Here is a 72,089-nt window from a genome sequence, read left to right as displayed (position 1 = left end):
TATGGCTTTGGTCCAATCAGAGACCTATTTACAGGATGGCCAATATGGCTCTGGTCTAAGTCAGAGCCCTATTTACAGGGTGTCCTATATGGCTTTGGTCCAATCAGAGTCCTATTTACAGGGTGGCCTATATGGCTCTGGTCCAATCAGAGACCTATTTACAGGGTGGCCTATATGGCTTTGGTCCAATCAGAGCCCTATTTACAGGGTGGCCTTCATGACCCTGGTCTAAGTCAGAGCCCTATTTACAGGGTGGCCTATATAGCTCTGGTCCAATCAGAGTCCTATTCACAGGGTGGCCTATATGGCTCTGGTCCAATCAGAGCCCTATTTACAGGGTGGCCTATATGGCTCTGGTCCATATCTGAGTCCTATTTACAGGGTGGCCTATATGGCTCTGGTCCATATCTGAGTCCTATTTACAGGGTGGCCTATATGGCTCTGGTCCATATCTGAGTCCTATTTACAGGGTGGCCTATATACGGCTCTGGTCTAAGTGAGAGCCCTATTTACAGGGTGGCCTATATACGGCTCTGATCCAATTTAGAGTCCTATTTACAGGGTTGCCTATATAGCTCTTGTACGAGTCAGAGCCATATTTACAGGGTGGCCATTGCTCTGGTCTAAGTCAGAAACCTATTTACAGGGTGGTGTATATTTTATAAATCTGGTCTAAGTCAGAGCCCTATTTACAGGGTGGCCTATTTGGCTTTGGTCCATATCAGAGCCCTATTTACAGGGTGGCCTATATGGCTCTGGTCTAAGTGAGAGCCCTATTTACAGGGTGGCCTATACGGCTCTGGTCCAATTTAGAGTCCTATTTACAGGGTGACCTATATGCTCTGGTCAGAGCAAGAACCCCATTTACAGGGTGTCCTATATGGCTCTGGTCCAATCAGAGTCCTATTTACAGGGTGACCTATATTGCTCTGGTCTAAGTCAGAGCCCGATGTACAGGGTGGTGTATATTTTATAAATCTGGTCTAAGTCAGAGCCCTGTTTACAGATTGGCCTATATGGCTCTGGTCCAATCAGAGTCCTATTTACAGGATGGCCAATATGGCTCTGGTCTAAATCAGAGCCCGATTTACAGGGTGGTGTATATTTTATAAATCTGGTCCAATCAGAGACCTATTTACAGGGTGGCCTATGTGGCTCTGGTCCAAGTGAGAGACCTATTTACAGGGTGGCCTATATGGCTCTGGTCTAAGTCAGAGTCCTATTTACAGGGTGGCCTATATGGCTTTGGTCCAATCAGAGTCCTATTTACAGGATGGCCAATATGGCTCTGGTCTAAGTCAGAGCCCTATTTACAGGGTGTCCTATATAGCTCTGGTCCAATCAGAGTCCTATTTACAGGGTGGCCTATATGGCTCTGGTCCAATCAGAGTCCTATTTACAGGGTGGCCTTAATAGCTCTGGTCCAATCAGAGTCCTATTTACAAGGTGGCCTATATGGCTCTGGTCTAAGTCAGAGTCCTATTTACAGGGTGTCCTATATGGCTTTGGTCCAATTTAGAGTCCTATTTACAGGGTGGCCTATATGGCTCTGGTCCAATCAGAGTTCTATTTACAGGGTGGCCTATATGGCTTTTGTCCAATTTAGAGTCCTATTTACAGGGTGGCCTTCATGACCCTGGTCTAAGTCAGAGCCTTATTAGAGGGTGGCCTATGTGGCTCTGGTCCAATCAGAGCCCCATTTACAGGGTGGCCTATATGGCTCTGGTCTAAGTCAGAGTCCTATTTACAGGGTGGCGTATTTGGCTTTGGTCCATATCTGAGTCCTATTTACAGGGTGGCCTATATGGCTCTGGTCTAAGTGAGAGCCCTATTTACAGGGTGGCCTATATACGGCTCTGATCCAATTTAGAGTCCTATTTACAGGGTGGCCTATATAGCTCTTGTACGAGTCAGAGCCATATTTACAGGGTGGCCTTCATTGCTCTGGTCTAAGTCAGAAACCTATTTACAGGGTGGTGTATATTTTATAAATCTGGTCTAAGTCAGAGCCCTATTTACAGGGTGGCCTATTTGGCTTTGGTCCATATCTGAGTCCTATTTACAGGGTGGCCTATATGGCTCTGGTCTAAGTGAGAGCCCTATTTACAGGGTGGCCTATACGGCTCTGGTCCAATTTAGAGTCCTATTTACAGGGTGACCTATATGCTCTGGTCAGAGCAAGAACCCCATTTACAGGGTGTCCTATATGGCTCTGGTCCAATCAGAGTCCTATTTACAGGGTGACCTATATTGCTCTGGTCTAAGTCAGAGCCCGATTTACAGGGTGGTGTATATTTTATAAATCTGGTCTAAGTCAGAGCCCTATTTACAGGGTGGCCTATATGGCTCTGGTCTAAGTCAGAGCCCTATTTACAGGGTGGCCTATATGGCTCTGGTCTAAGTCAGAGCCCTATTTACAGGGTGGCCTATATGGCTCTGGTCTAAGTCAGAGCCCTATTTACAGGGTGGCCTATATGCTCTGGTCGCCATTACGGTGGCCTATATGGCTCTGGTCTAAGTCAGAGCCCTATTTACAAGGTGGCCTACATGGCTCTGGTCTAAGTCAGAGCCCTATTTACAGGGTGGCCTATATGGCTCTGGTCTAAATCAGAGTCCTGTTTACAGGGTGGCCTATATGGCTCTGGTCTAAATCAGAGTCCTGTTTACAGGGTGGCCTATATGGCTCTGGTCTAAATCAGAGCCTATTTACAGGGTGGCCTATATGGCTCTGGTCAGAACCAGAGACCTATTTACAGGGTGGCCTATATGGCTCTGGTCTAAATCAGAGTCCTGTTTACAGGGTGGCCTATATGGCTCTGGTCTAAATCAGAGCCTATTTACAGTGTGGCCTGTATGACTTTGGTCCAATTTAGAGTCCTATTTACAAGGTGGCCTAAATGGTTCTGGTCTACGTCAGAACCCTATTTACAGGGTGGCCTACAGTTGGGGAAAAAAGTATTTAGTCAGCCACCAATTGTGCAAGATCTCCCACTTAAAAAGATGAGAGAGGCCTGTAATTTTCATCATAGGTACACGTCATCTATGACAGACAAATTGAGGGAAAAAAATCCAGAAAATCACATTGTAGGATTTTTAATGAATTTATTTGCAAATTATGGTGGAAAATAAGTATTTGGTCACCTACAAACAAGCAAGATTTCTGGCTCTCACAGACCTGTAACTTCTTCTTTAAGAGGCTCCTCTGTCCTCCACTCGTTACCTGTATTAATGGCACCTGTTTGAACTTGTTTTCAGTATAAAAGACACCTGTCCACAACCTCAAACAGTCACACTCCAAACTCCACTATGGCCAAGACCAAACAGCTGTCAAAGGACGCCAGAAACAAAATTGTAGACCTGCACCAGGCTGGGAAGACTGAATCTGCAATAGGTAAGCAGCTTGGTTTGAAGAAATCAACTGTGGGAGCAATTATTAGGAAATGGAAGACATACAAGACCACTGATAATCTCCCTCGATCTGGGGCTCCACGCAAGATCTCACCCCGTGGGGTCAAAATGATCACAAGAACGGTGAGCAAAAATCCCAGAACCACACGGGGGGACCTAGTGAATGACCTGCAGAGAGCTGGGACCAAAGTAACACAGCCTACCATCAGTAACACACTACGCCGCCAGGGACTCAAATCCTGCAGTGCCAGACGTGTCCCCCTGCTTAAGCCAGTACATGTCCAGGCCCGTCTGAAGTTTGCTAGAGTGCATTTGGATGATCCAGAAAGGATTGGGAGAATGTCATATGGTCAGATGAAACCAAAATAGAACTTTTTGGTAAAAACTCAACTCGTCGTGTTTGGAGGACAAAGAATGCTGAGTTGCATCCAAAGAACACCATACCTACTGTGAAGCATGGGGGTGGAAACATCATGCTTTAGGGCTGTTTTTCTGCAAAGGGACCAGGACGACTGATCCGTGTAAAGGAAAGAATGAACGGGGCCATGTATCGTGAGATTTTGAGTGAAAACCTCCTTCCATCAGCAAGGGCATTGAAGATGAAACGTGGCTGGGTCTTTCAGCATGACAATGATCCCAAACACACCGCCCGGGCAACGAAGGAGTGGCTTCGTAAGAAGCATTTCAAGGTCCTGGAGTGGCCTAGCCAGTCTCCAGATCTCAACCCCATAGAAAATCTTTGGAGGGAGTTGAAAGTCTGTGTTGCCCAGCAACAGCCCCAAAACATCACTGCTCTAGAGGAGATCTGCATGGAGGAATGGGCCAAAATACCAGCAACAGTGTGTGAAAACCTTGTGAAGACTTACAGAAAACGTTTGACCTGTGTCATTGCCAACAAAGGGTATATAACAAATTAACAAAGAAACTTTTGTTATTGACCAAATACTTATTTTCCACCATAATTTGCAAATAAATTCATTACAAATCCTACAATGTGATTTTCTGGAAAAAATATTCTCATTTTGTCTGTCATAGTTGACGTGTACCTATGATGAAAATGACAGGCCTCTCTCATCTTTTTAAGTGGGAGAACTTGCACAATTGGTGGCTGACTAAATACTTTTTCCCCCCACTGTATATGGCTCTGGTCCAATTTAGAGCCCTATTTACAGAGTGGCCTACAAGTCCCTGGTCTAAGTCAGAACCCTATTTACAGGGTGGCCTATATGGCTCTGGTCTAAGTCAGAGCCCTATTTACAGGGTGGCCTATATGGCTCTGGTCTAAGTCAGAGTCCTATTTACAGGGTGGCCTATATGGCTCTGGTCTAAGTCAGAGTCCTATTTACAAGGTGGCCTACAAGTCCCAGGTCTAAGGAAGGGTACCAAAAAATCTCTGCAGCATTGACAGTCCCCAAGAACACAATGGCCTCCATCATTCTTAAATGGAAGAAGTTTGGAAGTACCAAGACTCTTCTTAGAGCTGGCCCCCCAGCCAAACTGTGCAATCGGGGGAGAAGGGCCTTGGTCAGGGAGGTGACCCAGAACCCAATGGTCACTCTTACAAAGCTCCAGAGTTCCTTTGGGGAGGTGGGAGAATCTTCCAGAAGGAAAACCATCTCTGCAGCACTCCAATCAGGCCTTAATGTGGCAGGGACTGGGAGACTAGTCAGGATCGAGGGAAAGATGAACGGAGCAAAGTACAGAGATCCTTGATGAAAACCTGCTCCAGAACGCTCAGGACCTCAGACTGGGGCAAAGGTTCACCTTCCAACAGGACAACGACGTCTCTGAATGTCCTTGAGTGGCCCAGCCAGAGCCCGGACTTGAACCCGATCGAACATCTCTGGAGAGACGTGAAAATAGCTGTGCAGTGACGCTCCCCATCCAACCTGACAGAGCTTTAGAGGATCCGTAAAGAAGAATGGGAGAAACTCCCCAAAACCTGGTGTGCCAAGCTTGTATCGTCAAGCTTGAGGCTGTAATCGCTGCCAAAGGTGCTTCAACAAAGTACTGTGAAAAAGGGTCTGAATACTTATGTAAATATTTCAGTTGTTATTTTATACTTTTGCAAAGAGTTCTAAAAACCAGCTTCAGAATAAGGCTTAATACTTTCCGAATGCACTATAAATGTGGTTTTAGTAGCAAGATTAAATTTAGGCTATTATAAATGTGTTGTTTTAGAAGCAGGGTTAAATATAGCCTATTATAATTGTGTTTTAGTAGCAGACTTAACTATAACCTATTATAAATGTGGTTGTAGTAGCAGGGTTAAGTTTAGACTATTATAAATGTTGATTTAATTGCAAGGTTAACTACATCCTATTATAAATGTGTTGTTTTAGTTGCAGGGTTAACTACATCCTATTATAAATGTGTTCTTTTAGTAGCGGGGCTAAATATAGCCTGTTATAAATGTGTTGTTTAAGAATCGGGCATAAACGTAACCTATTATAAATGTATTGTTTTAGTAGCATCGTTAATTACAGTCTATTACACATTTGCTGTTTAAGTATCAGGGTCAAATATAGGCTATAGGCTTCTATAAATGTTTTCCTGTAGTAGCAGGGCTAAATATAGCCAATTATATAAATATGTTGTTTAGAAGTGGGCAGTGTTAAATATAGCCTATTATTAAATGTGGTTTTAGTAGCAGTGTTAAATATAGCCTATTATAAATGTGTTGTTTTAGTAGCGTGTCTAAATATAGTATACTATAATTGTATTGTTTTAATAGCAGGGTTAACTATATTCTAATATAAACGTGTTGTTTTATTAGCGTGGCTAAATATAGCCTATTATAAATGTGTTGTTTTAGTCGCAGGCTTAAATAAATTATATTACCCTCTGTATGTAGCCTCATTATTACCTGGACTAACCTGTACCCACGCACATTGCCTCGGTACCGGTACCCCCTGTATATAGCCTCATTATTGTTATTTTATTGTGTTACTTTTTATTATTTTTTACTTTAGTTTATTGGTAAATATTTTCTTAACTCTTTCTTGAACTACATTGTTGTTTAAGGGCTTGTAAATAAGCATTTCAAGGGAAGGTCTACACCTGTTGTATTCAGCGCATGTGACAAATACAGTTTGATTGTATTTGACTATTATAAATGTGTTATTTAAGTAGGAGGGCTAAATATAGCCTATTATAAATGTGTTGTTTTAGTAGCAGGGCTAACTAAAGCTTATTACAAATGTGGCTTTAGTAGCAGGGTTAAATATAGCCTATTAGAAATGTGTTGTTTTAGTAGCAGGGTTAAATATAGGCTATTATAAATGTGTTGTTTTAGTAGCAGGGTTAAATATAGCCTATTAGAAATGTGTTGTTTTAGTAGCAGGGTTAAATATAGGCTATTATAAATGTGTTGTTTTAGTTGCAGGGTTAAATATAGCCTATTATAAATGTGTTGTTTTAGTAGCAGGGTTAAATATAGCCTATTAGAAATGTGTTGTTTTAGTAGCAGGGTTAAATATAGGCTATTATAAATGTGTTGTTTTAGTAGCAGGGTTAAATATAGGCTATTATAAATGTGTTGTTTTAGTAGCAGGGTTAAATATAGCCTATTAGAAATGTGTTGTTTTAGTAGCAGGGTTAAATATAGGCTATTATAAATGTGTTGTTTTAGTAGCAGGGTTAAATATAGGCTATTATAAATGTGTTGTTTTAGTAGCAGGGTTAAATATAGCCTATTATAAATGTGTTGTTTTAGTAGCAGGGTTACATATAGGCTATTATAAATGTGTTGTTTTAGTAGCAGGGTTAAATATAGCCATTATAAATGTGTAGTTTTAGTAGCAGGGTTAAATATAGCCTATTATAAATGTGTTGTTTTAGTATCAGGGTTAAATATAGCCTATTATAAATGTGTTGTTTTAGTAGCAGGGTTAAATATAGCCTATTATAAATGTGTTGTTTTAGTATCATGGTTAATATAGCCTATTATTAAATGTGTTGTTTTAGTATCATGGCTAACTATAGCCTATTATAAATGTGGCTTTAGTAGCAGGGTTAAATGAAGGATATTATAAATATGTTGTTTTAGTAGCAGGGTTAAATGTAGCCTATTATAAATGTGTTCTTTTAGTAGCATGGTTAAATATAGCCTATTATAAATGTGTTGTTTTAGTAGCAGGGTTAAATTTAGGCTTTTATAAAGGTTTTTTTAGGTAGCAGGGTTAAATATAGCCTATTATAAATGTGTTGTTTTAGTCGCAGGGTTAAATATAGCCTATTATAAATGTGTTGTTTTAGTAGCAGGGCTAAATATAGCCTATTATAAATGTGTTGTTTTAGTAGCAGGGTTAAATTTAGGCTATTAGAAATGTGTTGTTTTAGTAGCAGGGTTAAATATAGCCATTAGAAATGTGTTGTTTTAGTAGCAGGGTTAAATATAGCCTATTATAAATGTGTTGTTTTAGTAGCAGAGCTAAATATAGCCCATTATAAATGTGTTGTTTTAGTAGCAGGGTTAAATATAGCCTATTATAAATGTGTTGTTTTAGTAGCAGGGTTAAATATAGCCTATTATAAATGTGTTGTTTTAGTAGCAGGGTTAAATATAGCCCATTATAAATGTGTTGTTTTAGTAGCAGGGTTAAATATAGGCTATTATAAATGTGTTGTTTTAGTAGCAGGGTTAAATATAGCCTATTAGAAATGTGTTGTTTTAGTAGCAGGGTTAAATATAGGCTATTATAAATGTGTTGTTTTAGTAGCAGGGTTAAATATAGGCTATTATAAATGTGTTGTTTTAGTAGCAGGGTTAAATATAGCCCATTATAAATGTGTTGTTTTAGTAGCAGGGTTAAATATAGGCTATTATAAATGTGTTGTTTTAGTATCATGGTTAACTATAGCCTATTATAAATGTGTTGTTTTAGTATCATGGTTAACTATAGCCTATTATAAATGTGTTGTTTTAGTATCATGGTTAACTATAGCCTATTATAAATGTGTTGTTTTAGTATCATGGTTAACTATAGCCTATTATAAATGTGTTGTTTTAGTATCATGGTTAACTATAGCCTATTATAAATGTGTTGTTTTAGTATCATGGTTAACTATAGCCTATTATAAATGTGTTGTTTTAGTAGCAGGGTTAAATGAAGGATATTATAAATATGTTGTTTTAGTAGCAGGGTTAAATGTAGCCTATTATAAATGTGTTCTTTTAGTAGCATAGATAAATATAGCCCATTATAAATGTGTTGTTTAAGTAGCAGGGTTAAATTTAGGCTTTTATAAAGGTTTTTTAGGTAGCAGGGTTAAATATAGCCTATTATAAATGTGTTGTTTTAGTCGCAGGGCTAAATATAGCCTATTATAAATGTGTTGTTTTAGTCGCAGGGCTAAATATAGCCTATTATAAATGTGTTGTTTTAGTAGCAGGGTTAAATTTAGGCTATTAGAAATGTGTTGTTTTAGTAGCAGGGTTAAATATAGCCCATTATAAATGTGTTGTTTTAGTAGCAGGGTTAAATATAGCCTATTATAAATGTGTTGTTTTAGTAGCAGGGCTAAATATAGCCCATTATAAATGTGTTGTTTTAGTAGCGGTTTACCCTTATAATGTGTTGTTTTAGTAGCAGGGTTAAATATAGCCTATTATAAATGTGTTGTTTTAGTAGCAGGGTTAAATATAGGCTATTGTAAATGTGTTGTTTTAGTAGCAGGGTGAAATATAGGCTATTATAAATGTGTTGTTTTAGTAGCAGGGTTAAATATAGCCCATTATAAATGTGTTGTTTTAGTAGCAGGGTTAAATATAGGCTATTATAAATGTGTGGTTTTAGTAGCAGGGTTAAATATAGCCTATTATAAATGTGTTGTTTTAGTAGCAGGGTTAAATATAGGCTATTATAAATGTGTTGTTTTAGTAGCAGGGTTAAATATAGGCTACTATAAATGTGTTGTTTTAGTAGCAGGGTTAAATATAGCCCATTATAAATGTGTTGTTTTAGTAGCAGGGTTAAATATAGGCTATTATAAATGTGTTGTTTTAGTAGCAGGGTTAAATATAGCCTATTATAAATGTGTTGTTTTAGTAGCAGGGTTAAATATAGCCCATTATAAATGTGTTGTTTTAGTAGCAGGGTTAAATATAGGCTATTATAAATGTGTTGTTTTAGTAGCAGGGTTAAATATAGGCTATTATAAATGTGTTGTTTTAGTAGCAGGGTTAAATATAGGCTATTATAAATGTGTTGTTTTAGTAGCAGGGTTAAATATAGGCTATTATAAATGTGTTGTTTTAGTAGCAGGGTTAAATATAGGCTATTATAAATGTGTTGTTTTAGTAGCAGGGTTAAATATAGCCCATTATAAATGTGTTGTTTTAGTAGCAGGGTTAAATATAGGCTATTATAAATGTGTGGCTTTAGTAACAGGGTTAAATATAGGCTATTATAAATGTGTTGTTTTAGTAGCAGGGTTAAATATAGGCTATTATAAATGTGTTGTTTTAGTAGCAGGGTTAAATATAGGCTATTATAAATGTGTTGTTTTAGTAGCAGGGTTAAATATAGGCTATTATAAATGTGTTGTTTTAGTAGCAGGGTTAAATATAGGCTATTATAAAAGTGTTGTTTTAGTAGCAGGGTTAAATATAGCCCATTGTAAATGTGTTGTTTTAGTAGCAGGGTTAAATATAGGCTATTATAAATGTGTTGTTTTAGTAGCAGGGTTAAATATAGCCTATTATAAATGTGGTTTTAGTAGCAGGGTTAAATATAGCCTATTATAAATGTGGTTTTAGTAGCAGGGTTAAATATAGGCTATGATAAATGTGTTGTTTTAGTAGCAGGGTTAAATATAGCCTATTATAAATGTGGTTTTAGTAGTGGGGCTAAATATAGCCTATTATAAATGTAAATAAATAAATAAATGTGTTGTTTAGGTACAAGGGCTAACTATATCCTATTAAAAATGTGGCTTATTAGCAGGGTTCAATTTAGGCTATTACAAAGGTGTTTTTAGTAGCTGGGTTAATTTTAGGCTATTATAAAGGTTGTTTTAGTATCAGGGTAAACATAGGCTATTATAAATGTGTAGTTTTAGTCGCAGGGTTAAATATAGCCCAATTTTTTTTTATTGTTTTAGTAGCGGGTCGAAATATATCTTATTATAAATGTTTTGTTTTAGTAGCAGGGTTAAATATAGCCTACTAAAAATCTGTAGTTTTAGACGCAGGGTTAAATATAGCCTAATATAATATATATTTTTAGTAGAGTGGTTACATATAGCCTATTAAAAAAGTGTTGTATTAAAAATGTGTTGTATTAATAACGTGGCTAAATATATCCTATTACGTATGTGTTGTTTTAGTATCATGGTTAACTATAGCCTTTTATAAATGTGTTGTTTTAGTATCATGGTTAACTATAGCCTATTATAAATGTGTTGTTTTAGTATCATGGTTAACTATAGCCTATTATAAATGTGTTGTTTTAGTATCATGGTTAACTATAGCCTATTATAAATGTGTTGTTTTAGTATCATGGTTAACTATAGCCTATTATAAATGTGTTGTTTTAGTATCATGGTTAACTATAGCCTATTATAAATGTGTTGTTTTAGTATCATGGTTAACTATAGCCTATTATAAATGTGTTGTTTTAGTATCATGGTTAACTATAGCCTATTATAAATGTGTTGTTTTAGTTGCAGGGTTAAATATAGGCTATTATAAATGTGTTGTTTTAGTATCATGGTTAACTATAGCCTATTATAAATGTGTTGTTTTAGTTGCAGGGTTAAATGAAGGATATTATAAATATGTTATTTTAGTAGCAGGGTTAAATGTAGCTATTATAAATGTGTTGTTTTAGTAGCTGTATAAATATAGCCCATTATAAATGTGTTGTTTAAGTATGCAGGTTAAATTTAGGCTATTATAAATGTGTTGTTTTAGTAGCTGGGTTAATTTTAGGCTATTATAAAGGTTGTTTTAGTATCAGGGTAAACATAGGCTATTATAAATGTGTAGTTTTAGTCGCAGGGTTAAATATAGCCCAATTTTTTTTGATTGTTTTAGTAGCGGGTCGAAATATATCTTATTATAAATGTTTTGTTTTAGTAGCAGGGTTAAATATAGCCTACTAAAAATCTGTAGTTTTAGACGCAGGGTTAAATATAGCCTAATATAATATATATTTTTAGTAGAGTGGTTACATATAGCCTATTAAAAAAGTGTTGTATTAAAAATGTGTTGTATTAATAACGTGGCTAAATATATCCTATTACGTATGTGTTGTTTTAGTATCATGGTTAACTATAGCCTTTTATAAATGTGTTGTTTTAGTATCATGGTTAACTATAGCCTATTATAAATGTGTTGTTTTAGTATCATGGTTAACTATAGCCTATTATAAATGTGTTGTTTTAGTATCATGGTTAACTATAGCCTATTATAAATGTGTTGTTTTAGTATCATGGTTAACTATAGCCTATTATAAATGTGTTGTTTTAGTATCATGGTTAACTATAGCCTATTATAAATGTGTTGTTTTAGTATCATGGTTAACTATAGCCTATTATAAATGTGTTGTTTTAGTATCATGGTTAACTATAGCCTATTATAAATGTGTTGTTTTAGTATCATGGTTAACTATAGCCTATTATAAATGTGTTGTTTTAGTATCATGGTTAACTATAGCCTATTATAAATGTGTTGTTTTAGTAGCAGGGTTAAATGAAGGATATTATAAATATGTTGTTTTAGTAGCAGGGTTAAATGTAGCCTATTATAAATGTGTTGTTTTAGTAGCATAGATAAATATAGCCCATTATAAATGTGTTGTTTAAGTAGCAGGGTTAAATTTAGGCTTTTATAAAGGTTTTTTAGGTAGCAGGGTTAAATATAGGCTATTATAAATGTGTTTTTTTAGCAGCAGGGTTAAATATAGCCCATTATAAATGTGTTGTTTTAGTAGCAGGGTTAAATTTAGGCTATTAGAAATGTGTTGTTTTAGTAGCAGGGTTAAATATAGCCCATTATAAATGTGTTATTTTAGTAGCAGGGTTAAATATAGCCTATTATAAATGTGTTGTTTTAGTAGCAGGGCTAAATATAGCCTATTATAAATGTGTTGTTTTAGTAGCGGGGCTAAATATAGCCCATTATAAATGTGTTGTTTTAGTAGCAGGGTTAAATATAGCCTATTATAAATGTGTTGTTTTAGTAGCAGGGTTAAATATAGGCTATTATAAATGTGTTGTTTTAGTAGCAGGGTTAAATATAGCCCATTATAAATGTGTTGTTTTAGTAGCAGGGTTAAATATAGCCTATTATAAATGTGTTGTTTTAGTAGCAGGGCTAAATATAGCCTATTATAAATGTGTTGTTTTAGTAGCGGGGCTAAATATAGCCCATTATAAATGTGTTGTTTTAGTAGCAGGGTTAAATATAGCCTATTATAAATGTGTTGTTTTAGTAGCAGGGTTAAATATAGGCTATTATAAATGTGTTGTTTTAGTAGCAGGGTTAAATATAGCCCATTATAAATGTGTTGTTTTAGTAGCAGGGTTAAATATAGGCTATTATAAATGTGTTGTTTTAGTAGCAGGGTTAAATATAGGCTATTATAAATGTGTTGTTTTAGTAGCAGGGTTAAATTTAGGCTATTAGAAATGTGTTGTTTTAGTAGCAGGGTTGAATATAGGCTATTATAAATGTGTTGTTTTAGTAGCAGGGTTAAATATAGGCTATTATAAATGTGTTGTTTTAGTAGCAGGGTTAAATTTAGGCTATTAGAAATGTGTTGTTTTAGTAGCAGGGTTAAATATAGCCTATTATAAATGTGTTGTTTTAGTAGCAGGGTTAAATATAGGCTATTATAAATGTGTTGTTTTAGTAGCAGGGTTAAATATAGGCTTTTATAAATGTGTTGTTTTAGTAGCAGGGTTAAATATAGGCTATTATAAATGTGTTGTTTTAGTAGCAGGGTTAAATATAGGCTATTATAAATGTGTTGTTTTAGTAGCAGGGTTAAATATAGCCCATTATAAATGTGTTGTTTTAGTAGCAGGGTTAAATATAGCCCATTATAAATGTGTTGTTTTAGTAGCAAGGGTAAATATAGCCCATTATTGTCACGACTTCTGCCGAGGCTGCCTCCTTGCTCGGGCAGGTTTCAGCGTTCGGCGTCACCTGCTTACTAGCTACTGCCGATCCATTTATCATCACTCCATTTGTCTTGTCTTCAATCACAAACATCTGGTCCTTATTCCCTCATTAGTCATGGTATAAGTGTTCCCTCTGCTTCCTTGTCTGTGTGGGTGATTGTTTATTGTGGAGGTTAGTGAAGCTCGGTGGAGTATTTCCCGTGTGCCTTGTATTTTCCAGTGCGCCTGTTTTGTGCCCTGGAGTTGTGTTTGACGCATTTCTGCAAAAACCTGTATTTTGCGGATGAAAGCCTGTTATTCTGTCATTTACCCTCCTGTGCCTGACTCCTTCATCACCACCTCATCACAGAATCGCCCACCCGCTATGGAGTCAGCGGGAGAGACGCACATGCCTGGAGTCGTGGAACGGGTCCAGGAGCATTCAACTATGCTAGCCAGCTTGGGTGAAGCGATGGGTCGGGTTCTTCATGTCGTCCAACGCCTGGAGAGGAGAGAGCCCGATCCGTCGAGACCAGCTGGTCAACCGGATCCTGCCACCTACACCTCAGCACCCGGAGGGATCCAGATATCCCGACCAGGGGAGTTTGACGGGACAGCGGCGCTGTGCCAAGGATTCCTCCTCCAATTGAAGCTCTACTTCTCCAGCATCCGGCCGGTTCCATCGGAGCGGGAGAAGGTGTCCGCCCTAGTCTCCTGCCTCTCGGGGAAAGCCCTGGAGTGGGCCAACGCGGTGTGGAACGAAGGAGGAGCCGCGTTGGAGAACTACGGGGAGTTCGCTCGCCTCTTCCGGGCGGTCTTCGATCACCCGCCCGAGGGTCGAGAGGTGGGCGAGCGGCTGATCCACCTGAGGCAGGGGACGAGGACTGCGCAGGACTTCGCATTGGAGTTTCAAACTCTGGCAGCTGGGTCCGGGTGGAACGAGCAGGCCCTGATCGACCAGTTCCGGTGCCATCTGCGAGAGGACGTCCGACGGGAGCAAGCCTACCGTGACACCATGTTGTCCTTCTCGCAACTGGTGGACATGGTCATTCGTTTGGACAACCTGCTGGCAACCAGAGGACGTCCTGGAGGAGGTCTGCCCGTTTCCATCCCGGCCGACTCAGATCCAGAACCGATGGAGATGGGTGGAACCGCTAGCGGAGAGAGCGGAGGACGACAGTGCCACACTGGTGGTGCGAAGGGACATTTCACCACACGTTGTCGTCAACGCTCTTCTGGGTTTGGTGGCGGCAGGCAGGGCACTCTCGCATCACCCCAGGTATCAAACACCCACACTCGTTCAGAGCCCTCTGCTGCGCACTGTAAAATACTCGTCTCCTTTCCTGAGCACATGGTAGTTCCCCAGTGTAAGGCGCTAGTCAATTCAGGCGCAGCTGGGAACTTTATGGACAGGGCATTCGCACACCGTACAGGCATTCCATTGATTGCCCTATCCATTCCACACCCCATCAGAGCACTTGATAGTCGACCATTAGGGTCCGGGTTGGTTAAGGAAGTTACTGCACCAGTCACCATGATTACCCAGGAGACTATTGTGAGCAGGTTACTTTTTCCATTATTGAGTCTCCTGCTTTCCCTGTGATATTAGGTATCCCTTGGCTAGCACTCCACAACCCCACCTTCTCATGGCCAAAGAGGGTTCTCACGGGGTGGTCGCGAGAGTGTCAGGGTAGGTGTCTAGGTGTTTCCGTTGGTGCGACCACGGTGGAAAGTCCAGACAGTACCTCCACCGTGCGCATTCCCCCTGAATACCTCGATCTGGCACAAGCGTTCTCTAAAACGCAGGCGACAAAATTACCACCTCATTGTGCGGGGGATTGCGCGATAAACCTCCGGGTAGACGCTGTACCTCCCAGGAGTCATATATACCTCCTGTCACAGGCTGAAACGGTGGCTATGGAAACATATGTCACCGAGTCCCTGCGCCAGGGGTATATACGTCCCTCCACTTCACCCGCCTCCTGGAGTTTCTTCTTTGTGAAGAAGAAGGACGGAGGTCTGCGCCCGTTCATTGATTATCGACCACTGAACAGGGAGACGATAAGATTTAGTTATCCTCTCCCCCTCATTCCTTCAGTGATTGAATCAATGCATGTGGCGCGCTTCTTCACCAAATTAGATCTCAGGAGTGCGTACAACCTGGTGCGTATCCGAGAGGGAGATGAGTGGAAGACAGCATTCAGCACAACCACGGGGCATTATGAATACCTGGTGATGCCCTATGGTTTGATGAATGCTCCCAGTTTTCCAGTCCTTTGTGAACGAGGTGTTTCGGGACATGCTTGGTCGTGGTGTAGTGGTCTACATCGATGACATCCTGGTGTACTCCGCTACGCGCGCCGAGCATGTGTCCCTGGTTCGCAAGGTGCTGGCCCGACAGTTGGAAAATGAACTTATGCTAAGGCAGAGAAGTGTATGTTTTTCCAGCAGTCCATCTACTTCCTTGGATACCGCATTTCCACCTCAGGTGTGGAGATGGAGGGAGATCGCATTTCAGCCGTGCGTAATTGGCCGACTCCAACCACGGTTAAGGAGGTGCAGGGCTTCCTTGGCTTTGCCAACTACTATCAGAGGTTTATCTGGGGCTTTGGCAAGGTCGCAGCTCCCATTACCTCCCTGTTGAAGGGTGGGCCATCCCGGCTCCGCTGGTCTGCTGAGGCTGACCTGGCCTTCAGCAAACTGCGGGGTCTGTTCACCTCAGCCCCAGTACTGGCCCACCCCGATTCATCACTACCGTTCGTAGTGGAGGTGGATGCGTCCGAGGTCGGGATAGGAGCTGTCCAGTCTCAACGCTCGGGTACGCCACCCAAGCTCCGCCCCTGTGCCTTCTTCTCGAAGAAGCTCAGCCCGGCGGAGCAGAACTACGACGTTGGTGAGCGGGAGCTGTTGGCTGTTGTCCGAGCCTTGACCGCTGGAGGCATTGGCTCGAGGGGGAAAAACACCCTTTCCTCGTCTGGACGGACCACCGTAACCTGGAGTACATCCGGGCAGCGAGGAGGCTGAACCCTCGCCAGGCCAGGTGGGCCCTCTTCTTCACCCGGTTTGATTTTACACTATCATACATTCTGGGTACGAAGAACGTGAAGGCAGACGCGCTGTCCCGGCTGTATGACACAGAGGAGAGTCCCAGAGACAACACTCCCATACTGCCGGCCTCCTGCATTGTGGCACCGGTAGTATGGGCGATGGACGCGGATATAGAGCAGGCGTTACGCACAGATCCATCTCCACCGCAGTGTCCAGCTGGGCTGCAGTACGTGCCTGCTCTTATCCGTGATCGTCTGATCTACTGGGCACACACGTCACCCTCCTCTGGTCACCCAGGTATCGGTCGTACAGTGCGCTGCCTGACCGGAAAATACTGGTGGCCTACCTTGGCTAAGGACGTGAGGGTGTATGTCTCCTCCTGCTCAGTGTGCGCCCAGAGTAAGGCACCTAGGCACCTCCCAGCTGGTAAGTTACAACCTTTACCAGTTCCACAACGACCATGGTCTCACCTAAGTGTGGATTTTCTAACTGATCTTCCCCTCTCCCAAGGTAACACCACCATCCTGGTCGTTGTGGACCTCTTTTCTAAAGCCTGTCGCCTCCTTCCTCTGCAAACTGCGGAGGCCCTGTTGACACACGTCTTCCGGCACTATGGGGTACCAGAGGATATAGTGTCTGACCGGGGTCCCCAGTTCACGTCCAAGGTCTGGAAGGCGTTCATGGAACGTCTGGGGGTCTCGGTCAGCCTGACCTCTGGGTTCCACCCCGAGAGTAATGGGCAGGTGGAACGGGTAAATCAGAACGTGGGGAGGTTCCTGCGGTCCTACTACCAGGACCGGCCGGGGGAGTGGTCGGTGTTCTTGCCATGGGCAGAATATGCCCAGAACTCTCTCCGCCACTCCTCCACTAACCTAACACCTTTCCAGTGTATTCTAGGTTACCAACCGGTTCTGGCACCGTGGCACCAGAGCCAGACCGAGGCTCCTGTGGTGGATGACTTGTTTCAGTGCGCAGAGGAGACGTGGGATGCTGCCCATGTTCACCTCCAACGCTGTGCGTCGTCAGAAGGCCAATGCTGACCGCCACCGCAGTGAGGCCCCTGTCTTTGTACCAGGGGATTGGGTCTGGCTCTCGACCCGGAATCTGCCCCTCCGCCTGCCCTGCCGGAAGCTGAGCCCGCGGTTTGTGGGGCCGTTCAAAGTCCTGAGGAGAGTCAACGAGGTCACTTATAGGTTATTACTTCCCCCTGATTGCCGTATTAACCCCTCGTTTCATGTGTCTCTCCTCAGGCCGGTGGTAGCTGGTCCGCTCCAGGAGTCTGAGGTGTGGGAGGTCCCTCCACCTCCTCTGGTCATCGAGGGGGCCCCGATGTACTCTGTCCGTTCCATCCTGGATTCGAGGCGTTGGGTGGGGGGCCTTCAGTACCTCGTGGAGTGGGAGGGGTACGGTCCGGAGGAACGGTGCTGGGTCCCGGTGAGGGATATCCTCGATCCCTCCATGTTGAGGGATTTCCACCGTCGCCATCGACTTCCGCCGAGGCTGCCTCCCCTCCTTGTTCGGGCAGGTTTCGGCATTCAGCGTCACCGGCTTACTAGCTACTGCCGATCCATTTATCATCACTCCATTTGTCTTGTCTTCAATCACACACACCTGGTCCATATTCCCTCATTAGTCATGGTATAAGTGTTCCCTCTGCTTCCTTGTCTGTGTGGGTGATTGTATATTGTGGAGGTTAGTGAAGCTCGGTGGCGCTCTTGTATTGTGTATCATGTATCGACGGGAGTATTTCCTGTGTGCCTTGTATTTTCCAGTGTGCCTGTTTTGTGCCCTGGAGTTGTGTTTCTGCGTAACCCTGTATTTTGTGGATTAAAGCCTGTTATTCTGTGATTTACCCTCCTGACCCGCCTGACTCCTTCATCACCACCTCATCACAATTATAAATGTGTTGTTTTAGTAGCACGGTTAAATATAGGCTATTATAAATGTTGTTTTAGTTGCAGGGTTAAATATAGCCTATTATAAATGTTGTTTTAGTTGCAGGGTTAAATATAGCCTATTATAAATGTTGTTTTAGTTGCAGGGTTAAATATAGCCTATTATAAATGTGTTGTTTTAGTTGCAGGGTTAAATATAGCCTATTATAAATGTGTTGTTTTAGTTGCAGGGTTAAATATAGCCTATTATAAATGTGTTGTTTTAGTTGCAGGGTTAAATATAGGCTATTATAAATGTGTTGTTTTAGTTGCAGGGTTAAATATAGCCTATTATAAATGTGTTGTTTTAGTTGCAGGGTTAAATATAGGCTATTATAAATGTGTTGTTTTAGTTGCAGGGTTAAATATAGCCCATTATAAATGTGTTGTTTTAGTAGCAGGGTTAAATATAGGCTATTATAAATGTGTTGTTTTAGTTGCAGGGTTAAATATAGGCTATTATAAATGTGTTGTTTTAGTTGCAGGGTTAAATATAGGCTATTATAAATGTGTTGTTTTAGTAGCAGGGTTAAATATAGGCTATTATAAATGTGTTGTTTTAGTAGCAGGGTTAAATATAGGCTATTATAAATGTGTTGTTTTAGTAGCAGGGTTAAATATAGGCTATTATAAATGTGTAGTTTTAGTAGCAGGGTTAAATATAGGCTATTATAAATGTGTTGTTTTAGTAGCAGGGCAAAATAACACTAGGGCCACTAAAATGTTACTAGATTATTTTTTGAATTATTATCGAATTATTATATTGATTTCTCAATATTTGTATACATATTATATGTTTTACATAGATGGGCCACATACCTGTGTGGTCCTGTTTGGCTCAGTTGGTAGAGCATGGTGCTTGCAACACCAGGGATGTGGGTTCGATTCCCACGGGGGACCAGTACGAAAACAAGTATGACTATGTATGAAGTCGCTGTGGATAAGAGCGTCGGCTAAGTGACATAAATGTAAAATACCCAAAGGCCCTGATACACTTGTATAACCCACATATTATGGGAGTGTTTTTCCTCTCCTGACCACACGGTGGTAGGATAGAGCTGTATCACAAATTCATCAACCCTTTATTGCAAAGGCACTATCAATCTCATTGTTACATTTCAGTCATTTAACAGACGCTCTTATCCAGAGCGACTTACAGGAGCAAATAGGGTTAAGTGCCTTTCTCAAGGGCACATCGACAGACTTTTCACCTAGTCGGATCGGGGATTAGAACCAGCGACCTTTCAGCTACTGGCACAACGCTCTTAACCACTAAACTACCTGCCGCTCCTGTTGCTGTAGTAGGTCTCTTGTCATTTTCATTGAATTCTATACCCATTGATTCTTGAAGAATAGAACTGAGAAATTAGCTTATTATCTAATTCCATGGTAACCCGAGATAAGGTAGTTTTACTCAATTGTTTAACTTTTTGTTGCCATTAGTTGTTAAATCAACAGCGCAGGTTTTAGCATAAAAATATGTAAAATAAATCTAATTATGGTTCTCATGGACAGTCAGTCGTTCCACCCACAGCTTGGTCTAGGAATTTGAGAGGGGTTACACTTCGCCATCCCTTAACCAAGTGGACTGAAATACAAACTCAGGATTGTGACAACAAAACTACTAGGCCTATTGGATATAACTAAAATATAAACAGCTTCAATCCACAGTCAGAGCTATGTGGTTCTCTGTAGCTCAGCTGGTAGAGCACGGCGCTTGTAACGCCAAGGTAGTGGGTTCGATCCCCGGGACCACCCATACACAAAAAAAATAATAATGACTGTAAGTCGCTTTTGGATAAAAGCGTCTGCTAAATGGCATATTATTATTATGTTGGGAGATGTGTGTAGACTAATGAATCGGCCATTACAGTTGTCAATTATACCGCTAGGTGGTGCTATAGGACAGGGATTGAATAATAAAATAATAATATATGTCATTTAGCAGACAATTTCATCCAAAGCAATTTACAGTCATGCATGTACACATTTTACATATGGGTGGCCCCAACAAGAATTTAACCCATGACCCTTGGCATTGCAAGCACCATGCTTCACCAACTGATCTACACAGGACCTATCTGCCATTGGTCAACTAACCATCCATTGGTTATTATTACCAGAGATAATTTCTATGGCTTCTACAGTCCATGTTATATTAAAGGGGCAGTGCAATAAAAAATGTAATTTTCCTATTTTTTAAATGATATTTCGCCACTATGAGGTCAAAATAACACTCTGAAATTGTACAAAATTATGATAATGCCCTTTTAGTGTAAGAGCTTTATTTTTATTGGAATTTCAGCCTGTTCAGGTGGGATGGAGTTTTGGCCCACAGCATGACATCACAATCTGATCTGATTATTCTGACCAATGACTAGTCATCTTTTATTTGCATATGTATACTCCTACTTTGAAGGTGTAAGCGGAGTAGGCTTTAGAGTCTAGAGGATCCTATTCACCAATCAGGGCTGTGTATGTAAATATATTTAAATTTGTATCAACACGCCTACACAATCAGAATGAGCATTTCAATGGCAAAAGGAGGCTCAGGTAAATAAATGATACAAATTATATTTAGTTTTTTTCATGAAATAAACACCAACAGAGATTTATTAGACATACAGTGATGATTTAAAAATAACATTGAAAAAAAAAGACTTCATGGGGGCTTTAAGGTTTACCTGAATTAAAAGACTTCATGGGGGCTTTAAGGTTTACCTGAATTAAAAGACTTCATGGGGGCTTTAAGGTTTACCTGAATTAAAAGACTTCATGGGGGCTTTAAGGTTTACCTGAATTCAAACACCAGTCAGTTTGTTCTGAATCTCTTCTTCCTTCTATGATTTTCTAGTCTAAAAATATACTGGTACTCCCTGTATATAGCTCCACATTGATCTGGTACTGGTGCTCCCTGTATATACAGTGGGGGAAAAAAGTATTTAGTCAGCCACCAATTGTGCAAGTTCTCCAACTTAAAAAGATGAGAGGCCTGTAATTTTCATCATAGGTACACGTCAACTATGACAGACAAATTGAGATTTTTTATTCCAGAAAATCACATTGTAGGATTTTGTATGAATTTATTTGCAAATTATGGTGGAAAATAAGTATTTGGTCACCTACAAACAAGCAAGATTTCTGGCTCTCACAGACCTGTAACAACTTCTTTAAGAGGCTTCTCTGTCCTCCACTGGTTACCTGTATTAATGGCACCTGATTGAACTTGTTATCAGTATAAAAGACACCTGTCCACAACCTCAAACAGTCACACTCCAAACTCCACTATGGCCAAGACCAAAGAGCTGTCAAAGGACACCAGAAACAAAATTGTAGACCTGCACCAGGCTGGGAAGACTGAATCTGCAATAGGTAAGCAGCTTGGTTTGAAGAAATCAACTGTGGGAGCAATTATTAGGAAATGGAAGACATACAAGACCACTGATAATCTTCCTCGATCTGGGGCTCCACGCAAGATCTCACCCCGTGGGGTCAAAATGATCACAAGAACGGTGAGCAAAAATTCCAGAACCACACGGGGGGACCTAGTGAATGACCTGCAGAGAGCTGGGACCAAAGTAACAAAGCCTACCATCAGTAACACACTACGCCGCCAGGGACTCAAATCCTGCAGTGCCAGACGTGTCCCCCTGCTTAAGCCAGTACATGTCCAGGCCCGTCTGAAGTTTGCTAGAGTGCATTTGGATGATCCAGAAAGGATTGGGAGAATGTCATATGGTCAGATGAAACCAAAATAGAACTTTTTGGTAAAAACTCAACTCGTCTTGTTTGGAGGACAAAGAATGCTGAGTTGCATCCAAAGAACACCATACCTACTGTGAAGCATGGGGGTGGAAACATCATGCTTTGGGGCTGTTTTTCTGCAAAGGGACCAGGACGACTGAGCCGTGTAAAGGAAAGAATGAATGGGGCCATGTATCGTGAGATTTTGAGTGAAAACCTCCTTCCATCAGCAAGGGCATTGAAGATGAAACGTGACTGGGTCTTTCAGCATGACAATGATCCCAAACACACCGCCCGGGCAACGAAGGAGTGGCTTCGTAAGAAGTATTTCAAGGTCCTGGAGTGGCCTAGCCAGTCTCCAGATCTCAACCCCATAGAAAATCTTTGGAGGGGAGTTGAAAGTCTGTGTTGCCCAGCGACAGCCCCAAAACATCACTGCTCTAGAGGAGATCTGCATGGAGGAATGGGCCAAAATACCAGCAACAGTGTGTGAAAACCTTGTGAAGACTTACAGAAAACGTTTGACCTGTGTCATTGCCAACAAAGGGTATATAACAAAGTATTGAGAAACTTTTGTTATTGACCAAATACTTATTTTCCACCATAATTTGCAAATAAATTCATTATAAATCCTACAATGTGATTTTCTGGAATTTATTTTCTCATTTTGTCTGTCATAGTTGACGTGTACCTATGATGAAAATTACAGGCCTCTCTCATCTTTTTAAGTGGGAGAACTTGCACAATTGGTGGCTGACTAAATACTTTTTTTCCCCACTGTATAGTTTAATGGCAGTTATTTTTAAAATCTTTAACAAAATTATTAGCCTACTTTGATTTATTTCATAATTACAATTGTATTCACTGATGCATTATAATGTATATACTTTGTAGATATGGTTTAAGAAATACAATTACTGTTGTGTGTGTTTTGCTACCTGATGTGGACTAACGTTAATAAATAAAGGAAAAATTAAATATCCAGCATTGTTTATACATCTTTGAGTGCGAGATTAGATATATTTAAATTTTAATAGATATATGTAGCATTTGTGTATGCAGAACATTTGGACAGTAACATATTTGGGGGTTCATCCAGGTTTTTATCTGGATAGTAATTTATAAAAGCCATAGTCAAATATTTCCAGCAATGTTCAGTTATTTCAAATAATGAAATGTATCCTTTGATTTTGAAGAATATAACTTCTAATAACTTGCTGGAATTAGTACAACTGTCTTACCTTATTCAGTAAACATATTTGTGTTGTCATGAGATAGTCAACATTTTATGTGCTCCAACCAAACATCTTAAGAAGATGGTCGATATCTTACATGCTCCAACCCGATTTTGCTATTTTGTTACTTTTTTCGTGTTTATCCGTACCTTTTTTGTACAGAAAGCTCACGCCATTATCACCTATGACCGCTAAGTACTTCGGCTCCTACTCAATTTCGGCTCCTACTTCAACTCCGACTCAGCTGTTCCATTGTTAACACCGGACCCTGCTCCATTTTTCGGGCTACCCAAGCGCCGCAAGAGAAGGTGTGGGAGGAGGTGTGCCAGTCCTTTTTAGACTCAGATGCAGAAAAAATCGTCCGGCACTCCCCTCCGTATTATTGGCAAATGTCCAGTCACTTGAGAACAAGATGGATGAGCTCCGTTCGAGATTTTCCTACCAACGGGACGTGAAAAGCTGTAATATTCTATGTTTTTCAGAAACTTGGCTGACGGGCGATATGGACATAAAGCTCAGGGGTTTCTCCATGCTTCGTCACGACCGGACAGCACCCTCGGGCAAAACCAAAGGGGGAGGGGTGTGCCTCTTTGTAAACAAGTGTGAAGGAAGTCTTGAGCTTTTGCTCACATGAACTAGAATACCTCATGGTAAATTGCAGACCTTTTTATCTACCAAGATAGTTTTTATCTGTAATCATCACTGCTGTCTACATCCCACCACAAAACGAGAACGGCACTAAGCAGGCACTCAACGAGCTGTACAGGGCCATAAACAAACAAGAAAACGCACACCCAGAGGCAGTGTTTCTAACGGGGAGACTGAAATGCGTTTGACCAACACTTCTCCTGTGCCACAAGAGGCACTAAAACTCTGGACCATTAAACTCTACCCACAGAAATGCATACAAGGCCCTCCCTCACCCTCCGTTCGGCAAATCAGACCATGACTCAATCCTCCTGCTTCCTGTTTAAAAGCAAAAACTCAAACAGGAAGTACCAGTGGTACGACAAAGCGGAAGCTAAGCTACAAGACTGCTTCGCTAGCACAGACTGGAATATGTTCAGAGATTCATCCGATAACATTGAGGAGTTTACCACAACAACCCACAGTGACCTAAACAAAAGCCAGTATCCGCACTGGGCTAAAGGTTAGAGCTACCGCTTTCAAAGAACGGGACAAGGACATGGACGCTTACAAGAAAAAACACTGCGACCTCCGACGAGCCATCAAACATGGAAAAGGTCAACATAGGACTAAGCTAGAATCCTACTACACCGGCTCCAAATCTCATCGGATGTGGCAGGTTTTGCAGACTATTAAGGATTACTCCCGAGTGGCGCAGTGGTCTAAGGCTGTGCCACTAGAGATCCTGGTTTGAGTCCATGCTCTGCCACGACCGGGAGACCCATGGGCGGCGCACAATTGGTCCAAGGTAGGGGAGGGTTTGGCCGGCAGGGATGTAGGTTTGTTTCCCACGGGGGGCCAGTATGATTTTTTTATTTTTTATAAAACATGTATGCATTCACTAACTGTAAGTTGCTCTGGATAAGAGCGTCTGCTAAATGACTAAAATGTCAAGGGAAACCCAGCCGTGATTTGCCCAGTGACTAAACCCTCCCAGACGAGTTGAATGCCTTCTATGCAAACAACACTGAGCATGACAGCCCCATCTGTCCCGGATGACTGTGTGATCTCGCTCTCTGTGGCTGATGTGAGTAAGACTTTTAAAGAGGTTAACACTGGCAAGGGCGCTGGGCCAGACAGAATAGCGGGGCGCATTCTCAAAGCCAAGTGTCTTCACTGACATTTTCAACCTCTCCCTGACCCAGTCTGTAATACCAACATTACATTTACATTACATTTTAGTCATTTAGCAGACGCTCTTATCCAGAGCGACTTACAGGAGCAATTAGGGTTAAGTGCCTTGCTCAAGGGCACATTTACGTCATTTAGCAGACGCTCTTAAACAGAGCGACTCACAAATTGGTGCATTCACCCTATAGGCAGTGGGATAACCACTTTACAATTTTTTTTGGGGGGGGGGGGTAGAAGGATTACTTTATCCTATCCCAGGTATTCCTTAAAGAGGTGGGGTTTCAAATGTCTCCGGAAGGTGGTGAGTGACTCCGCTGTCCTGGCGTCGTGAGGGAGCTTGTTCCACCATTGGGGTGCCAGAGCAGCGAACAGTTTTGACTGGGCTGAGCGGGAACTATGCTTCCGCAGAGTAAGGGGAGCCAGCAGGCCAGAGGTGGATGAACGCAATGCCCTCGTTTGGGTTTAGGGACAGATCAAAGCCCGAAGGTACAGAGGTGCCGTTCCCCTCACTGCTCCATAGGCAAGCACCATGGTCTTGTAGCGGATGCGAGCTTCAACTGGAAGCCAGTGGAGTGTGTGGAGGAGGGGGGTGACGTGAGAAAACTTGGGAAGGTTGAACACCAGACGGGCTGCGGCATTCTGGATGAGTTGTAGGGGTTTAATGGCACAGGCAGGGAGGCCAGCCAACAGCGAGTTGCAGTAGTCCAGACGGGAGATGACAAGTGCCTGGATTAGGACCTGTGCCGCTTCCTGTGTAAGGCAGGGTCGTACTCTCCGAATGTTGTAGAGCATGAACCTGCAGGAGCGGGTCACCGCCTTGATGTTAGCGGAGAACGACAGGGTGTTGTCCAGGGTCACGCCAAGGCTCTTCGCACTCTGGGAGGAGGACACAACGGAGTTGTCAACCGTGATGGCGAGATCATGGAACGGGCAGTCCTTCCCCGGAAGGAAGAGCAGCTCCGTCTTGCCAGGGTTCAGCTTTAGGTGGTGATCCGTCATCCATACTGATATGTCTGCCAGACATGCAGAGATGCGATTCGCCACCTGGTTATCAGAAGGGGGAAAGGAGAAGATTAGTTGTGTATCGTCAGCGTAGCAATGATAGGAGAGGCCATGTGAGGATATGACAGAGCCAAGTGACTTGGTGTATAGGGAGAAAAGGAGAGGGCCTAGAACTGAGCCCTGGGGGACACCAGTGGTGAGAGCACGTGGTGCGGAGACAGCTTCTCGCCACGCCACTTGGTAGGAGCGACCGGTCAGGTAGGACGCAATCCAGGAGTGAGCCGCGCCGGAGATGCCCAGCTCGGAGAGGGTGGAGAGGGAGGATCTGATGGTTCACAGTATCAAAGGCAGCAGACAGGTCTAGAAGGACAAGAGCAGAGGAGAGAGAGTTAGCTTTAGCAGTGCGGAGAGCCTCCGTGACACAGAGAAGAGCAGTCTCAGTTGAATGACCAGTCATGAAACCTGACTGGTTTGGATCAAGAAGGTCATTCTGAGAGAGATAGCAAGAGAGTTGGCTAAAGACGGCACGCTCAATAGTTTTGGAAAGAAAAGAAAGAAGGGATACTGGTCTGTAGTTGTTGACATCAGTGGGATCGAGTGTTGGTTTTTTTGATAAGGGGAGCAACTCTCGCTCACTTGAAGACGGAAGGGACATGGCCAGCGGTCAAGGATGAGTTGATCAGCGAGGTGAGGTAGGGGAGAAGGTCACCGGAGATGGTCTGGAGAAGAGAGGAGGGGATGGGGTCAAGCGGGCAGGTTGTTGGGCGGCCTGCAGTCACAAGTCGCAGGATTTTATCTGGAGAGAGAGGGGAGAAAGAAGTCAAAGCATAGGGTAGGGCAGTGTGAGTAGGACCAGCAGTGTCATTAGACTTAACAAACGAGGATCGGATGTCGTCAACCTTCTTTTTCAAAGTGGTTGACGAAGTCATCCACAGAGAGAGAGGAGGGGGAGGATTCAGCAGTGAGGAAAATGTGGCAAATAGCTTCCTAGGGTTAGAGGCAGATGCTTGGAATTTAGAGTGGTAGAAAGTGGCCTTAGCAGCAGAAACAGATGAAGAAAATGTAGAGAGGAGGGAGTGAAAAGATGCCAGGTCGGCAGGGAGTTTAGTTTTCTTCCATTTCCGCTCCGCTGCCCGGAGCTCTGTTCTGTGAGCTCGCAATGAGTCATCAAGCCACGGAGCTGGAGGGGAGGACCGAGCCGGCCGGGAGGATAGGGGACACAGAGAGTCAAAGGATGCAGAAAGGGAGGAGAGGAGGGTTGAGGAGGCAGAATCAGGAGATTGGAGGGAGAAGGATTGAGCAGAGGGAAGAGATGATAGGATGGAAGAGGAGAGAGTAGTGGGAGAGAGAGAGCGAAGGTTGCGGCGGCGCATTACCATCTGTGTAGGGGCAGAGTGAGTAGTGTGGGAGGAGAGCGAGAGAGAAAAGGAAACAAAGTAGTGGTCGGAGACATGGAGGGGAGTTGCAGTGAGATTAGTAGAAGAGCAGCATCTAGTAAAGATGAGGTCAAGCGTATTGCCTGCCTTGTGAGTAGGGGGGACGGTGAGAGGGTGAGGTCAAAAGAGGAGAGGAGTGGAAAGAAGGAGGCAGAGAGAAATGAGTCAAATGTGGACATAGGGAGGTTGAAATCCCCCAAAACTGTGAGGGGTGAGCCATCCTCAGGAAAGGAACTTATCAAGGCGTCAAGCTCATTGATGAACTCTCCAAGGGAACCTGGAGGGCGATAGATGACAAGGATATTAAGCTTAAATGGGCTAGTGACTGTGACAGCATGGAATTCAAATGAGGAGATAGACAGATGGGTTAGGGGAAAAATTGAGAATGTCCACTTGGGAGAGATGAGGATTCCTGTGCCACCACCCCTCTGACCAGATGCTCTCGGGGTATGCGAGAACACATGGTCAGACGAGGAGAGAGCAGTAGGAGTAGCAGTGTTTTCAGTGGTAATCCATGTTTCCGTCAGCGCCAGGAAGTCGAGGGACTGGAGATTAGCATAGGCTGGGATGAAGTCAGCTTTGTTGGCAGCAGAACGGCAGTTCCAGAGGCTGCCTGAGACCTGGAACTCCAGGTGTGGGGTGCGTGCAGGGACCACCAGGTTAGAGAGGCAGCAGCCACGCGGTGTGGGGCGTTTGTGTAGCCTGTGCAGAGAGGAGAGAACAGGGATAGGCAGAGGCATAGTTGACAGGCTGTAGCAAATGGCTACAATAATGCAGAGGAGATCGGAATGAAATGAACTAAACATCTGGGAGAGTAGAGAGCAGGGCCTACCTCACCAAAAACTTCTACCTCAGAAACTATAATTGTTTCACTGAACCACCCGAACAAATACTCTACCAACTTCCACCTTTAGAAAACATGTCCCTGACCCAGTCTGTGCTACCTACATGTTAAGCAGACCACCATTGTCCATGTTCCTAAGAACTCAAAGATAACCTGCCTAAATAACTATCGACCCGTATCACTCACATCTGTAACCATGAAATTCTTTGAAAGGCTGGTCATGGCACACATCAACACCATCATTCCAGACACCCAGAACCCACTTCCAGGACCCACTTCAATTTGCATACCATTGACTACTGCTCAGCAGCGTTCAACACCATAGTCCCCTCCAAGCTTATCACCAAGCCTCGGGACAGGGGTGTGTGCTTAGTCCCCTCCTGTACTCCCTTGTTCACCCATGACTGCGTGGCCAGGCACGACTCCAACACCATCATTAAGTTTGCCGACAACACAACAGTGGTAGGCCTGATCACCGACAACGATGAGACAGCCTATAGGGAGGAGGTCAGAGACCTGGCCGTGTGGTGCCAGGATAACAACCTCTCCCTCAACGTCAGCAAGAGAAAGGAGCTGATCGTGGACTACAGAACAGAGGGCCGAGTTCCTCGGTGTCCACATCACTAAGGATCTATCATGGTCCACACACACCAACAGAGGAAGGCCCAGAAAATTGTCAAAGACCCTAGCCATAGACTGTTCTCTCTGCTATCGCACGGCAAGCAGTACCGGAGCGCCAAGTCTGGGACCTGCTTCTACCCCCAAGCCATAAGACTGCTGAACAGTTCATCACATGACTACCCAGACTATTGCATTGACCCCTTCTTTCAGTGACTCTCCTACAATATGCACACTCATTGGACTTCACCCACACACTCACACTCCAACACATGGCAGGGATGGTAGATAGCCTAGTGTTTAAGAGCTTTGGGCCAACAACCAAAAGTTCACTGATTTGAATCCCTGAGCTGGCAAAGATGGACAGATCTGCCTTTCTGCCCTCTACCCCCAACAACTGCTCCCTGGGCGCCGATGACGTTGATTAAGGCAGCCCCCTCTCTGATTCAGAGGGGTTAAATGCAGAAGACACATTTCGGTTGAATGCATTCAGACTAGGTATCCCACACATACACACACTATATACAGTGAGGGAAAAAAGTATTTGATCCCCTGCTGATTTTGTACGTTTGCTCACTGACAAAGACATGACCAGTCTATAATTTTAATGGTAGGTTTATTTGAACAGTGAGAGACAGAATAACAACAACAAAATCCAGAAAAACGCATGTCAAAAATGTTATAAATTGATTTGCATATGAATGAGGGAAATAAGTATTTGACCCCTCTGCAAATCATGACTTAGTACTTGGTGGCAAAACCCTTGTTGGCAATCACAGAGGTCAGATGTTTCTTGTAGTTGGCCACCAGGTTTGCACACATCTCAGGAGGGATTTTGTTCCACTCCTCTTTGCAGATCTTCTCCAAGTCATTAAGGTTTCGAGGCTGACGTTTGGCAACTCGAACCTTCAGCTCCCTCCACAGATTTTCTATGGGATTAAGGTCTGGAGACTGGCTAGGCCACTCCAGGACCTTAATGTGCTTCTTTTTGAGCCACTCCTTTGTTGCCTTGGCCGTGTGTTTTGGGTCATTGTCATGCTGGAATACCCATCCACGACCCATTTTCAATGCCCTGGCAGAGGGAAGGAGGTTCTCATCCAAGATTTGACGGTACATGGCCCCGTCCATCGTCCCTTTGATGCGTGAAGTTATCCTGTCCCCTTAGCAGAAAAACACCCCCAAAAGCATAATGTTTCCACCTCCATGTTTGATGGTGGAGATGGTGTTCTTGGGATCATAGGCAGCATTCCTCCTCCTCCAAACACGGCGAGTTAAGTTGATGCCAAAGAGCTCAATTTTGGTCTCATCTGACCACAACACTTTCACCCAATGATTCTCCTCTGAATCATTCAGATATTCATTGGCAAACTTCAGACGGCCCTGTATATGTACTTTCTTGAGCAGGGGGACCTTGCGGGCGCTGCAGGATTTCAGTCCTTCACGGCGTAGTGTGTTACCAATTGTTTTCTTGGTGACTATGGTCCCAGCTGCCTTGAGATCATTGACAAGATCCTCCCGTGTAGTTCTGGGCTGATTCCTCTCCGTTCTCATGATCATTGCAACTCCACGAGGTGAGATCTTGCATGGAGCCCCAGGCCGAGGGAGATTGACAGTTATTTTGTGTTTCTTCAATTGGCGAATAATCGCACCAACTGCTGTCACCTTCTCACCAAGCTGCTTGGCGATGGTCTTGTAGCCCATTCCAGCCTTGTGTAGGTCTACAATCTTGTCCCTGACATCCTTGGAGAGCTCTTTGGTCTTGGCCATGGTGGAGAGTTTGGAATCTGATTGATTGATTGCTTCTGTGGACAGGTGTCTTTTATACAGGTAACAAACTGAGATTAGGAGCACTCCCTTTAAGAGTGTGCTCCTAATCTCAGCTCGATACCTGTATAAAAGACACCTGGGAGCCAGAAATCTTTCTGATTGAGAGGGGGTCAAATACTTATTTCCCTCATTAAAATGCAAATCAATTTTAACAATCAATTAACATTTTTGACATGCGTGTTTCTGGATTTTTTTGTTGTTATTCTGTCTCTCACTGTTCAAATAAACCTACCATTAAAATTATAAACAGATCATTTCTTTGTCTGTGGGCAAACGTACAAAATCAGCAGGGGATCAAATACTTTTTTCCCAACACTGTATGCTCTCAAACAGACATGCATATTGACGCCACACACAAACTGTCACTCTCCCCACATACGCTGATGCTACTCTGTTTATTATCTATCCTGGTGCTCTATTCAAACCACATCCCGGATGTTCAGCTTTACAGAGTGATTGAAATTTAAAGGCAATTCACAGTAAAAGCTGCATATCTCGGCTCAATCGGAAATTACCTTTACATTTATATTGAGTAGAGCCCTCTGATTGCCTAGTCACTTTTACCCCTACCTACATGTACATATTACCTCAACTACCAACACTGCTGCTACTCTGTTTATTATCTATCCTGATTGACTAGTCACTTTTACCCCTACCTACATGTACATATTACCTCAACTACCAACACTGCTGCTACTCTGTTTATTATCTATCCTGATTGCCTAGTCACTTTTACCCCTACCTACATGTACATATGTCCTCAATGACCTCAACTACCTGGTACCCCTGCACATTGACTCGGTACTGGTACTCCTTTTATGTAGTCTCATTACTACCTGGTACCCCTGCACATTGACTCGGTACTAGTACTCCTTGTATATAGTCTCATTACTACCTGGTACCCCTGCACATTGACTCGGTACTGGTACTCCTTGTATATAGCCTCATTACTACCTGGTACCCCTGCACATTGACTCAGTACTGGTACTCCTTGTATATAGCCTCATTACTACCTGGTACCCCTGCACATTGACTCGGTACTGGTACTCCTTGTATATAGTCTCATTACTACCTGGTACCCCTGCACATTGACTCGGTACTAGTACTCCTTGTATATAGTCTCATTACTACCTGGTACCCCTGCACATTGACTCGGTACTGGTACTCCTTGTATATAGCCTCATTACTACCTGGTACCCCTGCACATTGACTCGGTACTAGTACTCCTTGTATATAGCCTCATTACTACCTGGTACCCCTGCACATTGACTCGGTACTGGTACTCCTTGTATATAGCCTCATTACTACCTGGTACCCCTGCACATTGACTCAGTACTGGTACTCCTTGTATATAGCCTCATTACTACCTGGTACCCCTGCACATTGACTCAGTACTGGTACTCCTTGTATATAGTCTCATTACTACCTGGTAACCCTGCACATTGACTCGGTCCTGGTACTCCTTGTATATAGCCTCGTTATTGCTATTTATTGTGTTACTATTTTCTATTTTTATTTGCTAATTTTCTTACTTTTTAACTCTGCATTGTTGGGAAAGCACTCGTACGTCAGCATTTCACAGTGAAGTCTACACCTGTTGTATTTGCCGCATGTGACAAAATCTGATTCGATTTTTGACAAATAGCTTTAAATCATGTTTTTATAAAGTAATGTTGCTCTTATGGAAAGCCATTCCTTGAGAACTACAGATGTACCATAGAAATTAAGTTCTGTGAAAATGTAATGGATGCATTTGAAAAGTTTATTTCTTAATTAAAAATGTATTGTATATATTTGACTGTGTAAAACCTAGCAGTACTACTTATTTCTCTGAGAGTGAGGCAGATATATAGCGTTTAGCAAAAAAACATGATTATTTGTCTTTCTGAAATGAAACCATCAAGTGATAGATTTTAAACAAATACATGTCTGTCATTGAACAACCCCATGCCATGATTAGATAGTGAAAAAAAACACACATTTCTTTAAATAATAAAAACGAATTTACTAACATTTTTGAAAATGTGTATATATAGCGTTTTCGACTGAAACTCTTCATTTGTTAAATTTGTTTTCGTGGTCCACTTTTTAAGCACAAATTGAAGGAGTGTGGCTTTAAACATTTTCAGAACAACTACATCATCATTCAAAATAGTATAAGAGCCATTTTGTGCCTAATATATTTGGAATTAATTTGTCCACTTCTCGTCAATGAACATGAATGACACAATGTATTATTATCACACATTTTTATTTGGTATAATCTTGACATGCTGCAGGGTGTTTTAACACCAATGACATAATATTCACAGTACATTACATTACTGTCTGGAAAGAGATGGATTTTCATAAACACGTGTGATCCCATTATTTTACATTGAAAATGTTTGGTCATATCCATGTGATAATGCCATGAGATAAGGTTAAAGCCTAGCATTCAGCTACATTACCTGTAGAGAGATAATGTTACAGCCTAACATTCAGCTACATTACCTGTAGAGGCCAGGTAATGTAGTTTAAATTTCAGTTAAAATCAGACAACAATACCTCTTGATACCCGTTCCTGCATTATTCACATTCCAGGGCTCGGTTTCCCAAAAGCATCTTAAGGCTATGTTCATCGTTAGAACCTTTGTAGGAGCATAGTTTCCCAAAACCATCGTTACTGAAGTTGCTCTTGAAAATGCTATTTATTTATCGACTTCCTCAGACCACTCGTAGAATAGCTAAGTACGTTGTTAGATGCTTTTTTGCCCTTTATATACAGAAGATCTCCGCTAAACACAACATTAAGATGTTTATCTGTCTTTCTGTGACCACCAATAACTTCAAAACGAAAGCGAGTGACTACAAAGCTGACCATTTCTTTACATGACAAGAGAAGGATACAGTGCATTCAGAAAGTATTCAGACCCTTTGAATTTTTCCACATTTTGTTACGTTACAGCCTTATTCTAAAATTGAATTTTAATTCACCTCCCTGCCCAAGGCCCTTCTTCTCCGATTGCTCAGTTTGGCCGGGCGGACAGCTCTAGGAAGAGTATCATTGGTGGTTCCAAACTTCTTCCATTTAAGAATGATGGAGGCCACTGTGTTCTTGGGGACCTTCAATGCAGCAGACATTTTTTGGTAACCTTCCCCAGATCTGTGCCTCGACACAATCCTGTCTCGGAGCTCTACGGTTAATTCCTTCGACCTCATGGCTTGGTTTTTGATCTGACATGCACTGTCAACTGTGGGACCTTATATAGACAGGTGTGTGCCTTTCCAAATCATGTCCAATCAATTGAATTTACCACAGGTGGACTCCAATCAAGTTATAGAAACATCTCAAGGATGATCAGTGGAAACAGGATGTACCTGAGCTAAATTTCGAGTCTCATAGCAAAGGGTCTGCATACTTATGTAAATAAGGTATTTCTGTTTTCTATTTTTTATATGGGGTATTGTGTGTAGAATGCTGAGAAAAAAAAAATATTTAATCAATTTTAGAATAAGGCTGTAACGTAACAAAATGTGGAAAAAGTCAAGGTGTCTGAATACTTTCCGAAGGCACTGTATAAAGACTCTTCAAATGAAAACCCAGATGACTGTTTTAAAGATACATACAGCATAGACTACATAGGCCTATGTATTGGAATGATATTAACATCTATTTAATGTTAATTCAATTGTTTTATTTAGCTATTTGTACACTACTGTCTGTAATTTTTGCCTCAATATATTTCATGATGTGTAACATGTGCACGATGATGTGCCAAGTCTTGATTTAGTGCGTTATTATTGGGTAAGCATTATAATAATAAGCCAATTAGCAGACGCTTTTATCCAAAGCGACTTACAGTCATGCGTGCATACATTTTTTTTGTGTATGGGTGGTCCCGGGGATCGAACCCACTACCTTGGCGTTACAAGCGCCGTGCTCTACTAGCTGAGCTACAGAGGACCATAATAAGCCACCCCAATATTTGCAGCCGTAGGTAATAATATCTCTCTAGGAGCTGATTCATCATCAGTATTGTGGAATAACTCTAATGTTAAGGTAAGATTGGAAAGGGAGAATGCTGATCTGAGAGCAGCGCTTTGCTTCTTTCCATCTTATCAGTATCGACCCATGTCTCAATGATGTACTTAGTGACAGTTCTCTCTGCGTGGTGTTTTGGGAAACACATGTTACATCATTAATTAAAACACTTGTAAGCCTAAGTTCCATCGCTATGGGGAAACCGGGCCCTGGTCTCTCCTGCTATGGGGAAACCGGGACCTGATCTCTCCTGCTATGGGGAAACCGGGCCCTGATCTCTCCTGCTATGGGGAAACCGGGCCCTGATCTCTCCTGCTATGGGGAAACCGGGCCCTGATCTCTCCTGCTATGGGGAAACTGGGCCCTGATCTCTCCTGCTATGGGGAAACCGGGCCCTGATCTCTCCTGCTATGGGGAAACCGGGCCCTGATCTCTCCTGCTATGGGGAAACTGGGCCCTGATCTCGTCACAATACATTTTTGGTGTTTCATTTCAGTAACCAGTATTTATTGGTGTTTCAGTAGCCAATGGGGCATCATAGTTAATATGTTTCATTGGTTAATATGATTTATCATTAGTTCAAATTGGTTCATTTGTTCATATTGGTTCTTATAAAATGGGTTGGTTGGATCCTGGATGCTGATTGGTTGATAGAAGGGAGCTATAGCACCACTATCCCCACATTCCACAGGTAATACCTGTTAATTAGATTGACCAATGCATCCCATAGAATTAGGAATTATAACACTCATTCTAATTAGGCTAAATTGTAATTTAATAGAATCTCTACGACGCATCCACTGTCCCACAGCCCAGCAAGTCAATTTATAAACTTAATCTCCCTTGGAAAAAAAGCATCTAGACAATATTTCCCCATGCTACCAGGCTAGCATTTGGTTTACACCAGTTGGGGTTTGTCTAAACGTTGCTGTCTGCCTCTTCCACCTGTTGAACAATGTTGCAGTTTTGTTGCGATCTCCACCGTGCTATGCATATGAACGTGACGAGACTGACAGCTTCTCTGAGCCAGGCAAATTGATTTATCAGGATCATTATAATGGATATATTATCAGGATCATTATAATGGATATATTATCAGGATCATTATAAAGGATATATTATCAGGATCATTATAAAGGATATCCAATTAAATGGCAATAGAAACACAGGTAAAAACCAATGAAAGGGCACATAGTTTGCTGTCGGTTCAGCTGCTTGATGCATAGCTACAAGGGTTCTGACTAGGTGGAAGTGACTTTGTCGTTAGGAGAATTTACGCTGCAGGTTAGGAGAATTAGGTTATTAAGGTCAGGAAAGGGGTTAGGGTTAGCTATAATGCTCTCCTAACCTGCTATGAAAAGGGTTAGGGTTAGGGTTAGGGTTAGCTATAATGCTCTCCTAACCTGCTATGAAAAGGGTTAGGGTTAGGGTTAGGGTCAGGGTTAGGGTTAGGGTTAGGGTTAGCGTCCACCTGCTAGAAGGGTTAGGGTTAGGGTTAGGGTTAGGGTTAGCTATAATGCTCTCCTAACCTGCTATGAAAAGGGTTAGGGTTAGGGTTAGGGTTAGGGTTAGGGTTAAGGTTAGGGTTAGCTATAATGCTCTCCTAACCTGCTATGAAAAGGGTTAGGGTTAGGGTTAGGGTTAGCTATAATGCTCTCCTAACCTGCTATGAAAAGTCACTTCTGGTCGTAGCTGTACTCCATCTAGTCACAACCAGCTACATGCCAATGATTTGTGTAGCATAGCAACCATTACAAACAGAATGGATAAAATGGATGACCCGCCCATTTGGCAACTTCCCAATCTCTGAACTAACGGCTGGCTTTATAGGATGACAGAAAAGTCATTTACTCAATATAATAACGTTTTTAATGAAAACATGTAGTTCATCTTTTTTAATATGTTGGCAACCGTTTAAAAAAAGCAATAACGCTCTCGAACCCGGGAATTATCTAGAATAACACCCTCCTAAGGGCTATTTCCCCAGCCCTTGGCTTCACCTCTGACCTAAGAACAGCCCTTAGTCATGAGTTATTCACACGTTATTTCTCGGGTTCTCATTACTTATTGTTTAAATATTGGTTCATTTGTTCATATTGGTTCAGGTGGAGGAGTCGGAGGAGTCTGAGCGGTCCTCGTAGTCCTCCTCGGGGGTGTTGAGGGTCTGTTTAGCGCCAGGGGTAGGGGCAATGGGGGCAGGGGGACAGCCCTCCTCTAGCTGGGAGAGACGATGCGCCTTCCGGGGGCGGGAGGAGGAGAGGAGTGGGGAGGAGGAGGAGGAGAGGAGTGGGGAGAAGGAGGAGAGGAGTGGGGAGTAGGAGGAGAGGAGTGGGGAGGAGGAGGAGGAGGAGGAGGAGAGGAGGAGGAGTGGGGAGGAGGAGGAGGAGGAGAGGAGTAAGGAGGAGGGTGGGGAGGAGGAGGAGGAGAGAGGAGGAGAGGAGTGGGGGAGGAGGAGGAGAGGAGAGGGAGGAGGAGGAGGAGGAGGAGGAGGAGTGGGGAGGAGGAGGAGGAGGAGAGGGGAGGAGGAGGAGGAGGAGGAGAGGAGTGGGGAGGAGGAGGAGAGGAGCGGAGAGCGTTGGAAGACCCCAGCGGAGGAAAAAGGAGAGACGTACTGAGCTGACCATAGCTGGTACTGCTGCTGCAGCGTCATCGTGTTCCACAGCGTCAAGTCGTTGCAGAAGGGTCCGGCCTGGCCGCCGCGGGTCAGAGAGTTCCTTAGCATCAGGGGGTAGCGGGGCGGCTGGGGGAAAGACCCAGGGTGTAGGGCCAGGGGGCCGGACGACGAGTCAGACGAGAAGCACAGGGACTCAGGCACCCTGAAGGCAGAGCCCACAGACCACTTGGCAGAGGAGGCCAGAGGGTGGTAGGACCCCAGGGAGTGGTCCAGGAGATGGCCGTTGGCGGGCAGGACCTGACTGTGGGGGTGATCCCCCCTGGCCTCCTGGGCCTGGCTGGACAGCAGCACCTCGATGGCCCCCACCAGGTCCCCTCCACACCCCTGCAGGATCAGCTCCAGCACCAGGGGCTTGTGGGACGGGAAGATCTTCTTCAGAACCTCCAGGGGTGGCCGGTTGGTTCGCAGGTTGAAGGGGAGGAAGACAGACCCAGACAGGCCCTCAATCACCAGGCTGTGGTCCCCTGGTAGTCCCCCTGCCCCAACCCTGGGGTAGCTGCAGGTCTTAGGGAGGGCCAGGGGGAGAGGGAGGCTGAAGCAGCCCTCGTCGGACTGGGAGGGGGTGTCCAGGAGCTCGGAGCACTCAGGGGAGCTGCAAGGGTCCTGGTCCAGTTCTTGGTCCTTCTCACTGCCGCTACAGCTACCATTACCGTTCTCCCCGCCGGAATGATGACCCGATGAATGCTCACTCAGGACTAAAGAGAACACAGAAACACATCCTCACTCAGGACCACAGAAACACATCCACACTCAGGACCACAGAAACACATCCTCACTCAGGACTAAAGAGAACACAGAAACACATCCACACTCAGGACCACAGAAACACATCCACACTCAGGACCACAGAAACACATCCTCACTCAGGACTACAGAGAACACATCCACAATCAGGACCACAGAAACACATCCTCACTCAGGACCACAGAAACACATCCACACTCAGGACCACAGAAACACATCCTCACTCAGGACTAAAGAGAACACAGAAACACATCCTCACTCAGGACTAAAGAGAACACAGAAACACATCCACACTCAGGACCACAGAAACACATCCTCACTCAGGACTAAAGAGAACACAGAAACACATCCACACTCAGGACCACAGAAACACATCCTCACTCAGGTTCACAGAAACACATCCACACTCAGGACCACAGAAACACATCCTCACTCAGGACTAAAGAGAACACAGAAAAACATCCTCACTCAGGACTAAAGAGAACACAGAAACACATCCACACTCAGGACCACAGAAACACATCCACACTCAGGACCACAGAAACACATCCTCACTCAGGACTACAGAAACACATCCTCACTCAGGACTAAAGAGAACACAGAAACACATCCACACTCAGGACCACAGAAACACATCCTCACTCAGGACCACAGAAACACATCCACACTCAGGACCACAGAAACACATCCTCACTCAGGACTAAAGAGAACACAGAAACACATCCTCACTCAGGACTAAAGAGAACACAGAAACACATCCTCACTCAGGACTAAAGAGAACACAGAAACACATCCTCACTCAGGACTAAAGAGAACACAGAAACACATCCACACTCAGGACTAAAGAAAACACAGAAACACATCCACACTCATGACCAGAGAAACACATCCACACTCAGGACCACAGAAACACATCCTCACTCAGGACTAAAGAGAACACAGAAACACATCCACACTCAGGACTAAAGAGAACACAGAAAAACATCCTCACTCAGGACTAAAGAGAACACAGAAACACATCCTCACTCAGGACTAAAGAGAACACAGAAACACATCCTCACTCAGGACTAAAGAGAACACATCCACACTCAGGACCACAGAAACACATCCACACTCAGGACCAGTATAGTAGAGGCTACTCAGCACCATAGAGGTATAGTAGAGGTATAGTAGAGGCTACTCAGCAACATAGAGGTATAGTAGAGGCTACTCAGCAACATAGAGGTATAGTAGAGGCTACTCAGCAACATAGAGGTATAGTAGAGGTATAGTAGAGGCTACTCAGCAACATAGAGGTCTAGTAGAGGTATAGTCGAGGCTACTCAGCAACATAGAGGTATAGTAGAGGCTACTCAGCAACATAGAGGTATAGTAGAGGCTACTCAGCAACATAGAGGTATAGTAGAGGTATAGTAGAGACTACTCAGCAACATAGAGGTATAGTAGAGGTATAGTAGAGGCTACTCAGCAACATAGAGGTATAGTAGAGGTATAGTAGAGGCTACTCAGCAACATAGAGGTCTAGTAGAGGTATAGTAGAGGCTACTCAGCAACATAGAGGTATAGTAGAGGCTACTCAGCAACATAGAGGTATAGTAGAGGTATAGTAGAGGCTACTCAGCAACATAGAGGTATAGTAGAGGCTACTCAGCAACATAGAGGTATAGTAGAGGCTACTCAGCAACATAGAGGTATAGTAGAGGTATAGTAGAGGCTACTCAGCAACATAGAGGTATAGAGGTATAGTAGAGGCTACTCAGCAACATAGAGGTATAGTAGAGGTATAGTAGAGGCTACTCAGCAACATAGAGGTATAGTAGAGGTATAGTAGAGGCTACTCAGCAACATAGAGGTATAGTAGAGGCTACTCAGCAACATAGAGGTATAGTAGAGGTATAGTAGAGGCTACTCAGCAACATAGAGGTATAGTAGAGGCTACTCAGCAACATAGAGGTCTAGTAGAGGTATAGTAGAGGCTACTCAGCAACATAGAGGTATAGTAGAGGTATAGTAGAGGCTACTCAGCAACATAGAGGTATAGTAGAGGTATAGTAGAGGCTACTCAGCAACATATAGGTCTAGTAGAGGCTACTCAGCAACATAGAGGTATAGTAGAGGCTACTCAGCAACATAGAGGTATAGTAGAGGCTACTCAGCACCATAGAGGTATAGTAGAGGCTACTCAGCAACATAGAGGTATAGTAGAGGAGGCTACTCAGCAACATAGAGGTATAGTAGAGGCTACTCAGCAACATAGAGGTATAGTAGAGGCTACTCAGCAACATAGAGGTCTAGTAGAGGTATAGTAGAGGCTACTCAGCAACATAGAGGTATAGTAGAGGCTACTCAGCAACATAGAGGTCTAGTAGAGGCTACTCAGCAACATAGAGGTATAGTAGAGGTATAGTAGAGGCTACTCAGCACCATAGAGGTATAGTAGAGGCTACTCAGCAACATAGAGGTATAGTAGAGGTATAGTAGAGGCTACTCAGCAACATAGAGGTATAGTAGAGGCTACTCAGCAACATAGAGGTCTAGTAGAGGTATAGTGAGGCTACTCAGCAACATAGAGGTATAGTAGAGGTATAGTAGAGGCTACTCAGCAACATAGAGGTATAGTAGAGGTATAGTAGAGGCTACTCAGCAACATAGAGGTATAGTAGAGGCTACTCAGCAACATAGAGGTATAGTAGAGGCTACTCAGCAACATAGAGGTATAGTAGAGGCTACTCAGCAACATAGAGGTATAGTAGAGGCTACTCAGCAACATAGAGGTATAGTAGAGGTATAGTAGAGGCTACTCAGCAACATAGAGGTCTAGTAGAGGTATAGTAGAGGCTACTCAGCAACATAGAGGTATAGTAGAGGCTACTCAGCAACATAGAGGTATAGTAGAGGCTACTCAGCAACATAGAGGTCTAGTAGAGGTATAGTAGAGGCTACTCAGCAACATAGAGGTATAGTAGAGGTATAGTAGAGGCTACTCAGCAACATAGAGGTCTAGTAGAGGTATAGTAGAGGCTACTCAGCAACATAGAGGTATAGTAGAGGCTACTCAGCAACATAGAGGTCTAGTAGAGGTATAGTAGAGGCTACTCAGCAACATAGAGGTATAGTAGAGGCTACTCAGCAACATAGAGGTCTAGTAGAGGCTACTCAGCAACATAGAGGTATAGTAGAGGTATAGTAGAGGCTACTCAGCAACATAGAGGTCTAGTAGAGGTATAGTAGAGGCTACTCAGCAACATAGAGGTATAGTAGAGGCTACTCAGCAACATAGAGGTATAGTAGAGGCTACTCAGCAACATAGAGGTATAGTAGAGGCTACTCAGCAACATAGAGGTCTAGTAGAGGCTACTCAGCAACATAGAGGTATAGTAGAGGCTACTCAGCAACATAGAGGTATAGTAGAGGTATAGTAGAGGCTACTCAGCAACATAGAGGTCTAGTAGAGGTATAGTAGAGGCTACTCAGCAACATAGAGGTATAGTAGAGGCTACTCAGCAACATAGAGGTATAGTAGAGGCTACTCAGCAACATAGAGGTCTAGTAGAGGCTACTCAGCAACATAGAGGTATAGTAGAGGCTACTCAGCAACATAGAGGTCTAGTAGAGGCTACTCAGCAACATAGAGGTATAGTAGAGGTATAGTAGAGGCTACTCAGCAACATAGAGGTATAGTAGAGGTATAGTAGAGGCTACTCAGCAACATAGAGGTATAGTAGAGGCTACTCAGCAACATAGAGGTATAGTAGAGGTATAGTAGAGGCTACTCAGCAACATAGAGGTATAGTAGAGGCTACTCAGCAACATAGAGGTATAGTAGAGGCTACTCAGCAACATAGAGGTATAGTAGAGGTATAGTAGAGGCTACTCAGCAACATAGAGGTCTAGTAGAGGCTACTCAGCAACATAGAGGTATAGTAGAGGTATAGTAGAGGCTACTCAGCAACATAGAGGTATAGTAGAGGTATAGTAGAGGCTACTCAGCAACATAGAGGTCTAGTAGAGGTATAGTAGAGGCTACTCAGCAACATAGAGGTATAGTAGAGGCTACTCAGCAACATAGAGGTATAGTAGAGGTATAGTAGAGGCTACTCAGCAACATAGAGGTATAGTAGAGGTATAGTAGAGGCTACTCAGCAACATAGAGGTATAGTAGAGGCTACTCAGCAACATAGAGGTATAGTAGAGGTATAGTAGAGGCTACTCAGCAACATAGAGGTATAGTAGAGGCTACTCAGCAACATAGAGGTATAGTAGAGGTATAGTAGAGGCTACTCAGCAACATAGAGGTCTAGTAGAGGTATAGTAGAGGCTACTCAGCAACATAGAGGTATAGTAGAGGCTACTCAGCAACATAGAGGTATAGTAGAGGCTACTCAGCAACATAGAGGTATAGTAGAGGCTACTCAGCAACATAGAGGTATAGTAGAGGCTACTCAGCAACATAGAGGTCTAGTAGAGGCTACTCAGCAACATAGAGGTATAGTAGAGGCTACTCAGCAACATAGAGGTCTAGTAGAGGCTACTCAGCAACATAGAGGTATAGTAGAGGCTACTCAGCAACATAGAGGTATAGTAGAGGCTACTCAGCAACATAGAGGTATAGTAGAGGTATAGTAGAGGCTACTCAGCAACATAGAGGTATAGTAGAGGTATAGTAGAGGCTACTCAGCAACATAGAGGTCTAGTAGAGGTATAGTAGAGGCTACTCAGCAACATAGAGGTATAGTAGAGGTATAGTAGAGGCTACTCAGCAACATAGAGGTATAGTAGAGGCTACTCAGCAACATAGAGGTATAGTAGAGGTATAGTAGAGGCTACTCAGCAACATAGAGGTATAGTAGAGGCTACTCAGCAACATAGAGGTCTAGTAGAGGTATAGTAGAGGCTACTCAGCAACATAGAGGTCTAGTAGAGGTATAGTAGAGGCTACTCAGCAACATAGAGGTCTAGTAGAGGCTACTCAGCAACATAGAGGTCTAGTAGAGGCTACTCAGCAACATAGAGGTCTAGTAGAGGTATAGTAGAGGCTACTCAGCAACATAGAGGTATAGTAGAGGTATAGTAGAGGCTACTCAGCAACATAGAGGTCTAGTAGAGGCTACTCAGCAACATAGAGGTCTAGTAGAGGCTACTCAGCAACATAGAGGTCTAGTAGAGGCTACTCAGCAACATAGAGGTCTAGTAGAGGCTACTCAGCAACATAGAGGTATAGTAGAGGTATAGTAGAGGCTACTCAGCAACATAGAGGTATAGTAGAGGCTACTCAGCAACATAGAGGTATAGTAGAGGTATAGTAGAGGCTACTCAGCAACATAGAGGTATAGTAGAGGCTACTCAGCAACATAGAGGTCTAGTAGAGGTATAGTAGAGGCTACTCAGCAACATAGAGGTATAGTAGAGGCTACTCAGCAACATAGAGGTATAGTAGAGGCTACTCAGCAACATAGAGGTATAGTAGAGGTATAGTAGAGGCTACTCAGCAACATAGAGGTATAGTAGAGGTATAGTAGAGGCTACTCAGCAACATAGAGGTATAGTAGAGGCTACTCAGCAACATAGAGGTATAGTAGAGGCTACTCAGCAACATAGAGGTATAGTAGAGGCTACTCAGCAACATAGAGGTATAGTAGAGGCTACTCAGCAACATAGAGGTATAGTAGAGGCTACTCAGCAACATAGAGGTATAGTAGAGGCTACTCAGCAACATAGAGGTATAGTAGAGGCTACTCAGCAACATAGAGGTCTAGTAGAGGCTACTCAGCAACATAGAGGTATAGTAGAGGCTACTCAGCAACATAGAGGTATAGTAGAGGCTACTCAGCAACATAGAGGTATAGTAGAGGTATAGTAGAGGCTACTCAGCAACATAGAGGTATAGTAGAGGCTACTCAGCAACATAGAGGTATAGTAGAGGTATAGTAGAGGCTACTCAGCAACATAGAGGTATAGTAGAGGCTACTCAGCAACATAGAGGTATAGTAGAGGCTACTCAGCAACATAGAGGTATAGTAGAGGTATAGTAGAGGCTACTCAGCAACATAGAGGTATAGTAGAGGCTACTCAGCAACATAGAGGTATAGTAGAGGTATAGTAGAGGCTACTCAGCAACATAGAGGTATAGTAGAGGTATAGTAGAGGCTACTCAGCAACATAGAGGTCTAGTAGAGGTATAGTAGAGGCTACTCAGCAACATAGAGGTATAGTAGAGGCTACTCAGCAACATAGAGGTATAGTAGAGGTATAGTAGAGGCTACTCAGCAACATAGAGGTATAGTAGAGGTATAGTAGAGGCTACTCAGCAACATAGAGGTATAGTAGAGGCTACTCAGCAACATAGAGGTCTAGTAGAGGTATAGTAGAGGCTACTCAGCAACATAGAGGTATAGTAGAGGCTACTCAGCAACATAGGTAAGGTATAGTAGAGGCTACTCAGCAACATAGAGGTCTAGTAGAGGTATAGTAGAGGCTACTCAGCAACATAGAGGTATAGTAGAGGCTACTCAGCAACATAGAGGTATAGTAGAGGCTACTCAGCAACATAGAGGTATAGTAGAGGCTACTCAGCAACATAGAGGTATAGTAGAGGCTACTCAGCAACATAGAGGTCTAGTAGAGGCTACTCAGCAACATAGAGGTATAGTAGAGGCTACTCAGCACCATAGAGGTCTAGTAGAGGCTACTCAGCAACATAGAGGTATAGTAGAGGCTACTCAGCAACATAGAGGTATAGTAGAGGCTACTCAGCAACATAGAGGTATAGTAGAGGTATAGTAGAGGCTACTCAGCAACATAGAGGTATAGTAGAGGTATAGTAGAGGCTACTCAGCAACATAGAGGTCTAGTAGAGGTATAGTAGAGGCTACTCAGCAACATAGAGGTATAGTAGAGGTATAGTAGAGGCTACTCAGCAACATAGAGGTATAGTAGAGGCTACTCAGCAACATAGAGGTATAGTAGAGGTATAGTAGAGGCTACTCAGCAACATAGAGGTATAGTAGAGGCTACTCAGCAACATAGAGGTCTAGTAGAGGTATAGTAGAGGCTACTCAGCAACATAGAGGTCTAGTAGAGGTATAGTAGAGGCTACTCAGCAACATAGAGGTATAGTAGAGGCTACTCAGCAACATAGAGGTATAGTAGAGGCTACTCAGCAACATAGAGGTATAGTAGAGGTATAGTAGAGGCTACTCAGCAACATAGAGGTATAGTAGAGGTATAGTAGAGGCTACTCAGCAACATAGAGGTATAGTAGAGGCTACTCAGCAACATAGAGGTATAGTAGAGGCTACTCAGCAACATAGAGGTCTAGTAGAGGCTACTCAGCAACATAGAGGTATAGTAGAGGCTACTCAGCAACATAGAGGTATAGTAGAGGTATAGTAGAGGCTACTCAGCAACATAGAGGTATAGTAGAGGCTACTCAGCAACATAGAGGTCTATATAGTAGAGGCTACTCAGCAACATAGAGGTATAGTAGAGGCTACTCAGCAACATAGAGGTATAGTAGAGGTATAGTAGAGGCTACTCAGCAACATAGAGGTATAGTAGAGGCTACTCAGCAACATAGAGGTATAGTAGAGGCTACTCAGCAACATAGAGGTATAGTAGAGGTATAGTAGAGGCTACTCAGCAACATAGAGGTATAGTAGAGGCTACTCAGCAACATAGAGGTATAGTAGAGGCTACTCAGCAACATAGAGGTATAGTAGAGGCTACTCAGCAACATAGAGGTATAGTAGAGGCTACTCAGCAACATAGAGGTATAGTAGAGGCTACTCAGCAACATAGAGGTATAGTAGAGGCTACTCAGCAACATAGAGGTATAGTAGAGGCTACTCAGCAACATAGAGGTATAGTAGAGGCTACTCAGCAACATAGAGGTATAGTAGAGGCTACTCAGCAACATAGAGGTATAGTAGAGGCTACTCAGCAACATAGAGGTATAGTAGAGGCTACTCAGCAACATAGAGGTATAGTAGAGGCTACTCAGCAACATAGAGGTATAGTAGAGGCTACTCAGCAACATAGAGGTCTAGTAGAGGTATAGTAGAGGCTACTCAGCAACATAGAGGTATAGTAGAGGCTACTCAGCAACATAGAGGTATAGTAGAGGCTACTCAGCAACATAGAGGTATAGTAGAGGCTACTCAGCAACATAGAGGTCTAGTAGAGGTATAGTAGAGGCTACTCAGCAACATAGAGGTATAGTAGAGGCTACTCAGCAACATAGAGGTATAGTAGAGGCTACTCAGCAACATAGAGGTATAGTAGAGGTATAGTAGAGGCTACTCAGCAACATAGAGGTATAGTAGAGGTATAGTAGAGGCTACTCAGCAACATAGAGGTATAGTAGAGGCTACTCAGCAACATAGAGGTATAGTAGAGGCTACTCAGCAACATAGAGGTATAGTAGAGGCTACTCAGCAACATAGAGGTCTAGTAGAGGTATAGTAGAGGCTACTCAGCAACATAGAGGTCTAGTAGAGGCTACTCAGCAACATAGAGGTATAGTAGAGGCTACTCAGCAACATAGAGGTATAGTAGAGGCTACTCAGCAACATAGAGGTATAGTAGAGGCTACTCAGCAACATAGAGGTATAGTAGAGGCTACTCAGCAACATAGAGGTATAGTAGAGGCTACTCAGCAACATAGAGGTATAGTAGAGGCTACTCAGCAACATAGAGGTATAGTAGAGGTATAGTAGAGGCTACTCAGCAACATAGAGGTATAGTAGAGGCTACTCAGCAACATAGAGGTATAGTAGAGGCTACTCAGCAACATAGAGGTATAGTAGAGGCTACTCAGCAACATAGAGGTCTAGTAGAGGTATAGTAGAGGCTACTCAGCAACATAGAGGTATAGTAGAGGCTACTCAGCAACATAGAGGTATAGTAGAGGCTACTCAGCAACATAGAGGTCTAGTAGAGGTATAGTAGAGGCTACTCAGCAACATAGAGGTATAGTAGAGGTATAGTAGAGGCTACTCAGCAACATAGAGGTATAGTAGAGGCTACTCAGCAACATAGAGGTATAGTAGAGGCTACTCAGCAACATAGAGGTATAGTAGAGGCTACTCAGCAACATAGAGGTATAGTAGAGGCTACTCAGCAACATAGAGGTATAGTAGAGGTATAGTAGAGGCTACTCAGCAACATAGAGGTCTAGTAGAGGCTACTCAGCAACATAGAGGTCTAGTAGAGGCTACTCAGCAACATAGAGGTATAGTAGAGGCTACTCAGCAACATAGAGGTATAGTAGAGGTATAGTAGAGGCTACTCAGCAACATAGAGGTATAGTAGAGGGTATAGTAGAGGCTACTCAGCAACATAGAGGTATAGTAGAGGCTACTCAGCAACATAGAGGTATAGTAGAGGCTACTCAGCAACATAGAGGTATAGTAGAGGTATAGTAGAGGCTACTCAGCAACATAGAGGTATAGTAGAGGCTACTCAGCAACATAGAGGTATAGTAGAGGCTACTCAGCAACATAGAGGTATAGTAGAGGCTACTCAGCAACATAGAGGTATAGTAGAGGCTACTCAGCAACATAGAGGTATAGTAGAGGTATAGTAGAGGCTACTCAGCAACATAGAGGTATAGTAGAGGCTACTCAGCAACATAGAGGTCTAGTAGAGGTATAGTAGAGGCTACTCAGCAACATAGAGGTATAGTAGAGGCTACTCAGCAACATAGAGGTATAGTAGAGGCTACTCAGCAACATAGAGGTATAGTAGAGGCTACTCAGCAACATAGAGGTCTAGTAGAGGGGCTACTCAGCAACATAGAGGTATAGTAGAGGCTACTCAGCAACATAGAGGTATAGTAGAGGTATAGTAGAGGCTACTCAGCAACATAGAGGTATAGTAGAGGCTACTCAGCAACATAGAGGTCTAGTAGAGGCTACTCAGCAACATAGAGGTATAGTAGAGGCTACTCAGCAACATAGAGGTCTAGTAGAGGTATAGTAGAGGCTACTCAGCAACATAGAGGTATAGTAGAGGTATAGTAGAGGCTACTCAGCAACATAGAGGTATAGTAGAGGCTACTCAGCAACATAGAGGTATAGTAGAGGCTACTCAGCAACATAGAGGTATAGTAGAGGTATAGTAGAGGCTACTCAGCAACATAGAGGTATAGTAGAGGCTACTCAGCAACATAGAGGTATAGTAGAGGCTACTCAGCAACATAGAGGTATAGTAGAGGCTACTCAGCAACATAGAGGTATAGTAGAGGCTACTCAGCAACATAGAGGTATAGTAGAGGCTACTCAGCAACATAGAGGTATAGTAGAGGCTACTCAGCAACATAGAGGTATAGTAGAGGCTACTCAGCAACATAGAGGTCTAGTAGAGGTATAGTAGAGGCTACTCAGCAACATAGAGGTATAGTAGAGGTATAGTAGAGGCTACTCAGCAACATAGAGGTATAGTAGAGGCTACTCAGCAACATAGAGGTATAGTAGAGGCTACTCAGCAACATAGAGGTATAGTAGAGGCTACTCAGCAACATAGAGGTCTAGTAGAGGTATAGTAGAGGCTACTCAGCAACATAGAGGTATAGTAGAGGCTACTCAGCAACATAGAGGTCTAGTAGAGGCTACTCAGCAACATAGAGGTATAGTAGAGGCTACTCAGCAACATAGAGGTATAGTAGAGGCTACTCAGCAACATAGAGGTCTAGTAGAGGCTACTCAGCAACATAGAGGTATAGTAGAGGTATAGTAGAGGCTACTCAGCAACATAGAGGTATAGTAGAGGCTACTCAGCAACATAGAGGTATAGTAGAGGCTACTCAGCAACATAGAGGTCTAGTAGAGGTATAGTAGAGGCTACTCAGCAACATAGAGGTATAGTAGAGGCTACTCAGCAACATAGAGGTATAGTAGAGGCTACTCAGCAACATAGAGGTATAGTAGAGGCTACTCAGCAACATAGAGGTATAGTAGAGGCTACTCAGCAACATAGAGGTATAGTAGAGTGGCTACTCAGCAACATAGAGGTATAGTAGAGGCTACTCAGCAACATAGAGGTCTAGTAGAGGTATAGTAGAGGCTACTCAGCAACATAGAGGTATAGTAGAGGCTACTCAGCAACATAGAGGTATAGTAGAGGCTACTCAGCAACATAGAGGTCTAGTAGAGGTATAGTAGAGGCTACTCAGCAACATAGAGGTATAGTAGAGGCTACTCAGCAACATAGAGGTATAGTAGAGGCTACTCAGCAACATAGAGGTATAGTAGAGGCTACTCAGCAACATAGAGGTATAGTAGAGGCTACTCAGCAACATAGAGGTATAGTAGAGGCTACTCAGCAACATAGAGGTATAGTAGAGGCTACTCAGCAACATAGAGGTATAGTAGAGGACTACTCAGCACCATAGAGGTCTAGTAGAGGCTACTCAGCAACATAGAGGTATAGTAGAGGTATAGTAGAGGCTACTCAGCAACATAGAGGTATAGTAGAGGCTACTCAGCAACATAGAGGTATAGTAGAGGCTACTCAGCAACATAGAGGTTAAGTAGTAGAGGCTACTCAGCAACATAGAGGTATAGTAGAGGCCACATAGAGGTATAGTAGAGGCTACTCAGCAACATAGAGGTATAGTAGAGGCTACTCAGCAACATAGAGGTATAGTAGAGGCTACTCAGCAACATAGAGGTATAGTAGAGGCTCACTTAGTAGAGGCTACTCAGCAACATAGAGGTATAGTAGAGGCTACTCAGCAGCATAGAGGTATAGTAGAGGCTACTCAGCAACATAGAGGTATAGTAGAGGTATAGTAGAGGCTACTCAGCAACATAGAGGTATAGTAGAGGCTACTCAGCAACATAGAGGTCTAGTAGAGGATAGTAGAGGCTACTCAGCAACATAGAGGTATAGAGGTATAGTAGAGGCTACTCAGCAACATAGAGGTATAGTAGAGGCTACTCAGCAACATAGAGGTATAGTAGAGGCTACTCAGCAACATAGAGGTATAGTAGAGGCTACTCAGCAACATAGAGGTATAGTAGAGGCTACTCAGCAACATAGAGGTATAGTAGAGGCTACTCAGCAACATAGAGGTATAGTAGAGGCTACTCAGCAACATAGAGGTCTAGTAGAGGCTACTCAGCAACATAGAGGTATAGTAGAGGTATAGTAGAGGCTACTCAGCAACATAGAGGTATAGTAGAGGCTACTCAGCAACATAGAGGTCTAGTAGAGGCTACTCAGCAACATAGAGGTATAGTAGAGGCTACTCAGCAACATAGAGGTATAGTAGAGGTATAGTAGAGGCTACTCAGCAACATAGAGGTATAGTAGAGGTCTAGTAGAGGCTACTCAGCAACATAGAGGTATAGTAGAGGCTACTCAGCAACATAGAGGTATAGTAGAGGCTACTCAGCAACATAGAGGTCTAGTAGAGGTATAGTAGAGGCTACTCAGCAACATAGAGGTATAGTAGAGGCTACTCAGCAACATAGAGGTATAGTAGAGGCTACTCAGCAACATAGAGGTATAGTAGAGGCTACTCAGCAACATAGAGGTATAGTAGAGGCTACTCAGCAACATAGAGGTATAGTAGAGGTATAGTAGAGGCTACTCAGCAACATAGAGGTATAGTAGAGGCTACTCAGCAACATAGAGGTATAGTAGAGGCTACTCAGCAACATAGAGGTATAGTAGAGGTTAGTAGAGGCTACTCAGCAACATAGAGGTATAGTAGAGGCTACTCAGCAACATAGAGGTATAGTAGAGGCTACTCAGCAACATAGAGGTATAGTAGAGGCTACTCAGCAACATAGAGGTCTAGTAGAGGTATAGTAGAGGCTACTCAGCAACATAGAGGTATAGTAGAGGCTACTCAGCAACATAGAGGTATAGTAGAGGCTACTCAGCAACATAGAGGTATAGTAGAGGCTACTCAGCAACATAGAGGTATAGTAGAGGCTACTCAGCAACATAGAGGTCTAGTAGAGATAGTAGAGGCTACTCAGCAACATAGAGGTATAGTAGAGGCTACTCAGCAACATAGAGGTATAGTAGAGGCTACTCAGCAACATAGAGGTATAGTAGAGGCTACTCAGCAACATAGAGGTATAGTAGAGGCTACTCAGCAACATAGAGGTATAGTAGAGGTATAGTAGAGGCTACTCAGCAACATAGAGGTATAGTAGAGGCTACTCAGCAACATAGAGGTCTATAGAGGTATAGTAGAGGCTACTCAGCAACATAGAGGTATAGTAGAGGCTACTCAGCAACATAGAGGTATAGTAGAGGCTACTCAGCAACATAGAGGTATAGTAGAGGCTACTCAGCAACATAGAGGTATAGTAGAGGCTACTCAGCAACATAGAGGTATAGTAGAGGCTACTCAGCAACATAGAGGTATAGTAGAGGCTACTCAGCAACATAGAGGTATAGTAGAGGCTACTCAGCAACATAGAGGTATAGTAGAGGCTACTCAGCAACATAGAGGTATAGTAGAGGTATAGTAGAGGCTACTCAGCAACATAGAGGTATAGTAGAGGCTACTCAGCAACATAGAGGTATAGTAGAGGCTACTCAGCAACATAGAGGTCTAGTAGAGGCTACTCAGCAACATAGAGGTATAGTAGAGGCTATAGTAGAGGCTACTCAGCAACATAGAGGTCTAGTAGAGGTATAGTAGAGGCTACTCAGCAACATAGAGGTCTAGTAGAGGTGGCTACTCAGCAACATAGAGGTATAGTAGAGGCTACTCAGCAACATAGAGGTATAGTAGAGGCTACTCAGCAACATAGAGGTATAGTAGAGGCTACTCAGCAACATAGAGGTCTAGTAGAGGCTACTCAGCAACATAGAGGTCTAGTAGAGGTATAGTAGAGGCTACTCAGCAACATAGAGGTATAGTAGAGGCTACTCAGCAACATAGAGGTATAGTAGAGGTATAGTAGAGGCTACTCAGCAACATAGAGGTATAGTAGAGGCTACTCAGCAACATAGAGGTCTAGTAGAGGCTACTCAGCAACATAGAGGTATAGTAGAGGTATAGTAGAGGCTACTCAGCAACATAGAGGTATAGTAGAGGCTACTCAGCAACATAGAGGTATAGTAGAGGCTACTCAGCAACATAGAGGTATAGTAGAGGCTACTCAGCAACATAGAGGTATAGTAGAGGTATGGGCTACTCAGCAACATAGAGGTATAGTAGAGGCTACTCAGCAACATAGAGGTATAGTAGAGGCTACTCAGCAACATAGAGGTCTAGTAGAGGTATAGTAGAGGCTACTCAGCAACATAGAGGTATAGTAGAGGCTACTCAGCAACATAGAGGTATAGTAGAGGTATAGTAGAGGCTACTCAGCAACATAGAGGTATAGTAGAGGCTACTCAGCAACATAGAGGTATAGTAGAGGTATAGTAGAGGCTACTCAGCAACATAGAGGTATAGTAGAGGCTACTCAGCAACATAGAGGTATAGTAGAGGCTACTCAGCAACATAGAGGTATAGTAGAGGCTACTCAGCAACATAGAGGTATAGTAGAGGCTACTCAGCAACATAGAGGTCTAGTAGAGGCTACTCAGCAACATAGAGGTATAGTAGAGGCTACTCAGCAACATAGAGGTATAGTAGAGGCTACTCAGCAACATAGAGGTATAGTAGAGGCTACTCAGCAACATAGAGGTATAGTAGAGGCTACTCAGCAACATAGAGGTATAGTAGAGGCTACTCAGCAACATAGAGGTCTAGTAGAGGTATAGTAGAGGCTACTCAGCAACATAGAGGTCTAGTAGAGGCTACTCAGCAACATAGAGGTCTAGTAGAGGCTACTCAGCAACATAGAGGTATAGTAGAGGTATAGTAGAGGCTACTCAGCAACATAGAGGTATAGTAGAGGCTACTCAGCAACATAGAGGTATAGTAGAGGCTACTCAGCAACATAGAGGTATAGTAGAGGCTACTCAGCAACATAGAGGTCTAGTAGAGGATAGTAGAGGCTACTCAGCAACATAGAGGTATAGTAGAGGTATAGTAGAGGCTACTCAGCAACATAGAGGTATAGTAGAGGCTACTCAGCAACATAGAGGTCTAGTAGAGGCTACTCAGCAACATAGAGGTATAGTAGAGGCTACTCAGCAACATAGAGGTATAGTAGAGGCTACTCAGCAACATAGAGGTATAGTAGAGGCTACTCAGCAACATAGAGGTATAGTAGAGGCTACTCAGCAACATAGAGGTATAGTAGAGGCTACTCAGCAACATAGAGGTCTAGTAGAGGCTACTCAGCAACATAGAGGTATAGTAGAGGCTACTCAGCAACATAGAGGTATAGTAGAGGCTACTCAGCAACATAGAGGTCTAGTAGAGGTATAGTAGAGGCTACTCAGCAACATAGAGGTATAGTAGAGGCTACTCAGCAACATAGAGGTATAGTAGAGGCTACTCAGCAACATAGAGGTATAGTAGAGGCTACTCAGCAACATAGAGGTATAGTAGAGGCTACTCAGCAACATAGAGGTATAGTAGAGGGCTACTCAGCAACATAGAGGTCTAGTAGAGGTATAGTAGAGGCTACTCAGCAACATAGAGGTATAGTAGAGGTATAGTAGAGGCTACTCAGCAACATAGAGGTATAGTAGAGGCTACTCAGCAACATAGAGGTATAGTAGAGGCTACTCAGCAACATAGAGGTATAGTAGAGGTATAGTAGAGGCTACTCAGCAACATAGAGGTATAGTAGAGGCTACTCAGCAACATAGAGGTATAGTAGAGGCTACTCAGCAACATAGAGGTCTAGTAGAGGCTACTCAGCAACATAGAGGTATAGTAGAGGCTACTCAGCAACATAGAGGTCTAGTAGAGGTATAGTAGAGGCTACTCAGCAACATAGAGGTATAGTAGAGGCTACTCAGCAACATAGAGGTATAGTAGAGGCTACTCAGCAACATAGAGGTATAGTAGAGGTATAGTAGAGGCTACTCAGCAACATAGAGGTATAGTAGAGGCTACTCAGCAACATAGAGGTATAGTAGAGGCTACTCAGCAACATAGAGGTATAGTAGAGGCTACTCAGCAACATAGAGGTATAGTAGAGGCTACTCAGCAACATAGAGGTATAGTAGAGGCTACTCAGCAACATAGAGGTATAGTAGAGGTATAGTAGAGGCTACTCAGCAACATAGAGGTATAGTAGAGGCTACTCAGCAACATAGAGGTATAGTAGAGGCTACTCAGCAACATAGAGGTATAGTAGAGGCTACTCAGCAACATAGAGGTATAGTAGAGGCTACTCAGCAACATAGAGGTCTAGTAGTATAGTAGAGGCTACTCAGCAACATAGAGGTATAGTAGAGGCTACTCAGCAACATAGAGGTGGTATAGTAGAGGCTACTCAGCAACATAGAGGTATAGTAGAGGCTACTCAGCAACATAGAGGTATAGTAGAGGTATAGTAGAGGCTACTCAGCAACATAGAGGTATAGTAGAGGCTACTCAGCAACATAGAGGTCTAGTAGAGGTATAGTAGAGGCTACTCAGCAACATAGAGGTATAGTAGAGGCTACTCAGCAACATAGAGGTATAGTAGAGGTATAGTAGAGGCTACTCAGCAACATAGAGGTCTAGTAGAGGTATAGTAGAGGCTACTCAGCATGACTAGTAGAGGTATAGTAGAGGCTACTCAGCAACATAGAGGTATAGTAGAGGCTACTCAGCAACATAGAGGTATAGTAGAGGCTACTCAGCAACATAGAGGTATAGTAGAGGCTACTCAGCAACATAGAGGTATAGTAGAGGCTACTCAGCAACATAGAGGTCTAGTAGAGGCTACTCAGCAACATAGAGGTCTAGTAGAGTATAGTAGAGGCTACTCAGCAACATAGAGGTATAGTAGAGGCTACTCAGCAACATAGAGGTATAGTAGAGGCTACTCAGCAACATAGAGGTATAGTAGAGGTATAGTAGAGGCTACTCAGCAACATAGAGGTATAGTAGAGGCTACTCAGCAACATAGAGGTATAGTAGAGGCTACTCAGCAACATAGAGGTATAGTAGAGGCTACTCAGCAACATAGAGGTATAGTAGAGGAAAACTACTCAGCAACATAGAGGTATAGTAGAGGCTACTCAGCAACATAGAGGTATAGTAGAGGCTACTCAGCAACATAGAGGTATAGTAGAGGCTACTCAGCAACATAGAGGTATAGTAGAGGCTACTCAGCAACATAGAGGTATAGTAGAGGCTACTCAGCAACATAGAGGTATAGTAGAGGTATAGTAGAGGCTACTCAGCAACATAGAGGTATAGTAGAGGCTACTCAGCAACATAGAGGTATAGTAGAGGCTACTCAGCAACATAGAGGTATAGTAGAGGCTACTCAGCAACATAGAGGTATAGTAGAGGCTACTCAGCAACATAGAGGTATAGTAGAGGCTACTCAGCAACATAGAGGTCTAGTAGAGGTATAGTAGAGGCTACTCAGCAACATAGAGGTATAGTAGAGGCTACTCAGCAACATAGAGGTATAGTAGAGGCTACTCAGCAACATAGAGGTATAGTAGAGGTATAGTAGAGGCTACTCAGCAACATAGAGGTCTAGTAGAGGTATAGTAGAGGCTACTCAGCAACATAGAGGTCTAGTAGAGGCTACTCAGCAACATAGAGGTCTAGTAGAGGCTACTCAGCAACATAGAGGTATAGTAGAGGCTACTCAGCAACATAGAGGTATAGTAGAGGCTACTCAGCAACATAGAGGTATAGTAGAGGCTACTCAGCAACATAGAGGTATAGTAGAGGCTACTCAGCAACATAGAGGTATAGTAGAGGTATAGTAGAGGCTACTCAGCAACATAGAGGTATAGTAGAGGCTACTCAGCAACATAGAGGTCTAGTAGAGGCTACTCAGCAACATAGAGGTCTAGTAGAGGTATAGTAGAGGCTACTCAGCAACATAGAGGTATAGTAGAGGCTACTCAGCAACATAGAGGTATAGTAGAGGCTACTCAGCAACATAAAGGTATAGTAGAGGCTACTCAGCAACATAGAGGTCTAGTAGAGGCTACTCAGCAACATAGAGGTATAGTAGAGGCTACTCAGCAACATAGAGTCTTGAGGTATAGTAGAGGCTACTCAGCAACATAGAGGTATAGTAGAGGCTACTCAGCAACATAGAGGTCATAGTAGAGGCTACTCAGCAACATAGAGGTATAGTAGAGGTATAGTAGAGGCTACTCAGCAACATAGAGGTTGTAGATATAGTAGAGGCTACTCAGCAACATAGAGGTATAGTAGAGGCTACTCAGCAACATAGAGGTATAGTAGAGGCTACTCAGCAACATAGAGGGTATAGTAGAGGCTACTCAGCAACATAGAGGTCTAGTAGAGGCTACTCAGCAACATAGAGGTATAGTAGAGGCTACTCAGCAACATAGAGGTTGTGAGGTATAGTAGAGGCTACTCAGCAACATAGAGGTATAGTAGAGGCTACTCAGCAACATAGAGGTATAGTAGAGGCTACTCAGCAACATAGAGGTATAGTAGAGGTATAGTAGAGGCTACTCAGCAACATAGAGGTATAGTAGAGGCTACTCAGCAACATAGAGGTATAGTAGAGGCTACTCAGCAACATAGAGGTATAGTAGAGGCTACTCAGCAACATAGAGGTATAGTAGAGGCTACTCAGCAACATAGAGGTATAGTAGAGGCTACTCAGCAACATAGAGGTATAGTAGAGGCTACTCAGCAACATAGAGGTATAGTAGAGGCTACTCAGCAACATAGAGGTCTAGTAGAGGTATAGTAGAGGCTACTCAGCAACATAGAGGTATAGTAGAGGCTACTCAGCAACATAGAGGTTAGTAGAGGCTACTCAGCAACATAGAGGTATAGTAGAGGCTACTCAGCAACATAGAGGTCTAGTAGAGGTATAGTAGAGGCTACTCAGCAACATATATGGTCTAGTAGAGGTATAGTAGAGGCTACTCAGCAACATAGAGGTATAGTAGAGGCTACTCAGCAACATAGAGGTATAGTAGAGGCTACTCAGCAACATAGAGGTCTAGTAGAGGTATAGTAGAGGCTACTCAGCAACATAGAGGTATAGTAGAGGCTACTCAGCAACATAGAGGTATAGTAGAGGCTACTCAGCAACATAGAGGTATAGTAGAGGCTACTCAGCAACATAGAGGTATAGTAGAGGCTACTCAGCAACATAGAGGTATAGTAGAGGTATAGTAGAGGCTACTCAGCAACATAGAGGTATAGTAGAGGCTACTCAGCAACATAGAGGTATAGTAGAGGCTACTCAGCAACATAGAGGTATAGTAGAGGTATAGTAGAGGCTACTCAGCAACATAGAGGTATAGTAGAGGCTACTCAGCAACATAGAGGTATAGTAGAGGCTACTCAGCAACATAGAGGTATAGTAGAGGCTACTCAGCAACATAGAGGTATAGTAGAGGTATAGTAGAGGCTACTCAGCAACATAGAGGTATAGTAGAGGCTACTCAGCAACATAGAGGTATAGTAGAGGCTACTCAGCAACATAGAGGTCTAGTAGAGTATAGTAGAGGCTACTCAGCAACATAGAGGTATAGTAGAGGCTACTCAGCAACATAGAGGTATAGTAGAGGCTACTCAGCAACATAGAGGTATAGTAGAGGCTACTCAGCAACATAGAGGTCTAGTAGAGGTATAGTAGAGAATACTCAGCAACATAGAGGTATAGTAGAGGCTACTCAGCAACATAGAGGTATAGTAGAGGCTACTCAGCAACATAGAGGTCTAGTAGAGGCTACTCAGCAACATAGAGGTATAGTAGAGGCTACTCAGCAACATAGAGGTATAGTAGAGGCTACTCAGCAACATAGAGGTATAGTAGAGGCTACTCAGCAACATAGAGGTATAGTAGAGGCTACTCAGCAACATAGAGGTCTAGTAGAGGTATAGTAGAGGCTACTCAGCAACATAGAGGTATAGTAGAGGTGAGGCTACTCAGCAACATAGAGGTATAGTAGAGGCTACTCAGCAACATAGAGGTCATAGTAGAGGCTACTCAGCAACATAGAGGTATAGTAGAGGCTACTCAGCAACATAGAGGTATAGTAGAGGCTACTCAGCAACATAGAGGTATAGTAGAGGCTACTCAGCAACATAGAGGTATAGTAGAGGCTACTCAGCAACATAGAGGTATAGTAGAGGCTACTCAGCAACATAGAGGTATAGTAGAGGCTACTCAGCAACATAGAGGTATAGTAGAGGCTACTCAGCAACATAGAGGTATAGTAGAGGCTACTCAGCAACATAGAGGTATAGTAGAGGCTACTCAGCAACATAGAGGTATAGTAGAGGATAGTAGAGGCTACTCAGCAACATAGAGGTCTAGTAGAGGCTACTCAGCAACATAGAGGTATAGTAGAGGCTACTCAGCAACATAGAGGTATAGTAGAGGTCTACTCAGCAACATAGAGGTCTAGTAGAGGTATAGTAGAGGCTACTCAGCAACATAGAGGTATAGTAGAGGTATAGTAGAGGCTACTCAGCAACATAGAGGTATAGTAGAGGCTACTCAGCAACATAGAGGTATAGTAGAGGCTACTCAGCAACATAGAGGTATAGTAGAGGTATAGTAGAGGCTACTCAGCAACATAGAGGTATAGTAGAGGCTACTCAGCAACATAGAGGTATAGTAGAGGCTACTCAGCAACATAGAGGTATAGTAGAGGCTACTCAGCAACATAGAGGTCATAGTAGAGGCTACTCAGCAACATAGAGGTATAGTAGAGGCTACTCAGCAACATAGAGGTATAGTAGAGGCTACTCAGCAACATAGAGGTATAGTAGAGGCTACTCAGCAACATAGAGGTATAGTAGAGGCTACTCAGCAACATAGAGGTAATAGTAGAGGCTACTCAGCAACATAGAGGTATAGTAGAGGCTACTCAGCAACATAGAGGTCTAGTAGAGGTATAGTAGAGGCTACTCAGCAACATAGAGGTATAGTAGAGGCTACTCAGCAACATAGAGGTATAGTAGAGGCTACTCAGCAACATAGAGGTATAGTAGAGGCTACTCAGCAACATAGAGGTATAGTAGAGGCTACTCAGCAACATAGAGGTATAGTAGAGGCTACTCAGCAACATAGAGGTATAGTAGAGGCTACTCAGCAACATAGAGGTATAGTAGAGGCTACTCAGCAACATAGAGGTCTAGTAGAGGTCTAGTAGAGGCTACTCAGCAACATAGAGGTATAGTAGAGGCTACTCAGCAACATAGAGGTATAGTAGAGGCTACTCAGCAACATAGAGGTCTAGTAGAGGTATAGTAGAGGCTACTCAGCAACATAGAGGTATAGTAGAGGCTACTCAGCAACATAGAGGTCTAGTAGAGGCTACTCAGCAACATAGAGGTATAGTAGAGGCTACTCAGCAACATAGAGGTCTAGTAGAGGCTACTCAGCAACATAGAGGTATAGTAGAGGCTACTCAGCAACATAGAGGTATAGTAGAGGCTAGCTCAGCAACATAGAGGTATAGTAGAGGCTACTCAGCAACATAGAGGTATAGTAGAGGCTACTCAGCAACATAGAGGTATAGTAGAGGCTACTCAGCAACATAGAGGTATAGTAGAGGCTACTCAGCAACATAGAGGTATAGTAGAGGCTACTCAGCAACATAGAGGTATAGTAGAGGCTACTCAGCAACATAGAGGTATAGTAGAGGCTACTCAGCAACATAGAGGTATAGTAGAGGCTACTCAGCAACATAGAGGTCTAGTAGAGGTATAGTAGAGGCTACTCAGCAACATAGAGGTATAGTAGAGGCTACTCAGCAACATAGAGGTATAGTAGAGGCTACTCAGCAACATAGAGTCTAGTAGAGGTATAGTAGAGGCTACTCAGCAACATAGAGGTATAGTAGAGGCTACTCAGCAACATAGAGGTATAGTAGAGGCTACTCAGCAACATAGAGGTATAGTAGAGGCTACTCAGCAACATAGAGGTCTAGTAGAGGATAGTAGAGGCTACTCAGCAACATAGAGGTATAGTAGAGGCTACTCAGCAACATAGAGGTATAGTAGAGGCTACTCAGCAACATAGAGGTCTAGTAGAGGTATAGTAGAGGCTACTCAGCAACATAGAGGTATAGTAGAGGCTACTCAGCAACATAGAGGTATAGTAGAGGCTACTCAGCAACATAGAGGTCTAGTAGAGTATAGTAGAGGCTACTCAGCAACATAGAGGTATAGTAGAGGTATAGTAGAGCTACTCAGCAACATAGAGGTATAGTAGAGGCTACTCAGCAACATAGAGGTATAGTAGAGGCTACTCAGCAACATAGAGGTATAGTAGATAGTAGGGCTACTCAGCAACATAGAGGTATAGTAGAGGCTACTCAGCAACATAGAGGTATAGTAGAGGCTACTCAGCAACATAGAGGTCTAGTAGAGGCTACTCAGCAACATAGAGGTATAGTAGAGGCTACTCAGCAACATAGAGGTATAGTAGAGGTTGTAGAGGCTACTCAGCAACATAGAGGTATAGTAGAGGCTACTCAGCAACATAGAGGTATAGTAGAGGCTACTCAGCAACATAGAGGTATAGTAGAGGCTACTCAGCAACATAGAGGTATAGTAGAGGCTACTCAGCAACATAGAGGTCTAGTAGAGGCTACTCAGCAACATAGAGGTATAGTAGAGGCTACTCAGCAACATAGAGGTATAGTAGAGGCTACTCAGCAACATAGAGGTATAGTAGAGGTATAGTAGAGGCTACTCAGCAACATAGAGGTATAGTAGAGGCTACTCAGCAACATAGAGGTATAGTAGAGGCTACTCAGCAACATAGAGGTATAGTAGAGGCTACTCAGCAACATAGAGGTATAGTAGAGGCTACTCAGCAACATAGAGGTATAGTAGAGGCTACTCAGCAACATAGAGGTATAGTAGAGGCTACTCAGCAACATAGAGGTATAGTAGAGGCTACTCAGCAACATAGAGGTATAGTAGAGGCTACTCAGCAACATAGAGGTATAGTAGAGGCTACTCAGCAACATAGTAGGGTATAGTAGAGGCTACTCAGCAACATAGAGGTATAGTAGAGGCTACTCAGCAACATAGAGGTATAGTAGAGGCTACTCAGCAACATAGAGGTCTAGTAGAGGCTACTCAGCAACATAGAGGTATAGTAGAGGGAGAGGCTACTCAGCAACATAGAGGTATAGTAGAGGCTACTCAGCAACATAGAGGTATAGTAGAGGTATAGTAGAGGCTACTCAGCAACATAGAGGTATAGTAGAGGCTACTCAGCAACATAGAGGTATAGTAGAGGCTACTCAGCAACATAGAGGTATAGTAGAGGCTACTCAGCAACATAGAGGTATAGTAGAGGCTACTCAGCAACATAGAGGTATAGTAGAGGCTACTCAGCAACATAGAGGTCTAGTAGAGGCTACTCAGCAACATAGAGGTATAGTAGAGGCTACTCAGCAACATAGAGGTATAGTAGAGGTATAGTAGAGGCTACTCAGCAACATAGAGGTATAGTAGAGGCTACTCAGCAACATAGAGGTATAGTAGAGGCTACTCAGCAACATAGAGGTCTAGTAGAGGTATAGTAGAGGCTACTCCAGCAACATAGAGGTATAGTAGAGGTATAGTAGAGGCTACTCAGCAACATAGAGGTATAGTAGAGGCTACTCAGCAACATAGAGGTATAGTAGAGGCTACTCAGCAACATAGAGGTATAGTAGAGGCTACTCAGCAACATAGAGGTATAGTAGAGGCTACTCAGCAACATAGAGGTATAGTAGAGGCTACTCAGCAACATAGAGGTATAGTAGAGGCTACTCAGCAACATAGAGGTATAGTAGAGGCTACTCAGCAACATAGAGGTATAGTAGAGGCTACTCAGCAACATAGAGGTATAGTAGAGGCTACTCAGCAACATAGAGGTATAGTAGAGGCTACTCAGCAACATAGAGGTATAGTAGAGGCTACTCAGCAACATAGAGGTATAGTAGAGGCTACTCAGCAACATAGAGGTATAGTAGAAGCTACTCAGCAACATAGAGGTATAGTAGAAGCTACTCAGCAACATAGAGGTATAGTAGAGGCTACTCAGCAACATAGAGGTATAGTAGAGGCTACTCAGCACCATAGAGGTCTAGTAGAGGTATGGTAGAGAATACTCAGCAACATAGAGGTATAGTAGAGGCTACTCAGCAACATAGAGGTATAGTAGAGGCTACTCAGCAACATAGAGGTATAGTAGAGGCTACTCAGCAACATAGAGGTATAGTAGAGGTATAGTAGAGGCTACTCAGCAACATAGAGGTAATAGTAGAGGCTACTCAGCAACATAGAGGTATAGTAGAGGCTACTCAGCAACATAAGGTAGAGGTATAGTAGAGGCTACTCAGCAACATAGAGGTATAGTAGAGGCTACTCAGCAACATAGAGGTATAGTAGAGGCTACTCAGCAACATAGAGGTCTAGTAGAGGTATAGTAGAGGCTACTCAGCAACATAGAGGTATAGTAGAGGCTACTCAGCAACATAGAGGTATAGTAGAGGCTACTCAGCAACATAGAGGTATAGTAGAGGCTACTCAGCAACATAGAGGTCTAGTAGAGGTATAGTAGAGGCTACTCAGCAACATAGAGGTATAGTAGAGGCTACTCAGCAACATAGAGGTATAGTAGAGGCTACTCAGCAACATAGAGGTCTAGTAGAGGCTACTCAGCAACATAGAGGTATAGTAGAGGCTACTCAGCAACATAGAGGTATAGTAGAGGCACTCCAAGGTATAGTAGAGGCTACTCAGCAACATAGAGGTATAGTAGAGGTATAGTAGAGGCTACTCAGCAACATAGAGGTATAGTAGAGGACTACTCAGCAACATAGAGGTATAGTAGAGGCTACTCAGCAACATAGAGGTCTAGTAGAGGTATAGTAGAGGCTACTCAGCAACATAGAGGTATAGTAGAGGCTACTCAGCAACATAGAGGTCTATAGTAGAGGCTACTCAGCAACATAGAGGTATAGTAGAGGCTACTCAGCAACATAGAGGTATAGTAGAGGCTACTCAGCAACATAGAGGTCTGTAGAGGTATAGTAGAGGCTACTCAGCAACATAGAGGTATAGTAGAGGGCTACTCAGCAACATAGAGGTATAGTAGAGGCTACTCAGCAACATAGAGGTATAGTAGAGGCTACTCAGCAACATAGAGGTATAGTAGAGGCTACTCAGCAACATAGAGGTATAGTAGAGGCTACTCAGCAACATAGAGGTATAGTAGAGGCTACTCAGCAACATAGAGGTCTAGTAGAGGCTACTCAGCAACATAGAGGTATAGTAGAGGCTACTCAGCAACATAGAGGTCTAGTAGAGGTATAGTAGAGGCTACTCAGCAACATAGAGGTATAGTAGAGGCTACTCAGCAACATAGAGGTCTAGTAGAGGTATAGTAGAGGCTACTCAGCAACATAGAGGTATAGTAGAGGCTACTCAGCAACATAGAGGGTGTTAGAGGTATAGTAGAGGCTACTCAGCAACATAGAGGTATAGTAGAGGCTACTCAGCAACATAGAGGTATAGTAGAGGCTACTCAGCAACATAGAGGTATAGTAGGGTATAGTAGAGGCTACTCAGCAACATAGAGGTATAGTAGAGGCTACTCAGCAACATAGAGGTATAGTAGAGGCTACTCAGCAACATAGAGGTATAGTAGAGGCTTATAGTAGAGGCTACTCAGCAACATAGAGGTATAGTGCTAGTAGAGGCTACTCAGCAACATAGAGGTATAGTAGAGGCTACTCAGCAACATAGAGGTCTAGTAGAGGTATAGTAGAGGCTACTCAGCAACATAGAGGTATAGTAGAGGCTACTCAGCAACATAGAGGTCTAGTAGAGGTATAGTAGAGGCTACTCAGCAACATAGAGGTATAGTAGAGGCTACTCAGCAACATAGAGGTCTAGTAGAGGTATAGTAGAGGCTACTCAGCAACATAGAGGTCTAGTAGAGGCTACTCAGCAACATAGAGGTATAGTAGAGGCTACTCAGCAACATAGAGGTATAGTAGAGGCTACTCAGCAACATAGAGGTCTAGTAGAGGTATAGTAGAGGCTACTCAGCAACATAGAGGTATAGTAGAGGTATAGTAGAGGCTACTCAGCAACATAGAGGTATAGTAGAGGCTACTCAGCAACATAGAGGTATAGTAGAGGCTACTCAGCAACATAGAGGTATAGTAGAGGTTTAGCTACTCAGCAACATAGAGGTATAGTAGAGGTATAGTAGAGGCTACTCAGCAACATAGAGGTATAGTAGAGGCTACTCAGCAACATAGAGGTATAGTAGAGGCTACTCAGCAACATAGAGGTATAGTAGAGGCTACTCAGCAACATAGAGGTATAGTAGAGGTATAGTAGAGGCTACTCAGCAACATAGAGGTATAGTAGAGGTATAGTAGAGGCTACTCAGCAACATAGAGGTATAGTAGAGGTATAGTAGAGGCTACTCAGCAACATAGAGGTATAGTAGAGGCTACTCAGCAACATAGAGGTATAGTAGAGGCTACTCAGCAACATAGAGGTATAGTAGAGGCTACTCAGCAACATAGAGGTCTAGTAGAGGCTACTCAGCAACATAGAGGTATAGTAGAGGTATAGTAGAGGCTACTCAGCAACATAGAGGTATAGTAGAGGTATAGTAGAGGCTACTCAGCAACATAGAGGTATAGTAGAGGCTACTCAGCAACATAGAGGTCTAGTAGAGGCTACTCAGCAACATAGAGGTATAGTAGAGGCTACTCAGCAACATAGAGGTATAGTAGAGGTATAGTAGAGGCTACTCAGCAACATAGAGGTGTAGTAGAGGTATAGTAGAGGCTACTCAGCAACATAGAGGTCTAGTAGAGGCTACTCAGCAACATAGAGGTATAGTAGAGGCTACTCAGCAACATAGAGGTATAGTAGAGGCTACTCAGCAACATAGAGGTATAGTAGAGGTATAGTAGAGGCTACTCAGCAACATAGAGGTATAGTAGAGGTATAGTAGAGGCTACTCAGCAACATAGAGGTATAGTAGAGGCTACTCAGCAACATAGAGGTATAGTAGAGGTATAGTAGAGGCTACTCAGCAACATAGAGGTGTAGTAGAGGTATAGTAGAGGCTACTCAGCAACATAGAGGTCTAGTAGAGGCTACTCAGCAACATAGAGGTCTAGTAGAGGCTACTCAGCAACATAGAGGTCTAGTAGAGGCTACTCAGCAACATAGAGGTATAGTAGAGGCTACTCAGCAACATAGAGGTATAGTAGAGGCTACTCAGCAACATAGAGGTATAGTAGAGGTATAGTAGATAATACTCAGCAACATAGAGGTCTAGTAGAGGCTACTCAGCAACATAGAGGTATAGTAGAGGCTACTCAGCACCATAGAGGTCTAGTAGAGGCTACTAGGCACCATAGAGGTATAGTAGAGGTATAGTAGAGGCTACTCAGCAACATAGAGGTATAGTAGAGGCTACTCAGCAACATAGAGGTATAGTAGAGGTATAGTAGAGGCTACTCAGCACCATAGAGGTCTAGTAGAGCCAGCTGCTACACAGATGATCAACTTGTCTACAACTCTGCAATTTATGACCATTAACTTTTTTCTTCTGTGAAAAGCTGTTAGCAGGAAGTGCTGAGTGTCTGTCAGTGAGGGATCTCTCTTGGATGGTAATTTACCACATGTTGTAAACAGATTGGCTGTTGCTTGGTAACATTTCACTGAGAGTTGACCTCATGCAGAAATGATGGCGATTATATTTGATTAGAACCTGTCCAGTCTGGAGTACTGTAATCTTTCTAATGACACGCCTTCATCGCTCACACTGAAATGGATCTGATGTGAAGTCAATACCAATTTCACCTGCCTGCCCCGCGTTCTGTCCTTGTGTTCTATCCTATCTCTGGACAATACTGTTCTCAAAACAACCTATTGTCCTATATTTTTGAAACTACATGAAATATACAGTAACTGACCCACACAGGGATAATGCATTCACTTGAAACTTGTCTTTTTGATTCCTCAAACAAATAGCCAATGATCGATATGATAATGTAGGCATTATTGTTTAAAATCCCCTCTAGAGGAAGGCCTCTAGATTGATTATTATGAAAATAATAACTTTATTTTAAACATTGTCATATTGATAATTGGCTGATAAAATCTGAGGAAAAAGTGCACAATCTCTCCCTGGGTGAAATAATGTAGAATAAAAAGAGAAATACAAATGTTTTTGATCATAATATGTGAGATGTTATTTTAATTTCAGTAGCCCAACAAACAACGAATTGTCGGTTTATGCTAATTAGCCTGTGACTATATGGCTATAAAAGTAAAACCCTTTTTATGATAAAACATTTATAAAAATGCATATTTTGATGAAACATTTATATAGACACATTCACAATAATAAAACTATTAGGCCAATACATGAAAATAAATAGCAAGTAATGCTGAAACGAATGAAAGTAGGTTAGAATACTAAAATGTATATAAATTACTGCTGCAATGTTCACTAAAACATTTAGAACACTCTTATCTGCTCCCAAATAATTTCTAGTCATTTCTTAAAATAAAAGTCCATATTTATCAAGATGTGGTATAGGGGCTCCTTATAATGCACGAGAAAACCCTGGAATTTACAATGTACATCCACGGTTTTTAGCAGAGCTAACTGTTTATTACTTTCGTTTTTAGGAACTTATTTAAATGATCTCTATGTGTTCTCTGCCACAAAGGTGAACCTATTATATTTAGTAGACGTCTGTAAAGTCATCGTGGACATGACTCTGGGGACAATAGTATGATAGTGACTGCATTAATGACTCTTGCAGTTTTTAATATCTTCAATATTTTTGATAAAGATAAATCCTACAACCTATAGAAATAATGACAACAATGTTAAAATGTTGTTGTTGTTATTAAGCGTACTTTTTGAAACCAGTAAACATCCATTCTCTTGTTGCTAAGTTTTCCTATTACCCATATTCAAACAGGACATTTAAGATCTCTTTTTTAATGAAATGTGTTTTATCAATAAAAGTAAATACATAATGTATTATTATTATTATTAGAGCTTACCCTGCGTGTTGGCAGTCTGTTCCAATGTCCACCGGAGGTCTCCAGAGCAGGGCGGCAGGCCCAGGTTACCCGCCCCCCACCGTGATGCCGGGCAGAGCTCTCAGAGACTCCGGGATGAGGCCCTCCAGACTGTCGTTGGCCTGCTGTCTGCGGAGCGCCACCTGCGCCGCCATGACCCGCTCCCTCTCGATGATCAGGATGCATTTCTCACAGGTACAGTCCTTGAAGTGGCAATAGCGCTTGTGGCCCTTAAGCCAGGACAGGACGCGTGGTACGACAACAGCGCGCACTTGGGGGTCCTCTGGAGGCGTGCTCGGGCCTGTGTCACCGGGCCCCCATGTACAGGTAGGAAGATCCGTAACCATTCATTTCTCACACCGTCAGCCAGTCAGCCAGCCAGTCAGTCAGTTAGTCACACACACACACACACACACATAGTCTCGCTACTTTGCCTCCCCAAGGTGCTGGAGGTGCATCTGATAAGGGGGCGGCCCGGGACAGACAGAGTAGAGAGCAGTGAATGTCAGGACATGATGGTAGGAGGTGCTGGTTGGATCCACCTCTACCTCTCCTGTCCCCCTGGCAATAAAGACGTGCATCAGCCGCCATCTGACACGCAGTCAGGGAGGCGAGTAACTAGATACTGTTTTGCGCATCACCGATCAGCCAATCCCCGGGGAGAGAGAGGGAGGTTCCATCCAGTGTTCCGTATAGCCATAACTCTACCGGGACAATGAAAGCCACACCCTTAATTAAACGTTTACATTGAACGGTTACTCGGATGGGATAATGAGTACTGGAGTTCATAAAACGGACAGCAACGTGCTGAAGTCTATAGAATAAGCCTTATTTAACCACAGTGCAATAAATCGATGCAGCAGTTTGTTTGTTTGTATACCATAGGCTACAGTGCCTTGACAAAAAACAAATAGTAACACAATAACATAACAATAAGGAGACTATAGACAAGGAGCACCGGTATGGAGTCAATGTGTTTGAGGCAGTTGAGGTGAATATATAGGGGTATAGGTATGTAGGGCTCAGTGGAGGCTGGTGAGGGGAGGACGGCTCCTAATAATGGCTGAGCGAATGAAATGGCATCAAACACATGGAAACCATGGAAACCATGTGTTTGATGTATGTGATACCATTCCACTCATTCCCCTCCATCCATTACCACGAGCTCATCCTCCCCAATTAAGGTAACACCAACCTCCTGTGGTAGGGGTAAAAGTGACTAGGCAATCAGGATAGATAATAAACAGAGTAGCAGCAGCATGTGAAAGTGTGTCTGTGTGTGTTGTCAATATGCATGTGCATGTGAGCGTGTGTGTGTGTGTGTATGTATGTGTTGGAGTGTCAGTGTACTATGTGTGAGTGTGTGGGTAGAGTCCAGTGAGTGGGTAGAGTCCAGTGAGTGGGTAGAGTCCAGTGAGTGGGTAGAGTCCAGTGAGTGGGTAGAGTCCAGTGAGTGGGTAGAGTCCAGTGAGTGGGTAGAGTCCAGTGAGTGGGTAGAGTCCAGTGAGTGGGTAGAGTCCAGTGAGTGGGTAGAGTCCAGTGAGTGTGCATAGAGCCAGTGTAAAAGAGTCAGTGAAAAAAAAGGGGGGCAGTGCAAATAGTCTGGGTGGCCATTTGATTAACTGTTCAACAGTTTTATGGCTTGGAGGTAGAAGCTGTTAAGGAGCCTTTTGGTCCCAGACTTGGCACTCCGGTACCGTTTGCCGTGGCGGTAGCAGAGAGAACAGTCTATGACTTGGTGGATGTAGTCTTCGACAATTTTTAGGGCCTTCCTCTGACACCGCCTGGTATAGAGGTCCAGGATGGCAGGAAGCTTGGCCCCAGTGATGTACTGGGCCGTAAGCACTACCCTCTGTAGCGCCTTGCGGTCGGAGGCCGAAGAGTTGCCATACCAGGCGGTGATGCAACCAGTCAGGATGCTCTCGATGGTGCAGCTGTATAATTTTTTGAGGATCTGAGGACCCATGCCAAATCTTTTCAGTCTCCTGAGGGGGAATTGGCTTTGTTGTGCCCTCTTCACTACTGTCTTGGTGTGTTTTTTTTAATTTATTTTTTATTTCACCTTTATTTAACCAGGTAAGCCAGTTGAGAACAGGTTCTCATTTACAACTGCGACCTGGCCATGATAAAAGCAAAGTAGTGAATAAAAAAACAACACAGAGTTACATATGGGGTAAAAAACATAAAGTCAGAAATACAACAGAAAATATATATACAGTGTGTGCAAATGAAGCAAGTTATGGAGGTAAGGCAATAAATAGGCTATAGTGCAGAATAATTACAATAGTATTAACACTGGAATGCTAGATGTGCAAGAGATTATGTGCAAATAGAGATACTGGGGTGCAAAAGAGCAAAATAAATAACAATATAGGGATGAGGTAGTTGGGTGGGCTAATTACAGATGGGCTGTGTACAGGTGCAGTGATCGGTAAGGTGCTCTGACAACTGATGCTTAAAGTTATTGAGGGAGATAAGAGTCTCCAGCTTCAGAGATTTTGCAATTCGTTCCAGTCATTGGCAGCAGAGAACTGGAAGGAATGGCGGCCAAAGGAGTGTTGGCTTTGGGAATGACCAGTGAGATATACCTGCTGGAGCGCAGACTACGGGTGGGTGCTGCTATGGTGACCAATGAGCTAAGATAAGGCGGGATTTGCCTAGCAGTGATTTATAGATGGCCTGGAGCCAGTGGGTTTGACGCAGAACATGTAGTGAGGACCAGCCAACAAGAGCGTACAGGTCACAGTGGTGGGTAGTGTATGGGGGCTTTGGAGACAAAACGGATGGCACTGTGATAGACTACATCCAATTGCTGAGTAGAGTGTTGGAGGCTATTTTGTAAATGACATCGCCGAAGTCAAGGATCGGTAGGATAGTCAGTTTTACGAGGGCATGTTTGGCAGCATGAGTGAAGGAGGCTTTGTTGCGAAATAGGAAGCCAATTCTAGATTTAACTTTGGATTGGAGATTCTTTATGTGAGTCTGGAAGTTGAGTTTACAGTCTAACCAGACACCTAGGTATTTGTAGTTGTCCACATACTCTAGGGTTAGGGTTAGGGTTAGGGTTAGGGTTAGGGTTAGGTTAGGGTTAGGGTTAGGGTTAGGGTTAGGGTTAGGGTTAGGGTTAGGGTTAGGGTTAGGGTTACTGGGAGAACTTGCACAATTGGTGGCTGACTAAATACTTTTTTTCCCCACTGTATGTGCTAACTGTAAGTCGCTCTGGATAAGAGCGTCTGCTAAATGACTAAAATGTAAATGTAAATCAGGATTGCCCAACCCAGTTCCTGGAGAGCTACCGTCCTGTAGGTTTTTGCTCCAACCCTAATCTAGCACACCTGTTTCTAATAATTAGCAGGTTGAAAAGATGAATCAGGTTAGTAACACCTGGGGTTGGAGCGAAAACCTACAGGAGGGTAGCTCTCCAGGAACAGGGTTGGAGTTAAAACCTACAGGAGGGTAGCTCTCCAGGAACAGGGTTGGAGTTAAAACCTACAGGAGGATAGCTCTCCTGGAACAGGGTTGGGAAACCCTGCCTTAGATTGTAAACTGTCATGGTCAAAACATTTAGATTCAATGGTTGTAAAGATGGGGAGAGGTCTGTCCGTAATAAAGAGATGCTCTGCTTTTGACATCACACTCCAAAAGCAAGTCCTGCAGGCTCTAGTTTTGTCTAATCTTGATTAGTGTCCAGTCGTGTGGTCCAGTGCTGCAAGGATATACCCAGTTAAGCTGCAGCTGGCCCAGAACAAGAGCGGCACGTCTTGCTCTTCATTGTAATCAGAGGGCTGATATAAATACTATGCATCCAGTCTCTTGGCTAAGAGAGTTGAGGAAAGACTGACTGCATCACTTCTTGTTTTCATAAGAAACACTAATGTGTTGAAAATCCAAAAATTGTTTGCATAGTCAACTTACACACAGCACTGACACACACACTTACCCCACCAGACATGCCACCAGGGGTCTTTTTCACAGTCCCCAAATCCAGAACAAATTCAAGAAAGCAAACAGTATTATATAGAGCCGTTATTGCATGGAACTCGGTTCCATCTCCTATTTCTCAAATGAACATCAAACCTGGTTAAAAAAAACAGATAAAGCAACACCTCACGGCACAACGCCTCCCCTATTTTACCTAGATATTTTGTGTGTATGTATTGATATGTAGGCTACGTGTGCCTTTATTTAAATTGATGTAGTTCTGTCCTTGAGCTGTTCTTGTCTGTTAATGTTCTGTATTATGTCATGTTTCATGTTTTGTGTGGACCCCAGGAAAGAGTAGCTGCTGCTTTTGCAACAGCAAATGGGGATCCTAATAAAACACAAAAAATACCAAATACCACTCTATAGACCCAGACTGAATACAGACTGGACCTAGTCAGTTCATGTCTGTTCAAGTTGGAAAAGAAGGAGAGGAGGTAGAGAAGGAGAGGAGGTAGAGAAGGAGAGGAGGTAGAGAAGGAGAGGTAGAGAAGGAGGAGGTAGAGAAGGAGAGGAGGTGGAGGGA

General features: G+C 43.1%; 1 pseudogene; it reads right to left on the bottom strand.

Annotated features, from left to right (window-relative positions):
• Nucleotides 1-37,146: 37,146 nt before the first annotated feature.
• LOC121584268 lies at nucleotides 37,147-67,933 on the bottom strand (annotated as a pseudogene).
• Between the last annotated feature and the right edge of the window lie 4,156 nt (nucleotides 67,934-72,089).

This window comes from Coregonus clupeaformis, chromosome 16, assembly GCF_020615455.1.
Source record: "Coregonus clupeaformis isolate EN_2021a chromosome 16, ASM2061545v1, whole genome shotgun sequence".
NCBI classification, from domain to species: Eukaryota; Metazoa; Chordata; class Actinopteri; order Salmoniformes; family Salmonidae; genus Coregonus; species Coregonus clupeaformis.
Note: the sequence above shows the minus strand (reverse complement) of the source record. Positions and strands in the feature narration are given on the sequence as shown.